This window comes from Procambarus clarkii, chromosome 57 (assembly GCF_040958095.1).
Source record: "Procambarus clarkii isolate CNS0578487 chromosome 57, FALCON_Pclarkii_2.0, whole genome shotgun sequence".
Classification (NCBI taxonomy): domain Eukaryota; kingdom Metazoa; phylum Arthropoda; class Malacostraca; order Decapoda; family Cambaridae; genus Procambarus; species Procambarus clarkii.
Genome location: NC_091206.1, coordinates 5830981 through 5903069, shown reverse-complemented (window position 1 = coordinate 5903069; position 72089 = coordinate 5830981).

Here is a 72089-nt window from a genome sequence, read left to right as displayed (position 1 = left end):
ATGTTAGGAAAAAGAATATTTATTAGAAACTTAGATAATCTTTAGAAATGTTTCTTCGCAAATAGTTGCCAATTATTGTGTGAAAAGCCTATGGTTACCGTACCTTAAACAAACACTCGTGAGCACAATTAGTCCACGGGATTCAGAGAGAGTGAGAATGAACAGCGAAATAGTAACACAAAATGTGACAATGAGGGGAAACTATGTCATTCAAACGTTAACCATATAAATTACAGTAACACTAACTGAGCGTCCACATACATATTCCAATCAATTTATGTTAACCATTTTAGGGTTGGTTAGGTTCGGTAATATATCTACATTAGTTTTAACTCAAATGAAAAGAACTTAACTCATACATAATGAAATGAACAGTTTTATCATTTCATAAGAAAAAAATTAGAGAAATTATAATAATTCAGGAAAACTTGGCTTATTAGGCAAAACGGGCCTTGCATACTAGGCTGAGAAGTGCGTTCTGGCTACTAGGTACGACATATATAGTTAGTATTTTATATATATATATATATATATATATATATATATATATATATATATATATATATATATATATATATATATATATATATATATATATATATATATAATATTTTTTATTTTATTTATTTATTTTTTAAAAATGTTATATTTATAAATATATATGTATATTTAAATATTGATATATACCTGTGGGTCCAGGAGGCCATCTGTGTCCCCTCAGATGGTCTCCCTTATCACAGTTTGTGTCTATGGATGTCTGTCTGTGTGTGTGCTTATCCCTGTGAGTGTCAGTGTGAGTGTGTGAGAGTCCGGTTGCGTGTGTGTCCGGTTATGCCTGTGGGTCCACGAGTCCATCTGTGTCCCTTCAGATGGTCTCCCTTATCACAGTCTATGGGTGTGTGTGAGTGTGAGTGCCCCTGTGAGTGTTCGGGTGAGGGTGTGTGTGTGAGTGTCCGGGTTTATGTGAGGTTTGGTTCCAGGAAACATCCTTCCCCCCCCCCTCCCCATATCTCCTCCCTTATTCCCACCGTGGGTTCGAATCCCAGGTGATTAGACCTGCCCTAAGTCCATGGATCCAAGGAATCCATCCGTGGGCCCAACGGATTTCACCCCTTCCTCACTTTCCAAGGGCCAGGTCAATTCCAGCTATCCAGGAAACCTGTCGAAACAGAGGCAGCTACAGGAGGGGACACACAAATATTTGTGCCCTGCAGTTACACACCCGTTCCGACAGGCTCGATCGCAATCTATCCAGATGAGAACACGTTCTCTTCCGACTAGAACACGCTGGAGTCGCTGTATGTCTCAAATTTGGTTCCTTTATTTATAGTTAGTATTTTTGGTGTATTAATTGATTTGTTTTAATTTTTTAATGACTTAGGTAGAGTGATTTAGGGAGTTGGGGGGGAGGTCGGGTTGTGTGTGTATTGGATTGTACGAGATCGTGGTTTGTTAGTATTTATCTAGTTGTGTTCACCTAGTTGTACTTGCGAGGGTTGAGCTCTGCTCTTTCGGCCCGCCTCTCAACTGCCAATCAATCAATCAATTATTAACTAATAAAAAAAAATTCCACACACACACACACCCAGGAAGCAGCCCGCAACAGCTGTCTAACGCCCATTTACATATTTACTGCTAAGTAACAGAGGGCATCAGAATGATAGAAACTCTCCTGATTTCCGTTTGTGCCATCACCGAGGGATCGAATGAGCTAGGATTACGAGTCGGGAGCGACGTCCACTCAGCAATAAAGCCCCCTAGTTTGTGTATTGGTGCAAAAGATAATTTGGTAGAGGTTAAGGGAAAGGAATGACGTTTGGTGGCCTTGAAAGCTCTGGAGGGGAGGGGGGTTGCCAGTTATGAATTAAAATTGTTATTTTTTAAGATAGGATATATAAGCAAAAGACGTTGCGAGATATAGTAAGAAAAGTGTTACTGACTGAAGTTAGGTACTGTGTGATTGACTTGTATGTTAGGAAAAAGAATATTTATTAGAAACTTAGATAATCTTTAGAAATGTTTCTTCGCAAATAGTTGCCAATTATTGTGTGAAAAGCCTATGGTTACCGTACCTTAAACAAACACTCGTGAGCACAATTAGTCCACGGGATTCAGAGAGAGTGAGAATGAACAGCGAAATAGTAACACAAAATGTGACAATGAGGGGAAACTATGTCATTCAAACGTTAACCATATAAATTACAGTAACACTAACTGAGCGTCCACATACATATTCCAATCAATTTATGTTAACCATTTTAGGGTTGGTTAGGTTCGGTTATATATCTACATTAGTTTTAACTCAAATGCAAAGAACTTAACTCATACATAATGAAATGAACAGTTTTATCATTTCATAAGAAAAAAATTAGAGAAAATATAATAATTCAGGAAAACTTGGCTTATTAGGCAAAACGGGCCTTGCATAGTAGGCTGAGAAGTGCGTTCTGGCTACTAGGTACGACATATATAGTTAGTATTTTATATATATATATATATATATATATATATATATATATATATATATATATATATATATATATATATATATATAATATTTTTTATTTTATTTATTTATTTTTTAAAAATGTTATATTTATAAATATATATGTATATTTAAATATTGATATATACCTGTGGGTCCAGGAGGCCATCTGTGTCCCCTCAGATGGTCTCCCTTATCACAGTTTGTGTCTATGGATGTCTGTCTGTGTGTGTGCTTATCCCTGTGAGTGTCAGTGTGAGTGTGTGAGTCCGGTTGCGTGTGTGTCCGGTTATGCCTGTGGGTCCACGAGGCCATCTGTGTCCCTTCAGATGGTCTCCCTTATCACAGTCTATGGGTGTGTGTGAGTGTGAGTGCCCCTGTGAGTGTTCGGGTGAGGGTGTGTGTGTGAGTGTCCGGGTTTATGTGAGGTTTGGTTCCAGGAAACATCCTTCCCCTCCCCCTCCCCATATCTCCTCCCTTATTCCCACCGTGGGTTCGAATCCCAGGTGATTAGACCTGCCCTAAGTCCATGGATCCAAGGAATCCATCCGTGGGCCCAACGGATTTCACCCCTTCCTCACTTTCCAAGGGCCAGGTCAATTCCAGCTATCCAGGAAACCTGTCGAAACAGAGGCAGCTACAGGAGGGGACACACAAATATTTGTGCCCTGCAGTTACACACCCGTTCCGACAGGCTCGATCGCAATCTATCCAGATGAGAACACGTTCTCTTCCGACTAGAACACGCTGGAGTCGCTGTATGTCTCAAATTTGGTTCCTTTATTTATAGTTAGTATTTTTGGTGTATTAATTGATTTGTTTTAATTTTTTAATGACTTAGGTAGAGTGATTTAGGGAGTTGGGGGGGAGGTCGGGTTGTGTGTGTATTGGATTGTACGAGATCGTGGTTTGTTAGTATTTATCTAGTTGTGTTCACCTAGTTGTACTTGCGAGGGTTGAGCTCTGCTCTTTCGGCCCGCCTCTCAACTGCCAATCAATCAATCAATTATTAACTAATAAAAAAAAATTCCACACACACACACACCCAGGAAGCAGCCCGCAACAGCTGTCTAACGCCCATTTACATATTTACTGCTAAGTAACAGAGGGCATCAGAATGATAGAAACTCTCCTGATTTCCGTTTGTGCCATCACCGAGGGATCGAATGAGCTAGGATTACGAGTCGGGAGCGACGTCCACTCAGCAATAAAGCCCCCTAGTTTGTGTATTGGTGCAAAAGATAATTTGGTAGAGGTTAAGGGAAAGGAATGACGTTTGGTGGCCTTGAAAGCTCTGGAGGGGAGGGGGGTTGCCAGTTATGAATTAAAATTGTTATTTTTTAAGATAGGATATATAAGCAAAAGACGTTGCGAGATATAGTAAGAAAAGTGTTACTGACTGAAGTTAGGTACTGTGTGATTGACTTGTATGTTAGGAAAAAGAATATTTATTAGAAACTTAGATAATCTTTAGAAATGTTTCTTCGCAAATAGTTGCCAATTATTGTGTGAAAAGCCTATGGTTACCGTACCTTAAACAAACACTCGTGAGCACAATTAGTCCACGGGATTCAGAGAGAGTGAGAATGAACAGCGAAATAGTAACACAAAATGTGACAATGAGGGGAAACTATGTCATTCAAACGTTAACCATATAAATTACAGTAACACTAACTGAGCGTCCACATACATATTCCAATCAATTTATGTTAACCATTTTAGGGTTGGTTAGGTTCGGTTATATATCTACATTAGTTTTAACTCAAATGAAAAGAACTTAACTCATACATAATGAAATGAACAGTTTTATCATTTCATAAGAAAAAAATTAGAGAAAATATAATAATTCAGGAAAACTTGGCTTATTAGGCAAAACGGGCCTTGCATACTAGGCTGAGAAGTGCGTTCTGGCTAATAGGTACGACATATATAGTTAGTATTTTATATATATATATATATATATATATATATATATATATATATATATATATATATATATATATATATATAATATTTTTTATTTTATTTATTTATTTTTTAAAAATGTTATATATATAAATATATATGTATATTTAAATATTGATATATACCTGTGGGTCCAGGAGGCCATCTGTGTCCCCTCAGATGGTCTCCCTTATCACAGTTTGTGTCTATGGATGTCTGTCTGTGTGTGTGCTTATCCCGGTGAGTGTCAGTGTGAGTGTGAGAGTCCGGTTGCGTGTGTGTCCGGTTATGCCTGTGGGTCCACGAGGCCATCTGTGTCCCTTCAGATGGTCTCCCTTATCACAGTCTATGGGTGTGTGTGAGTGTGAGTGCCCCTGTGAGTGTTCGGGTGAGGGTGTGTGTGTGAGTGTCCGGGTATATGTGAGGATTGGTTCCAGGAAACATCCTTCCCCTCCCCCTCCCCATATCTCCTCCCTTATTCCCACCGTGGGTTCGAATCCCAGGTGATTAGACCTGCCCTAAGTCCATGGATCCAAGGTATCCATCCGTGGGCCCAACGGATTTCACCCCTTCATCACTTTCCAAGGGCCAGGTCAATTCCAGCTATCCAGGAAACCTGTCGAAACAGAGGCAGCTACAGGAGGGGACACACAAATATTTGTGCCCCGCAGTTACACACCCGTTCCGACAGGCTCGATCGCAATCTATCCAGATGAGAACACGTTCTCTTCCGACTAGACCACGCTGGAGTCGCTGTATGTCTCAAATTTGTTTCCTTTATTTATAGTTTGTATTTTTGGTGTATTAATTGATTTGTTTTAATTTTTTAATGACTTAGGTAGAGTGATTTAGGGAGTTGGGGGGGAGGTCGGGTTGTGTGTGTATTGGATTGTACGAGATCGTGGTTTGTTAGTATTTATCTAGTTGTGTTCACCTAGTTGTACTTGCGAGGGTTGAGCTCTGCTCTTTTGGCCCGCCTCTCAACTGCCAATCAATCAATCAATTATTAACTAATAAAAAAAAATTCCACACACACACACACCCAGGAAGCAGCCCGCAACAGCTGTCTAACGCCCATTTACATATTTACTGCTAAGTAACAGAGGGCATCAAAATGATAGAAACTCTGCTGATTTCCGTTTGTGCCATCACCGGGGGATCGAATGAGCTAGGATTACGAGTCGGGAGCGACGTCCACTCAGCAATAAAGCCCCCTAGTTTGTGTATTGGTGCAAAAGATAATTTGGTAGAGGTTAAGGGAAAGGAATGACGTTTGGTGGCCTTGAAAGCTCTGGAGGGGAGGGGGGTTGCCAGTTATGAATTAAAATTGTTATTTTTTAAGATAGGATATATAAGCAAAAGACGTTGCGAGATATAGTAAGAAAAGTGTTTCTGACTGAAGTTAGGTACTGTGTGATTGACTTGTATGTTAGGAAAAAGAATATTTATTAGAAACTTAGATAATCTTTAGAAATGTTTCTTCGCAAATAGTTGCCAATTATTGTGTGAAAAGCCTATGGTTACCGTACCTTAAACAAACACTCGTGAGCACAATTAGTCCACGGGATTCAGAGAGAGTGAGAATGAACAGCGAAATAGTAACACAAAATGTGACAATGAGGGGAAACTATGTCATTCAAACGTTAACCATATAAATTACAGTAACACTAACTGAGCGTCCACATACATATTCCAATCAATTTATGTTAACCATTTTAGGGTTGGTTAGGTTCGGTTATATATCTACATTAGTTTTAACTCAAATGAAAAGAACTTAACTCATACATAATGAAATGAACAGTTTTATCATTTCATAAGAAAAAAATTAGAGAAAATATAATAATTCAGGAAAACTTGGCTTATTAGGCAAAACGGGCCTTGCATACTAGGCTGAGAAGTGCGTTCTGGCTAATAGGTACGACATATATAGTTAGTATTTTATATATATATATATATATATATATATATATATATATATATATATATATATATATAATATTTTTTATTTTATTTATTTATTTTTTAAAAATGTTATATATATAAATATATATGTATATTTAAATATTGATATATACCTGTGGGTCCAGGAGGCCATCTGTGTCCCCTCAGATGGTCTCCCTTATCACAGTTTGTGTCTATGGATGTCTGTCTGTGTGTGTGCTTATCCCTGTGAGTGTCAGTGTGAGTGTGTGAGAGTCCGGTTGCGTGTGTGTCCGGTTATGCCTGTGGGTCCACGAGGCCATCTGTGTCCCTTCAGATGGTCTCCCTTATCACAGTCTATGGGTGTGTGTGAGTGTGAGTGCCCCTGTGAGTGTTCGGGTGAGGGTGTGTGTGTGAGTGTCCGGGTTTATGTGAGGTTTGGTTCCAGGAAACATCCTTCCCCTCCCCCTCCCCATATCTCCTCCCTTATTCCCACCGTGGGTTCGAATCCCAGGTGATTAGACCTGCCCTAAGTCCATGGATCCAAGGTATCCATCCGTGGGCCCAACGGATTTCACCCCTTCCTCACTTTCCAAGGGCCAGGTCAATTCCAGCTATCCAGGAAACCTGTCGAAACAGAGGCAGCTACAGGAGGGGACACACAAATATTTGTGCCCTGCAGTTACACACCCGTTCCGACAGGCTCGATCGCAATCTATCCAGATGAGAACACGTTCTCTTCCGACTAGAACACGCTGGAGTCGCTGTATGTCTCAAATTTGGTTCCTTTATTTATAGTTAGTATTTTTGGTGTATTAATTGATTTGTTTTAATTTTTTAATGACTTAGGTAGAGTGATTTAGGGAGTTGGGGGGGGAGGTCGGGTTGTGTGTGTATTGGATTGTACGAGATTGTGGTTTGTTAGTATTTATCTAGTTGTGTTCACCTAGTTGTACTTGCGAGGGTTGAGCTCTGCTCTTTCGGCCCGCCTCTCAACTGCCAATCAATCAATCAATTATTAACTAATAAAAAAAAATTCCACAAACACACACACCCAGGAAGCAGCCCGCAACAGCTGTCTAACGCCCATTTACATATTTACTGCTAAGTAACAGAGGGCATCAGAATGATAGAAACTCTCCTGATTTCCGTTTGTGCCATCACCGAGGGATCGAATGAGCTAGGATTACGAGTCGGGAGCGACGTCCACTCAGCAATAAAGCCCCCTAGTTTGTGTATTGGTGCAAAAGATAATTTGGTAGAGGTTAAGGGAAAGGAATGACGTTTGGTGGCCTTGAAAGCTCTGGAGGGGAGGGGGGTTGCCAGTTATGAATTAAAATTGTTATTTTTTAAGATAGGATATATAAGCAAAAGACGTTGCGAGATATAGTAAGAAAAGTGTTACTGACTGAAGTTAGGTACTGTGTGATTGACTTGTATGTTAGGAAAAAGAATATTTATTAGAAACTTAGATAATCTTTAGAAATGTTTCTCCGCAAATAGTTGCCAATTATTGTGTGAAAAGCCTATGGTTACCGTACCTTAAACAAACACTCGTGAGCACAATTAGTCCACGGGATTCAGAGAGAGTGAGAATGAACAGCGAAATAGTAACACAAAATGTGACAATGAGGGGAAACTATGTCATTCAAACGTTAACCATATAAATTACAGTAACACTAACTGAGCGTCCACATACATATTCCAATCAATTTATGTTAACCATTTTAGGGTTGGTTAGGTTCGGTAATATATCTACATTAGTTTTAACTCAAATGAAAAGAACTTAACTCATACATAATGAAATGAACAGTTTTATCATTTCATAAGAAAAAAATTAGAGAAATTATAATAATTCAGGAAAACTTGGCTTATTAGGCAAAACGGGCCTTGCATACTAGGCTGAGAAGTGCGTTCTGGCTACTAGGTACGACATATATAGTTAGTATTTTATATATATATATATATATATATATATATATATATATATATATATATATATATATATATATATATATATATATATATATATATATATATATAATATTTTTTATTTTATTTATTTATTTTTTAAAAATGTTATATTTATAAATATATATGTATATTTAAATATTGATATATACCTGTGGGTCCAGGAGGCCATCTGTGTCCCCTCAGATGGTCTCCCTTATCACAGTTTGTGTCTATGGATGTCTGTCTGTGTGTGTGCTTATCCCTGTGAGTGTCAGTGTGAGTGTGTGAGAGTCCGGTTGCGTGTGTGTCCGGTTATGCCTGTGGGTCCACGAGGCCATCTGTGTCCCTTCAGATGGTCTCCCTTATCACAGTCTATGGGTGTGTGTGAGTGTGAGTGCCCCTGTGAGTGTTCGGGTGAGGGTGTGTGTGTGAGTGTCCGGGTTTATGTGAGGTTTGGTTCCAGGAAACATCCTTCCCCTCCCCATATCTCCTCCCTTATTCCCACCGTGGGTTCGAATCCCAGGTGATTAGACCTGCCCTAAGTCCATGGATCCAAGGTATCCATCCGTGGGCCCAACGGATTTCACCCCTTCCTCACTTTCCAAGGGCCAGGTCAATTCCAGCTATCCAGGAAACCTGTCGAAACAGAGGCAGCTACAGGAGGGGACACACAAATATTTGTGCCCTGCAGTTACACACCCGTTCCGACAGGCTCGATAGCAATCTATCCAGATGAGAACACGTTCTCTTCCGACTAGAACACGCTGGAGTCGCTGTATGTCTCAAATTTGGTTCCTTTATTTATAGTTAGTATTTTTGGTGTATTAATTGATTTGTTTTAATTTTTTAATGACTTAGGTAGAGTGATTTAGGGAGTTGGGGGGGAGGTCGGGTTGTGTGTGTATTGGATTGTACGAGATTGTGGTTTGTTAGTATTTATCTAGTTGTGTTCACCTAGTTGTACTTGCGAGGGTTGAGCTCTGCTCTTTCGGCCCGCCTCTCAACTGCCAATCAATCAATCAATTATTAACTAATAAAAAAAAATTCCACACACACACACACCCAGGAAGCAGCCCGCAACAGCTGTCTAACGCCCATTTACATATTTACTGCTAAGTAACAGAGGGCATCAGAATGATAGAAACTCTCCTGATTTCCGTTTGTGCCATCACCGGGGGATCGAATGAGCTAGGATTACGAGTCGGGAGCGACGTCCACTCAGCAATAAAGCCCCCTAGTTTGTGTATTGGTGCAAAAGATAATTTGGTAGAGGTTAAGGGAAAGGAATGACGTTTGGTGGCCTTGAAAGCTCTGGAGGGGAGGGGGGTTGCCAGTTATGAATTAAAATTGTTATTTTTTAAGATAGGATATATAAGCAAAAGACGTTGCGAGATATAGTAAGAAAAGTGTTACTGACTGAAGTTAGGTACTGTGTGATTGACTTGTATGTTAGGAAAAAGAATATTTATTAGAAACTTAGATAATCTTTAGAAATGTTTCTCCGCAAATAGTTGCCAATTATTGTGTGAAAAGCCTATGGTTACCGTTCCTTAAACAAACACTCGTGAGCACAATTAGTCCACGGGATTCAGAGAGAGTGAGAATGAACAGCGAAATAGTAACACAAAATGTGACAATGAGGGGAAACTATGTCATTCAAACGTTAACCATATAAATTACAGTAACACTAACTGAGCGTCCACATACATATTCCAATCAATTTATGTTAACCATTTTAGGGTTGGTTAGGTTCGGTTATATATCTACATTAGTTTTAACTCAAATGAAAAGAACTTAACTCATACATAATGAAATGAACAGTTTTATCATTTCATAAGAAAAAAATTAGAGAAAATATAATAATTCAGGAAAACTTGGCTTATTAGGCAAAACGGGCCTTGCATACTAGGCTGAGAAGTGCGTTCTGGCTAATAGGTACGACATATATAGTTAGTATTTTATATATATATATATATATATATATATATATATATATATATATATATATATATATATATATATATATATATATATATATATATATATATATATATATATATATATATATATATATATATATATAATATTTTTTATTTTATTTATTTATTTTTTAAAAATGTTATATATATAAATATATATGTATATTTAAATATTGATATATACCTGTGGGTCCAGGAGGCCATCTGTGTCCCCTCAGATGGTCTCCCTTATCACAGTTTGTGTCTATGGATGTCTGTCTGTGTGTGTGCTTATCCCTGTGAGTGTCAGTGTGAGTGTGTGAGAGTCCGGTTGCGTGTGTGTCCGGTTATGCCTGTGGGTCCACGAGGCCATCTGTGTCCCTTCAGATGGTCTCCCTTATCACAGTCTATGGGTGTGTGTGAGTGTGAGTGCCCCTGTGAGTGTTCGGGTGAGGGTGTGTGTGTGAGTGTCCGGGTTTATGTGAGGTTTGGTTCCAGGAAACATCCTTCCCCTCCCCCTCCCCATATCTCCTCCCTTATTCCCACCGTGGGTTCGAATCCCAGGTGATTAGACCTGCCCTAAGTCCATGGATCCAAGGTATCCATCCGTGGGCCCAACGGATTTCACCCCTTCCTCACTTTCCAAGGGCCAGGTCAATTCCAGCTATCCAGGAAACCTGTCGAAACAGAGGCAGCTACAGGAGGGGACACACAAATATTTGTGCCCTGCAGTTACACACCCGTTCCGACAGGCTCGATCGCAATCTATCCAGATGAGAACACGTTCTCTTCCGACTAGAACACGCTGGAGTCGCTGTATGTCTCAAATTTGGTTCCTTTATTTATAGTTAGTATTTTTGGTGTATTAATTGATTTGTTTTAATTTTTTAATGACTTAGGTAGAGTGATTTAGGGAGTTGGGGGGGGAGGTCGGGTTGTGTGTGTATTGGATTGTACGAGATTGTGGTTTGTTAGTATTTATCTAGTTGTGTTCACCTAGTTGTACTTGCGAGGGTTGAGCTCTGCTCTTTCGGCCCGCCTCTCAACTGCCAATCAATCAATCAATTATTAACTAATAAAAAAAAATTCCACAAACACACACACCCAGGAAGCAGCCCGCAACAGCTGTCTAACGCCCATTTACATATTTACTGCTAAGTAACAGAGGGCATCAGAATGATAGAAACTCTCCTGATTTCCGTTTGTGCCATCACCGAGGGATCGAATGAGCTAGGATTACGAGTCGGGAGCGACGTCCACTCAGCAATAAAGCCCCCTAGTTTGTGTATTGGTGCAAAAGATAATTTGGTAGAGGTTAAGGGAAAGGAATGACGTTTGGTGGCCTTGAAAGCTCTGGAGGGGAGGGGGGTTGCCAGTTATGAATTAAAATTGTTATTTTTTAAGATAGGATATATAAGCAAAAGACGTTGCGAGATATAGTAAGAAAAGTGTTACTGACTGAAGTTAGGTACTGTGTGATTGACTTGTATGTTAGGAAAAAGAATATTTATTAGAAACTTAGATAATCTTTAGAAATGTTTCTCCGCAAATAGTTGCCAATTATTGTGTGAAAAGCCTATGGTTACCGTACCTTAAACAAACACTCGTGAGCACAATTAGTCCACGGGATTCAGAGAGAGTGAGAATGAACAGCGAAATAGTAACACAAAATGTGACAATGAGGGGAAACTATGTCATTCAAACGTTAACCATATAAATTACAGTAACACTAACTGAGCGTCCACATACATATTCCAATCAATTTATGTTAACCATTTTAGGGTTGGTTAGGTTCGGTAATATATCTACATTAGTTTTAACTCAAATGAAAAGAACTTAACTCATACATAATGAAATGAACAGTTTTATCATTTCATAAGAAAAAAATTAGAGAAATTATAATAATTCAGGAAAACTTGGCTTATTAGGCAAAACGGGCCTTGCATACTAGGCTGAGAAGTGCGTTCTGGCTACTAGGTACGACATATATAGTTAGTATTTTATATATATATATATATATATATATATATATATATATATATATATATATAATATTTTTTATTTTATTTATTTATTTTTTAAAAATGTTATATTTATAAATATATATGTATATTTAAATATTGATATATACCTGTGGGTCCAGGAGGCCATCTGTGTCCCCTCAGATGGTCTCCCTTATCACAGTTTGTGTCTATGGATGTCTGTCTGTGTGTGTGCTTATCCCTGTGAGTGTCAGTGTGAGTGTGTGAGAGTCCGGTTGCGTGTGTGTCCGGTTATGCCTGTGGGTCCACGAGGCCATCTGTGTCCCTTCAGATGGTCTCCCTTATCACAGTCTATGGGTGTGTGTGAGTGTGAGTGCCCCTGTGAGTGTTCGGGTGAGGGTGTGTGTGTGAGTGTCCGGGTTTATGTGAGGTTTGGTTCCAGGAAACATCCTTCCCCTCCCCATATCTCCTCCCTTATTCCCACCGTGGGTTCGAATCCCAGGTGATTAGACCTGCCTTAAGTCCATGGATCCAAGGTATCCATCCGTGGGCCCAACGGATTTCACCCCTTCCTCACTTTCCAAGGGCCAGGTCAATTCCAGCTATCCAGGAAACCTGTCGAAACAGAGGCAGCTACAGGAGGGGACACACAAATATTTGTGCCCTGCAGTTACACACCCGTTCCGACAGGCTCGATCGCAATCTATCCAGATGAGAACACGTTCTCTTCCGACTAGAACACGCTGGAGTCGCTGTATGTCTCAAATTTGGTTCCTTTATTTATAGTTAGTATTTTTGGTGTATTAATTGATTTGTTTTAATTTTTTAATGACTTAGGTAGAGTGATTTAGGGAGTTGGGGGGGAGGTCGGGTTGTGTGTGTATTGGATTGTACGAGATTGTGGTTTGTTAGTATTTATCTAGTTGTGTTCACCTAGTTGTACTTGCGAGGGTTGAGCTCTGCTCTTTCGGCCCGCCTCTCAACTGCCAATCAATCAATCAATTATTAACTAATAAAAAAAAATTCCACACACACACACACCCAGGAAGCAGCCCGCAACAGCTGTCTAACGCCCATTTACATATTTACTGCTAAGTAACAGAGGGCATCAGAATGATAGAAACTCTCCTGATTTCCGTTTGTGCCATCACCGGGGGATCGAATGAGCTAGGATTACGAGTCGGGAGCGACGTCCACTCAGCAATAAAGCCCCCTAGTTTGTGTATTGGTGCAAAAGATAATTTGGTAGAGGTTAAGGGAAAGGAATGACGTTTGGTGGCCTTGAAAGCTCTGGAGGGGAGGGGGGTTGCCAGTTATGAATTAAAATTGTTATTTTTTAAGATAGGATATATAAGCAAAAGACGTTGCGAGATATAGTAAGAAAAGTGTTACTGACTGAAGTTAGGTACTGTGTGATTGACTTGTATGTTAGGAAAAAGAATATTTATTAGAAACTTAGATAATCTTTAGAAATGTTTCTCCGCAAATAGTTGCCAATTATTGTGTGAAAAGCCTATGGTTACCGTACCTTAAACAAACACTCGTGAGCACAATTAGTCCACGGGATTCAGAGAGAGTGAGAATGAACAGCGAAATAGTAACACAAAATGTGACAATGAGGGGAAACTATGTCATTCAAACGTTAACCATATAAATTACAGTAACACTAACTGAGCGTCCACATACATATTCCAATCAATTTATGTTAACCATTTTAGGGTTGGTTAGGTTCGGTTATATATCTACATTAGTTTTAACTCAAATGAAAAGAACTTAACTTATACATAATGAAATGAACAGTTTTATCATTTCATAAGAAAAAAATTAGAGAAAATATAATAATTCAGGAAAACTTGGCTTATTAGGCAAAACGGGCCTTGCATACTAGGCTGAGAAGTGCGTTCTGGCTAATAGGTACGACATATATAGTTAGTATTTTATATATATATATATATATATATATATATATATATATATATATATATATATATATATATATATATATATATATATATATATATATATATATATATATATATATATATATATAATATTTTTTATTTTATTTATTTATTTTTTAAAAATGTTATATATATAAATATATATGTATATTTAAATATTGATATATACCTGTGGGTCCAGGAGGCCATCTGTGTCCCCTCAGATGGTCTCCCTTATCACAGTTTGTGTCTATGGATGTCTGTCTGTGTGTGTGCTTATCCCGGTGAGTGTCAGTGTGAGTGTGAGAGTCCGGTTGCGTGTGTGTCCGGTTATGCCTGTGGGTCCACGAGGCCATCTGTGTCCCTTCAGATGGTCTCCCTTATCACAGTCTATGGGTGTGTGTGAGTGTGAGTGCCCCTGTGAGTGTTCGGGTGAGGGTGTGTGTGTGAGTGTCCGGGTTTATGTGAGGATTGGTTCCAGGAAACATCCTTCCCCTCCCCCTCCCCATATCTCCTCCCTTATTCCCACCGTGGGTTCGAATCCCAGGTGATTAGACCTGCCTTAAGTCCATGGATCCAAGGTATCCATCCGTGGGCCCAACGGATTTCACCCCTTCCTCACTTTCCAAGGGCCAGGTCAATTCCAGCTATCCAGGAAACCTGTCGAAACAGAGGCAGCTACAGGAGGGGACACACAAATATTTGTGCCCCGCAGTTACACACCCGTTCCGACAGGCTCGATCGCAATCTATCCAGATGAGAACACGTTCTCTTCCGACTATACCACGCTGGAGTCGCTGTATGTCTCAAATTTGTTTCCTTTATTTATAGTTTGTATTTTTGGTGTATTAATTGATTTGTTTTAATTTTTTCATGACTTAGGTAGAGTGATTTAGGGAGTTGGGGGGGAGGTCGGGTTGTGTGTGTATTGGATTGTACGAGATCGTGGTTTGTTAGTATTTATCTAGTTGTGTTCACCTAGTTGTACTTGCGAGGGTTGAGCTCTGCTCTTTTGGCCCGCCTCTCAACTGCCAATCAATCAATCAATTATTAACTAATAAAAAAAAATTCCACACACACACACCCAGGAAGCAGCCCGCAACAGCTGTTTAACGCCCATTTACATATTTACTGCTAAGTAACAGAGGGCATCAGAATGATAGAAACTCTGCTGATTTCCGTTTGTGCCATCACCGGGGGATCGAATGAGCTAGGATTACGAGTTGGGAGCGACGTCCACTCAGCAATAAAGCCCCCTAGTTTGTGTATTGGTGCAAAAGATAATTTGGTAGAGGTTAAGGGAAAGGAATGACGTTTGGTGGCCTTGAAAGCTCTGGAGGGGAGGGGGGTTGCCAGTTATGAATTAAAATTGTTATTTTTTAAGATAGGATATATAAGCAAAAGACGTTGCGAGATATAGTAAGAAAAGTGTTTCTGACTGAAGTTAGGTACTGTGTGATTGACTTGTATGTTAGGAAAAAGAATATTTATTAGAAACTTAGATAATCTTTAGAAATGTTTCTTCGCAAATAGTTGCAAATTATTGTGTGAAAGGCCTATGGTTACCGTACCTTAAACAAACACTCGTGAGCACAATTAGTCCACGGGATTCAGAGAGAGTGAGAATGAACAGCGAAATAGTAACACAAAATGTGACAATGAGGGGAAACTATGTCATTCAAACGTTAGCCATATAAATTACAGTAACACTAACTGAGCGTCCACATACATATTCCAATCAATTTATGTTAACCATTTTAGGGTTGGTTAGGTTCGGTTATATATCTACATTAGTTTTAACTCAAATGAAAAGAACTTAACTCATACATAATGAAATGAACAGTTTTATCATTTAATAAGAAAAAAATTAGAGAAAATATAATAATTCAGGAAAACTTGGCTTATTAGGCAAAACGGGCCTTGCATAGTAGGCTGAGAAGTGCGTTCTGGCTACTAGGTACGACATATATAGTTAGTATTTTATATATATATATATATATATATATATATATATATATATACATATATATATATATATATATATAATATTTTTTATTTTATTTATTTATTTTTTAAAAATGTTATATTTATAAATATATATGTATATTTATATATTGATATATACCTGTGGGTCCAGGAGGCCATCTGTGTCCCCTCAGATGGTCTCCCTTATCACAGTTTGTGTCTATGGATGTCTGTCTGTGTGTGTGCTTATCCCTGTGAGTGTCCGTGTGAGTGTGTGAGAGTCCGGTTGCGTGTGTGTCCGGTTATGCCTGTGGGTCCACGAGGCCATCTGTGTCCCATCAGAAGGTCTCCCTTATCACAGTCTATGGGTGTGTGTGAGTGTGAGTGCCCCTGTGAGTGTTCGGGTGAGGGTGTGTGTGTGAGTGTCCGGGTTTATGTGAGGTTTGGTTCCAGGAAACATCCTTCCCCTCCCCCTCCCCATATCTCCTCCCTTATTCCCACCGTGGGTTCGAATCCCAGGTGATTAGACCTGCCCTAAGTCCATGGATCCAAGGTATCCATTCGTGGGCCCAACGGATTTCACCCCTTCCTCACTTTCCAAGGGCCAGGTCAATTCCAGCTATCCAGGAAACCTGTCGAAACAGAGGCAGCTACAGGAGGGGACACACAAATATTTGTGCCCTGCAGTTACACACCCGTTCCGACAGGCTCGATCGCAATCTATCCAGATGAGAACACGTTCCCTTCCGACTAGACCACGCTGGAGTCGCTGTATGTCTCAAATTTGGTTCCTTTATTTATAGTTAGTATTTTTGGTGTATTAATTGATTTGTTTTAATTTTTTAATGACTTAGGTAGAGTGATTTAGGGAGTTGGGGGGGAGGTCGGGTTGTGTGTGTAGTGGATTGTACGAGATCGTGGTTTGTTAGTATTTATCTAGTTGTGTTCACCTAGTTGTACTTGCAAGGGTTGAGCTCTGCTCTTTCGGCCCGCCTCTCAACTGCCAATCAATCAATCAATTATTAACTAATAAACAAAAATTCCACACACACACACACACCCAGGAAGCAGCCCGCAACAGCTGTCTAACGCCCATTTACATATTTACTGCTAAGTAACAGAGGGCATCAGAATGATACAAACTCTGCTGATTTCCGTTTGTGCCATCACCGGGGGATCGAATGAGCTAGGATTACGAGTCAGGAGCGACGTCCACTCAGCAATAAAGCCCCCTAGTTTGTGTATTGGTGCAAAAGATAATTTGGGAGAGGTTAAGGGAAAGGAATGACGTTTGGTGGCCTTGAAAGCTCTGGAGGGGAGGGGGGGTTGCCAGTTATGAATTAAATTTTTATTTTTTAAGATAGGATATATAAGCAAAACACGTTGCGAGATATAGTAAGAAAAGTGTTTCTGACTGAAGTTAGGTACTGTGTGATTGACTTTTATGTTAGGAAAAAGAATATTTATTAGAAACTTAGATAATCTTTAGAAATGTTTCTTCGCAAATAGTTGCAAATTATTGTGTGAAAAGCCTATGGTTACCGTACCTTAAACAAACACTCGTGAGCACAATTAGTCCACGGGATTCAGAGAGAGTGAGAATGAACAGCGAAATAGTAACACAAAATGTGACAATGAGGGGAAACTATGTCATTCAAACGTTAACCATATAAATTACAGTAACACTAACTGAGCGTCCACATACATATTCCAAAAAATTTATGTTAACCATTTTAGGGTTGGTTAGGTTCGGTTATATATCTACATTAGTTTTAACTCAAATGAAAAGAACTTAACTCATACATAATGAAATGAACAGTTTTATCATTTCATAAGAAAAAAATTAGAGAAAATATAATAATTCAGGAAAACTTGGCTTATTAGGCAAAACGGGCCTTGCATAGTAGGCTGAGAAGTGCGTTCTGGCTACTAGGTACGACATATATAGTTAGTATTTTATATATATATATATATATATATATATATATATATATATATATATATATATATATATATATATATATATATATATATTTTTAAATATATAGAAGGGGTACCACCTCTGGTGCAAGTGTAGGGACCCATAGCCTGGGAGAAGAAAATAAAGAGTACTCAGAGAAGACCTTGTGGATCCTCACTGAACACTTTGATATTTTCTTCTCCTACCACCCCTATTCTTTTGTTAAGTGTGTATATTTATCTAACTTTATTTGAAAATGTAATTACACAAAAAAAGCTACAATATTGATTACATGCAGGGTACAAGGCTGCTTGTCACAAGTTGAAAAGCTCCTCCAGCTCCTCAGATGGCGGGCAGGAACCGTGGATGCAGTGAGCATTTCCTCTCTGGATTGCCACAGTAAGGCGCTGAAAAAGAAAACTGGCAGCTCTAGTTTCTCTAGTTGTTTCGATTAGCTTAGACCCCAACTCCTTCAAAAAGCTAGCAGCACTTTTACCCCAGGCACCAAGTGTCTCTGAGGCAATGGGGACAAAATTGTAGTGGTGCTCAAGGTCTCTGTATTTACGTGACTTGGCCGCTTACCGGTGATTGGCAGCTCCTCCTGCTTGTGTAGCACTGAAGTCAACATAGGTATTGGCTAAAGTTGAAACGCAAGTGTAGTCCCACACCAACTGTCTACCATTCTTCCAGGGGTTCACCGTAATTCCGTCTGGGCGACCGACAGGCTCATCAGAGTTGCGGGACATTAGGTAACGGGGCTCTCTCTCTCTGCTGGACAACCGGCTGTGGTAAGGCTTCTCTTAATAATGTCATTAACCTCGCCAAGTCTTGCATGCCATCCTCCCGTCCTTTGGCAAAGAAGGCCATGCCGTCCATATCTGTCGGCCTCTGCCTCGCCGCAAATACACCTGTATTCGGTGTGGATTGGGGCAGCTAGGCGGAGAGCCACGGCAATTCGGAGAGCCTGCGGTGTGAGACTGGTGCCAGTTGCTGACATTGGGGTTGCTAATAGGAAATCACCTGCATGGGGAGCTGCTACAGCTCTAAGTCGGGCAGTGTCATTTGGTGTTGTCGCAGCTTCTAGCAAAGTTGCAGCTTCTTGGTCGGCAATGGGGCGATCCCAGCTGGATTGCTTATGGGCTTCAGAAGGCGGGGGTTGGGGTGCTGGTCCTGCGAGAGAGACCCATTTGGTTGTGCAGTCTGTGAAGCTGGGATCATGCACCCCTGCCTGTTGAACTAGGTGCTCAGGTAGGATTTCCTTCACCAAGTTGTCAGACCCCACTGAAAAGGACAGTGGGGATATATATATATATATATATATATATATATATATATATATATATATATATATATATATATATATATATATATATATTTATATATATATATATATATATATATATATATATTTATATATATATATATATTTATATATATATATATATATATATATATATATATATATATATATATATATATAAATATATATATATATATATATATATATATATATATATATATATATATATATATATATATATATATATATATATATATATATATATATGTCGTACCTAATAGCCAGAACGCACTTTTCAGACTACTATGCAAGGCCCGATTTGCCTAATAAGCCAATTTTTCCTGAATTAATATATTTTCTCTATTTATTTTTCTTATGAAATGATAGAGCAACCCAATTCATTATATATGAGGTTAATTTTTTTTTATTTTAGTTACAATTAACGTGTATATATGACCGAACCTAACCAACCCTACCTAACCTAACCTAACCTATCTTTATTGGTTAGGTTAGGTTAGGTAGCCGAAAAAGTTAAGTTAGGTTAGGTTAGGTAGGTTAGGTAGCCGAAAAACTATTAATTCATGAAAACTTGGCTTATTAGGCAAATCGGGCCTTGCATAGTAGGCTGAGAAGTGCGTTCTGGCTATTAGGTACGACATATATATATATATATATATATATATATATATATATATATATATATATATATATATATATATATATATATATATATATATATATATATATATATATATATATATATATATATATATATATATATATATTATTTTATATATATTTATTTTTTAAAAATGTTATATTTATAAATATATATGTATATTTAAATATTGATATATACCTGTGGGTCCAGGAGGCCATCTGTGTCCCCTCAGATGGTATCCCTTATCACAGTTTGTTTCTATGGTTGTCTGTCTGTGTGTGTGCTTATCCCTATGAGTGTGTGAGAGTCCGGTTGCGTGTGTGTCCGGTTATGCCTGTGGGTCCACGAGGCCATCTGTGTCCCTTCAGATGGTCTCCCTTATCACAGTCTATGGGTGTGTGTGAGTGCGAGTGCCCCTGTGAGTGTTCGGGTGAGGGTGTGTGTGTGTGTGTGGGATATTTGAGCTTGATTCTGATTAATTAATAATTAAAATAGTAAATTAAATTACGAAGGACCACCCGCTTTTAAAGTAAAGAGGGGAAACTGAGAATTTCAGATCATTGGATAAAATTCTAGAGAAAACCAGTGACTATGGATATAACTAGAAAATATGATCATAAGAATAATTAATGGGCTGTATTATTAAAGAAACAAACTTCAAACACCTACATTGGGGGGTTATTACTGGAGGTCAGTACGTCCAGGAATCAGTGTGGTTCGTTCACTAATTCAACTAACAATAATCTAATCCTATAAATAATGCTGAATATAATATCATTCACATAAAGAAGAACATGAATATGAACATAATAATGAGTTACAGTAAATCACACATTAATATCAACATTCTGAATAAATCAAATTGCAAGTAAATGAATAAAAAGAAATAAGCCTTAGCTGGAAGCGGATTCCTTTAGATAATTATAGTAGTCCTCTTAATTCTCCAGATTCGGTACACTGACGAGTGGTACGGGTCAACATGGAGAAGGCAGCCGGAGGAATTCTTCTCTCGGGCTGCAAGATAAATAACTACCAGTAGCAATTGATTTAACTGCTCAATTCATATTCAAAAATGATTAATATCTACAGATGGAATTCTAATCACCTGTTATTAGGTGTTATCCCGCTGCTTGACGAACAATCACCCCGCTATTATTAGACCTGTAAATGATGCATCAAATAAAGGGTACTTAGCTGTGGGCACTGTATAAGTATTAAGATTGCCGTAATTTCGCATCCCAGGCTCCGGTGAACCTATCCTGGATTGTGATGCGTTTCAAGCTGGCTGATCACGTGTCGTCAGGAACCAAGTCTAGGGGTCCCTCATTTAACACCAGCACTAGTTGAAGATATTATCTGCAAGGTCATTCACGCCTCACAGTGGCGGCTTTCATCTGTGGTGGATAAAACCTGCCCGATTTGCTGGGCAATGGCGTCTTTTATGAGTACAGTAAGCACAGTTCTGCCTCCTTTCGGCTCTGCACGTGTCCGCGTACTGAGGATGGATGGCGTCCCCCCAACCCACGCCGAGTCGACGTTCATAACACAAATTATTGTCACGAACATTAATATTTCTCGCATTCGCGCTTGAAACTTTAAAGACTGGACGGGTTTATTATTTAGAGGAACGAAATATTATTATTTACCGATTTAGGAATAGTAAATATATAAGGGAGAGGAATTAATGTCTCCCCATGGCATTCATTGATGACGTTAACTCTATCGTGAGGTAGACGCTATGATTCTAATGCTCTATTCGGCTTTTAGTTAGAGAACAATTCGTCTGCAATCAGTTGTCATACAGAATGTTTTAATTATGGAGAATCGTATTTAATTCTCACACAAATTGAATATAATGTGTTTTACTGTAAAGAAATCTGACGCAATACTGGCGTCAGGTGACGTGAGAATTCTAGCCTAATGCACAGATGAATTATTAGTACATGAGAATTCTACGAGTTGTTAATTTTACTTAATACAACATTTAGTATGGTTAGTAATAAGTAATGAGAATACAACAATGCTGTATTCGATGTTGGAAATATCCAACATAACTCCGGGGGGCGGATCCTAGGGTCACAGTGTACTGTGTTGTACTGACCTATCCCGAAGTGATATTAAGATTAACACATTAGTATGTTAATATGTTAGTATGTTAGTACACACATAATGAACGTCCCGGATTTATCAAGGACTTACAAGAATTTGAGTCTTGCTATTTACATGTCAACTGAAACATGTTGTTTGTAGCCTACACAATATTTATAGAATTCAACTCTCCCAATTTGAACTAACAAAATCTACGATGATGCGATATCCTGGGTCATAGTAACGTGTAATGTTTCGTTACATGATATCACATCGTAGCATCATCACAGTTATCTCAGTGGGAAGTGAAGGAAATTACTCTTCTTCAGAGTTGTAATAGGCTTGCAGTTTCCCTTAGTGGAAACACGCATTAAATATTGAAACATTAAATGATTAAGTTATCGGTAATCAGGAACACTCTAAAGCTCACAATAAACTCAACAACTAGGGTCGCAGTGACATGTAATGGTGTATTACGTAGCTGCTGAATCGTAGGTAAACTCAGAATAAGTTCCTAAGAACTGATAACACTATTGTATGATTATACAGTAAAGTGTTATTAGTCATTCAAGATCAAGGAGACTATGACACTACAGTAAGGTCGCTGTCTAGGGTCGCTGTGACTTGTAACTATTGGGTTACTAGACAACAACATCACGCAGCATCACGATCACCTCAAATTCAAATGAGGAAGTTGAATTTAATGTGCACTGCCGTGCAGTAGTCATGCTGACTGATGGTACAACTAATTTGCTAACTAGCTAAAATAATAGAAAAGTAGAGAACTGAAAAGTTTATTCATTAAATCAAGGAAAATTCTGAGTCGACAGTGAGATTAGTAGCCTAGTCATTCTGACTTATGAGCTAATTAAATGGCAGCTCATAGGCTTGACACTGTAAACTGGTTAGTACGAAATCACCTTTACATGAATTTGAGTTTTTTAAATCAGTCTCTATAAGTATAGTCAACTATAATTAATGGTGAGTACAGATTAGGCTAGTACTCAGTTGACACTACTAAAGTCTCTAAACCTACCTAAATAAAAGGTTTGAATTTCTAACCTACCTAAGTAAGAGCTAAGCTAATTGTGAGCAAAAATGTACTCGAATTAACATTGTGAGCAGTATTGAGCTCATTAACATGGTGAGCTACAGTGAGCTCGTCAGCAGTGCTGACAGGGTGAGTTACAGTGAACTCGTCAACAGTGTTGACAAGGTGAGCTACATTGAGCTCGTTAGCAGTGCTAACAGGGTGAGTTGCAGTGAACTCGTCAACAGTGTTGACAGGGTGGGCTACATTGAGCTCGTTTGCAGTGCTAACAGGGTGAGTTGCAGTGAACTCGTCAACAGTGTTGACAGGGTGAGCTTCAGTGAGCTCGTCAGCAGTGCTGACAGGGTGAGCTCGTTAGCAGTGCTAACAGGGTGAGTTACATTGAACTCGTCAACAGTGTTGATAGGGTGAGCTGCAGTGAGCTCGTCAGCAGTGCTGACAGGGTGAGCTCGTTAGCAGTGCTAACAGGGTGAGTTACATTGAACTCGTCAACAGTGCTGACAGGGTGAGCTACAGTGAGCTCGTTAGCAGTGCTAACAGGGTGAGCTGCAGTGAGCTCGTTAACAGTTAACAGGGTGAGTTCAGTGAACTCGAATTAACGAGGTGGAGTTTTGTCATTTAATTGTCATGGCGAGCAATATTAAGCTCGTACGCATGGTGAACAAGCACTCATATTATTACGTTAATTCTAAGGTGAGCTATATTAAGCTCAGGAAGCATGTTAATTAACAATGCTAATGTTTAACGATAATGCATTAAACATATTAGTTCTCTGGAAATTCACTTACATATTAGTAAGTTTGCAAGTTTGTTCGTGCTGCGCTCCTACACTAAATAAGCAGAAACGAAAGAAAAACAACTCAAACAATTAATGCAAGTATTTATCACTAACTCCTAGTGCAGAAAACATGGTATTAAGAAGGTTTTCTTGGCAAACCTTTAAGTGCAAGTATAGTGGACCAGTGGTCCTAGTGAATTTTATCACTAAATTCAGGAAATGCCAGTGGCATTAAGCGCTAGATTCTCTAGCCTAACATTATTAATTCCTAGGGAGTACTAGATTCTCTAGCCTAACATTACAATTTAACTAGGAAGACTGAGTGTGGTCAATTACTACTTGTCGAGAATAATTCTAGGTCTGCAGTGAGTTCAATGGTTTGGTCGCTGTGACTTTTACTTGTTTGAGTACGGACCATTGGTTATCACTGAGAGCTATGAAACATCTCGGCGAGTATCAATTGCACCACATTCAATCTGAGTTTATTACTCAGCTGTGTTTCTCCCTTTAGCTTGTTGCTGGAGAATTGATTTACTGCTGACTAATTTATTATTGTTGGCAGGTTTAGGCTTGTTCACATTCAGAACTTTACCAGTAAGTAAGTAGCCTCCTGCAGATTGGAGCATATTCATTCCCAATCGTTTAACATGTCCAGTTATGAACTGGTAATAGTAGTCGGCTCCTACTAGTACATCTACATTGTTAAGGCGGTCAGACATTAATTTGTTGTCAGCCAAATTAATTTCACGTTCCTGCAGGAAGTGGGCTGTGTACCCCAGACCCTTAATATTTAAGTCTAAAGGTATTTGATCTACAACAATGGCTTGGACAGCCTTGGCATGACTACCTAGTCGTACAAGCGGTTGAACTACTGAGTATTTATGGGTTCCTCGATTTATCATGAACCCTGACAAGTTTAATTTTACCTGTCCTATTGGTTGTAAATTAAGTGCCTCTGCTGCCCTTTGAGTAATGAAAGTTCTCTGGGAACCTTGGTCAAATAGTCCACGTATGGTGATCTTGGCTCCTCGGTTCTTCACTTGAAGTTGGGCAGTAGGCAAAGTAGCATCCACTTGAGATGCTTGTGAAGTTACGCTGTACACATCTCGCACCTTGCAGCACTGTACTGATGTAGATTCTCTACGTCCTATTCTAGGATTGACATAATTAGTCCTAACTAATTTGCACAGTGCAGCATGATGTTTGTCCCTTCTACACCTATTGCAGGTGTTCAGTGGGGTGTCACAGCTGTTAACATTATGTGGTTTGAGACACCTAGTACATTTGTGTAACTGTTTGAGTCGTCTGACTCTTGTGTCTCTATTAGGATAATTAGTGCATTTGTACAGAGAATGTTTTTGATTGCAAAACAAGCACATTCCCCATCCTGCAGATCGTTTAGGGGTTACCGATTTAGGTAAACCAGTATTTGCAGGTTGTGGTGGTTTTGCTGTTTGCATTTGTTTGTTATTCATTCTCTTGTGAGTACTGGGTGTACTCTGGGGAACCATTAACAGGCTCTTGGGGGTGCTCTTTGGACCATTAGGTCTCTTAGGAGCACCGGTGGAATTATTAGCAGTGCTCTTTGGACTATTAGGTCTCTTAGGAGCACCTGTGGGACTCTTAGGCCTCACTGATGAATCAGTATTTGACTGATTGTTGTTACATTGAGTATTAGCACCTTGGTAACCTAGTGACAGTGTCACTTTAGGAGTTTCAGGCAAGGGAACTGATGTAGGTACAGTTTTGGTGCATTCAGATTTAGCATTAATTGCTTGGTCTGCTGTATGATTGCTCATATTACGCAAACCTGTAAATATATCCTGCATTGACAGGGTATTACCATTCTGGCATACATATAGTTTATTAAGTGTGTCACCAGACAATTTTCTTTGGATGACAATTTTAGTCATCCACTCAGTAGTTTGGTGATCCACCTCTTTACTGAAAGAATTTATCAGTGACTCAAGCTGAAACCTAAGGGTTTGTAAAGAGTCAACTGATTGCTCTGGTGAAGATAAATTTAATAATTGGTGCACAAGGTTTATAATAGTCTTCTCATTGTTAGCACTTACTTTAGAAGGCTGTTGTGAGCAATTGTGACCATTACTTGTGTTGCTTAAGGCTTCTTGCTTAGCCTCAGCTTTGATTACAGCTTCGGCTGCTGCTGCAGCATTAGCTTTATCATTTTCTGGTTCAGATTCACTGATCATTGCAGCTTCACTTATTTCATCTGCAGCTTCACTTGTTTCTCTGGGTTCTGGTAATAAGCTAGTTAATTCAGTAGCCTTATGTATTGAACTTATAGAATCCAGGGAACATTGAGAAGAGTGGTCCGAAATTTGATTAGACTCTGTAAACAAATCATCGCATGAAGCGGTATTAGATGAGAGGTTAGAAAATGAAAGTTGATCTTCATTTGTTGATCCTGTATAGTGATCAGTATTGACTGGAGGATTCTCCTCGTCTTGATTTATCTCATGTATTTCATCTGAGCAGTGTGCTTGATCGGTTGTAGTTTTTCTACAAAAACGTTCTATCCAATCAGGATCATTTTGTTTCGCAAGCACTCTTTTATAGTGATCTAGCTTTTCTTGAATGGTATCTTCATATTCATCAAGATCATATTCTATCTGACTTAATTCGTCTGGGTCAGTATCACTGCTAAAGAGTTTGTCTTTATAAGCCTCGATGGTCTCCTTCACCTGGACGTATTTTTCGTTAGCTGCCTCTGTGTAGAGGTTGAACTCAAAGAAGTCAATTGGATTGTTTTCTAAACAGTTGTCGCAGTCGTTAAGTCGTCTTGATAGGTACCTTTGGAGACTTCTCAAGATAATACTGATTCTCTTTAATATTTCAGGAGTATCCATTCTGGATGTAAATTTGAGCCTTATAAGGTTTATATAGCTAGTGGTATAGCTAGGGTGTCTGCTCCTTGATGCAGAGCAGGTATAATTATTGACAGCCTGATAGGGCTTATGTAGCTAGTGGTATAGCTATGGTGTCTGCTCCTTGATGCAGAGCAGGTATAAGTATTGACAGCCTAATATTTCTTGTGGCTGGTTGTAATTTACCTCATTTAGAGGTTAGCTACCTACCTAATAATAAGCAACTAAGATTTGAGTGGTACCTTGGTCTCACTACAGGTGTTCCTCAGCTTAGCTCTTCTGGATCAGCCTCGGATGGGTAGTGGACTTACAGTAACACTCAAAAACATACATAGAAATATGCAATAAAATAATTACACAATAAATGGTTAATCCCACCCTTGATAGGGTCAGCACAAAAGAATAATATATGTGTCACTAACTAGCTCAAGCCTAATCGTGAGAATTTCTACTTGAGAAACTACTATATTTAGTCTGTGCTTGTGCCAGATTCAACACAATCACAGCCTAAATTGCTACCTACCTAAGGTTGGCAAAGATTATATTATGGTGCAGTAATGTGCAAATAATTGTGCTGTGTTTTTGTTTTTTTTTATTTTATATAATATACACTTGTGTAATTATGTGTATAAGAAATTAAATGAACACAAAAGAATTAATTGTGTTTGGCAAGTATTCTACTGCCGTAAATATTATCTAACTCCTGAATGTACTCCTAATTGTGGAATAAAATGTTATCAGGGTTAGTAATGATTAACTAGTATGAGATCAGTAATTTATATTAGTATACTGGATCCCTAAATGTTAATGATCCACTGACTTGAGTGAATCAGTAATTTTAACATGGATTCAGGCTATAATGGACAGTCTGCTGACAGCCACATTGAAACATTGGTATAGCCTAAATGGTTAACACTTAATTGGTGTTAGTGATTAATATAAGGTTATGAGCTGTTGCTCTTGGTGACCTAAAGATTCTACTTCAGCATGAAGTGTAGGTCTAAATGTTGTAGGTAATTGGTTATGACCCACTAAAGCTATGTATAAGGTAGTTGTTAGTGTGATCTAGGCTAACTGGTGTGTTACACTGTTAGTTGACACAATTAATTAAATAGTTAGTCTAGCTTCTATCACACAAGGATTAGTTATTAATGGTTAATATTTTAATTATAAATTTAATGCCTATCCGGTTCGATAAGGACCATAATGTGGGATATTTGAGCTTGATTCTGATTAATTAATAAATAAAATAGTAAATTAAATTACGAAGGACCACCCGCTTTTAAAGTAAAGAGGGAAACTGAGAATTTCAGATCATTGGATAAAATTCTAGAGAAAACCAGTGACTATGGATATAACTAGAAAATATGATCATAAGAATAATTAATGGGCTGTATTATTAAAGAAACAAACTTCAAACACCTACATTGGGGGGTTATTACTGGAGGTCAGTACGTCCAGGAATCAGTGTGGTTCGTTCACTAATTCAACTAATAATAATCTAATCCTATAAATAATGCTGAATATAATATCATTCACATAAAGAAGAACATGAATATGAGCATAATAATGAGTTACAGTAAATCACACATTAATATCAACATTCTGAATAAATCAAATTGCAAGTAAATGAATAAAAAGAAATGAGCCTTAGCTGGAAGCGGATTCCTTTAGATAATTATAGTAGTCCTCTTAATTCTCCAGATTCGGTACACTGACGAGTGGTACGGGTCAACATGGAGAAGGCAGCCGGAGGAATTCTTCTCTCGGGCTGCAAGATAAATAACTACCAGTAGCAATTGATTTAACTGCTCAATTCATATTCAAAAATGATTAATATCTACAGATGGAATTCTAATCACCTGTTATTAGGTGTTATCCCGCTGCTTGATGAACAATCACCCCGCTATTATTAGACCTGTAAATGATGCATCAAATAAAGGGTACTTAGCTGTGGGCACTGTATAAGTATTAAGTATTAAGATTAATATAAGTATTAAAAAACTCTCGTGTTTAGAAGAGTTGTGCCTTAAGCATAGACACTGTGTCTTCCCATATTAACAGGGACTTGATGAAATTAACGTCTAAATGACCCCTCACTTGCTCAAGTGCTCTTGGGAGGTGGTGATCTTTGGTGTATTTAAATACTCCGAAATTACCATCTCTTTAAGGGTCTGAGCAGGTGGTGGAGCGGGTTAAGGCGTACCTGTTATGCCAGTTGCTGGAAGGCTTCTGTGCTGGCTAGGGTTCGAGTCTCCTGGTGGGAAAGTGTTCTAAAGTTGTATACTTCACTCTCGTGTTTAGAAGAGTTGTGCCTTAAGCATAGACACTGTGTCTTCCCATATTAACAGGGACTTGATGAAATTAACGTCTAAATGACCCCTCACTTGCTCAAGTGCTCTTGGGAGGTGGTGATCTTTGGTGTATTTAAATACTCCGAAATTACCATCTCTTTAAGGGTCTGAGCAGGTGGTGGAGCGGGTTAAGGCGTACCTGTTATGCCAGTTGCTGGAAGGCTTCTGTGCTGGCTAGGGTTCGAGTCTCCTGGTGGGAAAGTGTTCTAAAGTTGTATACTTCACTCTCGTGTTTAGAAGAGTTGTGCCTTAAGCATAGACACTGTGTCTTCCCATATTAACAGGGACTTGATGAAATTAACGTCTAAATGACCCCTCACTTGCTCAAGTGCTCTTGGGAGGTGGTGATCTTTGGTGTATTTAAATACTCCGAAATTACCATCTCTTTAAGGGTCTGAGCAGGTGGTGGAGCGGGTTAAGGCGTACCTGTTATGCCAGTTGCTGGAAGGCTTCTGTGCTGGCTAGGGTTCGAGTCTCCTGGTGGGAAAGTGTTCTAAAGTTGTATACTTCACTCTCGTGTTTACAAGAGTTGTGCCTTAAGCATAGACACTGTGTCTTCCCATATTAACAGGGACTTGATGAAATTAACGTCTAAATGACCCCTCACTTGCTCAAGTGCTCTTGGGAGGTGGTGATCTTTGGTGTATTTAAATACTCCGAAATTACCATCTCTTTAAGGGTCTGAGCAGGTGGTGGAGCGGGTTAAGGCGTACCTGTTATGCCAGTTGCTGGAAGGCTTCTGTGCTGGCTAGGGTTCGAGTCTCCTGGTGGGAAAGTGTTCTAAAGTTGTATACTTCAGTCTCGTGTTTAGAAGAGTTGTGCCTTATATATATATATATATATATATATATATATATATATATATATATATATATATATATATATATATATATATATATATATATATATATATATATATATATATATATAAGTGTTATATATATACCTGTGAGTGTTCGGGTGAGGGTGTGTGTGTGAGTGTCCGGGTTTATGTGAGGTTTGGTTCCAGGAAACATCCTTCCCCTCCCCCTCCCCATATCTCCTCCCATATTCCCACCGTTGGTTCGAATCCCAGGTGATTAGACCTGCCCTAAGTCCATGGATCCAAGGTATCCATCCGTGGGCCCAACGGATTTCACCCCTTCCTCACTTTCCAAGGGCCAGGTCAATTCCAGCTATCCAGGAAACCTGTCGAAACAGAGGCAGCCACAGGAGGGGACACACAAATATTTGTGCCCTGCAGTTACACACCCGTTCCGACAGGCTCGATCGCAATCTATCCAGATGAGAACACGTTCTCTTCCGACTAGATCACGCTGGAGTCGCTGTATGTCTCAAATTTGGTTCCTTTATTTATAGTTAGTATTTTTGGTGTATTAATTGATTTGTTTTAATTTTTTAATGACTTAGGTAGAGTGATTTAGGGAGTTGGGGGGGAGGTCGGGTTGTGTGTGTAGTGGATTGTACGAGATCGTGGTTTGTTAGTATTTATCTAGTTGTGTTCACCTAGTTGTACTTGCGAGGGTTGAGCTCTGCTCTTTCGGCCATCCTCTGAACTGCCAATCAATCAATCAATTATTAACTAATAAAAAAAAATTCCACACACACACACACACCCAGGAAGCAGCCCGCAACAGCTGTCTAACGCCCATTTACATATTTACTGCTAAGTAACAGAGGGCATCAGAACGATAGAAACTCTGCTGATTTCCGTTTGTGCTATCACCGGGGGATCGAATGAGCTAGGATTACGAGTCGGGAGCGACGTTCACTCAGCAATAAAGCCCCCTAGTTTGTGTATTGGTGCAAAAGATAATTTGGGAGAGGTTAAGGGAAAGGAATGACGTTTGGTGGCCTTGAAAGCTCTGGAGGGGAGGGGGGTTGCCAGTTATGAATTAAAATTGTTATTTTTTAAGATAGGATATATAAGCAAAAGACGTTGTGAGATATAGTAAGAAAAGTGTTTCTGACTGAAGTTAGGTACTGTGTGATTGACTTGTATGTTAGGAAAAAGAATATTTATTAGAAACTTAGATAATATTTAGAAATGTTTCTTCGCAAATAGTTGCAAATTATTGTGTGAAAAGCCTATGGTTACCGTACCTTAAACAAACACTCGTGAGCACAATTAGTCCACGGGATTCAGAGAGAGTGAGAATGAACAGCGAAATAGTAACACAAAATGTGACAATGAGGGGAAACTATGTCATTCAAACGTTAACCATATAAATTACAGTAACACTAACTGAGCGTCCACATACATATTCCAATCAATTTATGTTAACCATTTTAGGGTTGGTTAGGTTCGGTTATATATCTACATTAGTTTTAACTCAAATGAAAAAAACTTAACTCATACATAATGAAATGAACAGTTTTATCATTTCATAAGAAAAAAAATAGAGAAAATATAATAATTCAGGAAAACTTGGCTTATTAGGCAAAACGGGCCTTGCATAGTAGGCTGAGAAGTGCGTTCTGGCTACTAGGTACGACATATATAGTTAGTATTTTATATATATATATATATATATATATATATATATATATATATATATATATATATATATATATATATATAAATAAAATAAAAAATATTATATATATATATATATATATATATATATATATATATATATATATATATATATATATAAATAAAATAAAAAATATTATATATATATATATATATATATATATATATATATATATATATATATATATATATATATATATATATATAATATTTTTTATTTTATTTATTTATTTTTTAAAAATGTTATATTTATAAATATATATGTATATTTAAATATTGATATATACCTGTGGGTCCAGGAGGCCATCTGTGTCCCCTCAGATGGTCTCCCTTATCACAGTTTGTGTCTATGGATGTCTGTCTGTGTGTGTGCTTATCCCTGTGAGTGTCCGTGTGAGTGTGTGAGTCCGGTTGCGTGTGTGTCCGGTTATGCCTGTGGGGTCCACGAGGCCATCTGTGTCCCTTCAGATGGTCTCACTTATCACAGTCTATGGGTGTGTGTGAGTGTGAGTGCCCCTATGAGTGTTCGGGTGAGGGTGTGTGTGTGAGCGTCCGGGTTTATGTGAGGTTTGGTTCCAGGAAACATCCTTCCCCTCCCCCTCCCCATATCTCCTCCCTTATTCCCACCGTGGGTTCGAATCCCAGGTGATTAGACCTGCCCTAAGTCCATGGATCCAAGGTATCCATCCGTGGGCCCAACGGATTTCACCCCTTCCTCACTTTCCAAGGGCCAGGTCAATTCCAGCTATCCAGGAAACCTGTCGAAACAGAGGCAGCTACAGGAGGGGACACAAAAATATTTGTGCCCTGCAGTTACACACCCGTTCCGACAGGCTCGATCGCAATCTATCCAGATGAGAACACGTTCTCTTCCGACTAGACCACGCTGGAGTCGCTGTATGTCTCAAATTTGGTTCCTTTATTTATAGTTAGTATTTTTGGTGTATTAATTGATTTGTTTTAATTTTTTAATGACTTAGGTAGAGTGATTTAGGGAGTTGGGGGGGAGGTCGGGTTGTGTGTGTAGTGGATTGTACGAGATCGTGGTTTGTTAGTATTTATCTAGTTGTGTTCACCTAGTTGTACTTGCGAGGGTTGAGCTCTGCTCTTTCGGCCCGCCTCTCAACTGCCAATCAATCAATCAATTATTAACTAATAAAAAAAAATTCCACACACACACACACACCCAGGAAGCAGCCCGCAACAGCTGTCTAACGCCCATTTACATATTTACTGCTAAGTAACAGAGGGCATCAGAATGATAGAAACTCTGCTGATTTCCGTTTGTGCCATCACAGGGGGATCGAATGAGCTAGGATTACGAGTCGGGAGCGACGTTCACTCAGCAATAAAGCCCCCTAGTTTGTGTATTGGTGCAAAAGATAATTTGGGAGAGGTTAAGGGAAAGGAATGACGTTTGGTGGCCTTGAAAGCTCTGGAGGGGAGGGGGGTTGCCAGTTATGAATTAAAATTGTTATTTTTTAAGATAGGATATATAAGCAAAAGACGTTGTGAGATATAGTAAGAAAAGTTTTTCTGACTGAAGTTAGGTACTGTGTGATTGACTTGTATGTTAGGAAAAAGAATATTTATTAGAAACTTAGATAATCTTTAGAAATGTTTCTTCGCAAATAGTTGCAAATTATTGTGTGAAAAGCCTATGGTTACCGTACCTTAAACAAACACTCGTGACCACAATTAGTCCACGGGATTCAGAGAGAGTGAGAATGAACAGCGAAATAGTAACACAAAATGTGACAATGAGGGGAAACTATGTCATTCAAACGTTAACCATATAAATTACAGTAACACTAACTGAGCGTCCACATTCATATTCCAATCAATTTATGTTAACCATTTTAGGGTTGGTTAGGTTCGGTTATATATCTACATTAGTTTTAACTCAAATGAAAAGAACTTAACTCATACATAATGAAATGAACAGTTTTATCATTTCATAAGAAAAAAATAGAGAAAATATAATAATTCAGGAAAACTTGGCTTATTAGGCAAAACGGGCCTTGCATAGTAGGCTGAGAAGTGCGTTCTGGCTACTAGGTACGACATATATAGTTAGTATTTTATATATATATATATATATATATATATATATATATATATATATATATATATATATATATATATATATATATATATATATAATATTTTTTATTTTATTTATTTATTTTTTAAAAATGTTATATTTATATATATATATATGTATATTTAAATATTGATATATACCTGTGGGTCCAGGAGGCCATCTGTGTCCCCTCAGATGGTCTCCCTTATCACAGTTTGTGTCTATGGATGTCTGTCTGTGTGTGTGCTTATCCCTGTGAGTGTCCGTGTGAGTGTGTGAGAGTCCGGTTGCGTGTGTGTCCGGTTATGCCTGTGGGGTCCACGAGGCCATCTGTGTCCCTTCAGATGGTCTCACTTATCACAGTCTATGGGTGTGTGTGAGTGTGAGTGCCCCTATGAGTGTTCGGGTGAGGGTGTGTGTGTGAGCGTCCGGGTTTATGTGAGGTTTGGTTCCAGGAAACATCCTTCCCCTCCCCCTCCCCATATCTCCTCCCTTATTCCCACCGTGGGTTCGAATCCCAGGTGATTAGACCTGCCCTAAGTCCTTGGATCCAAGGTATCCATCCGTGGGCCCAACGGATTTCACCCCTTCCTCACTTTCCAAGGGCCAGGTCAATTCCAGCTATCCAGGAAACCTGTCGAAACAGAGGCAGCTACAGGAGGGGACACACAAATATTTGTGCCCTGCAGTTACACACCCGTTCCGACAGGCTCGATCGCAATCTATCCAGATGAGAACACGTTCTCTTCCGACTAGACCACGCTGGAGTCGCTGTATGTCTCAAATTTGGTTCCTTTATTTATAGTTAGTATTTTTGGTGTATTAATTGATTTGTTTTAATTTTTTAATGACTTAGGTAGAGTGATTTAGGGAGTTGGGGGGGAGGTCGGGTTGTGTGTGTAGTGGATTGTACGAGATCGTGGTTTGTTAGTATTTATCTAGTTGTGTTCACCTAGTTGTACTTGCGAGGGTTGAGCTCTGCTCTTTCGGCCCGCCTCTCAACTGCCAATCAATCAATCAATTATTAACTAATAAAAAAAAATTCCACACACACACACACACACCCAGGAAGCAGCCCGCAACAGCTGTCTAACGCCCATTTACATATTTACTGCTAAGTAACAGAGGGCATCAGAATGATAGAAACTCTGCTGATTTCCGTTTGTGCCATCACCGGGGGATCGAATGAGCTAGGATTACGAGTCGGGAGCGACGTTCACTCAGCAATAAAGCCCCCCTAGTTTGTGTATTGGTGCAAAAGATAATTTGGGAGAGGTTAAGGGAAAGGAATGACGTTTGGTGGCCTTGAAAGCTCTGGAGGGGAGTGGGGTTGCCAGTTATGAATTAAAATTGTTATTTTTTAAGATAGGATATATAAGCAAAAGACGTTGTGAGATATAGTAAGAAAAGTGTTTCTGACTGAAGTTAGGTACTGTGTGATTGACTTGTATGTTAGGAAAAAGAATATTTATTAGAAACTTAGATAATATTTAGAAATGTTTCTTCGCAAATAGTTGCAAATTATTGTGTGAAAAGCCTATGGTTACCGTACCTTAAACAAACACTCGTGAGCACAATTAGTCCACGGGATTCAGAGAGAGTGAGAATGAACAGCGAAATAGTAACACAAAATGTGACAATGAGGGGAAACTATGTCATTCAAACGTTAACCATATAAATTACAGTAACACTAACTGAGCGTCCACATACATATTCCAATCAATTTATGTTAACCATTTTAGGGTTGGTTAGGTTCGGTTATATATCTACATTAGTTTTAACTCAAATGAAAAGAACTTAACTCATACATAATGAAATGAACAGTTTTATCATTTCATAAGAAAAAAAATAGAGAAAATATAATAATTCAGGAAAACTTGGCTTATTAGGCAAAACGGGCCTTGCATAGTAGGCTGAGAAGTGCGTTCTGGCTACTAGGTACGACATATATAGTTAGTATTTTATATATATATATATATATATATATATATATATATATATATATATATATATATATATATATATATATATAAAATAAAAAATATTATATATATATATATATATATATATATATATATATATATATATATATATATAATATTTTTTATTTTATTTATTTATTTTTTAAAAATGTTATATTTATAAATATATATGTATATTTAAATATTGATATATACCTGTGGGTCCAGGAGGCCATCTGTGTCCCCTCAGATGGTCTCCCTTATCACAGTTTGTGTCTATAGATGTCTGTCTGTGTGTGTGCTTATCCCTGTGAGTGTCCGTGTGAGTGTGTGAGAGTCCGGTTGCGTGTGTGTCCGGTTATGCCTGTGGGGTCCACGAGGCCATCTGTGTCCCTTCAGATGGTCTCACTTATCACAGTCTATGGGTGTGTGTGAGTGTGAGTTCCCCTATGAGTGTTCGGGTGAGGGTGTGTGTGTGAGCGTCCGGGTTTATGTGAGGTTTGGTTCCAGGAAACATCCTTCCCCTCCCCCTCCCCATATCTCCTCCCTTATTCCCACCGTGGGTTCGAATCCCAGGTGATTAGACCTGCCCTAAGTCCATGGATCCAAGGTATCCATCCGTGGGCCCAACGGATTTCACCCCTTCCTCACTTTCCAAGGGCCAGGTCAATTCCAGCTATCCAGGAAACCTGTCGAAACAGAGGCAGCTACAGGAGGGGACACACAAATATTTGTGCCCTGCAGTTACACACCCGTTCCGACAGGCTCGATCGCAATCTATCCAGATGAGAACACGTTCTCTTCCGACTAGACCACGCTGGAGTCGCTGTATGTCTCAAATTTGGTTCCTTTATTTATAGTTAGTATTTTTGGTGTATTAATTGATTTGTTTTAATTTTTTAATGACTTAGGTAGAGTGATTTAGGGAGTTGGGGGGGAGGTCGGGTTGTGTGTGTAGTGGATTGTACGAGATCGTGGTTTGTTAGTATTTATCTAGTTGTGTTCACCTAGTTGTACTTGCGAGGGTTGAGCTCTGCTCTTTCGGCCCGCCTCTCAACTGCCAATCAATCAATCAATTATTAACTAATAAAAAAAAATTCCACACACACACACACACCCAGGAAGCAGCCCGCAACAGCTGTCTAACGCCCATTTACATATTTACTGCTAAGTAACAGAGGGCATCAGAATGATAGAAACTCTGCTGATTTCCGTTTGTGCCATCACCGGGGGATCGAATGAGCTAGGATTACGAGTCGGGAGCGACGTTCACTCAGCCAGCAATAAAGCCCCCTAGTTTGTGTATTGGTGCAAAAGATAATTTGGGAGAGGTTAAGGGAAAGGAATGACGTTTGGTGGCCTTGAAAGCTCTGGAGGGGAGGGGGGTTGCCAGTTATGAATTAAAATTGTTATTTTTTAAGATAGGATATATAAGCAAAAGACGTTGTGAGATATAGTAAGAAAAGTTTTTCTGACTGAAGTTAGGTACTGTGTGATTGACTTGTATGTTAGGAAAAAGAATATTTATTAGAAACTTAGATAATCTTTAGAAATGTTTCTTCGCAAATAGTTGCAAATTATTGTGTGAAAAGCCTATGGTTACCGTACCTTAAACAAACACTCGTGAGCACAATTAGTCCACGGGATTCAGAGAGAGTGAGAATGAACAGCGAAATAGTAACACAAAATGTGACAATGAGGGGAAACTATGTCATTCAAACGTTAACCATATAAATTACAGTAACACTAACTCAGCGTCCACATTCATATTCCAATCAATTTATGTTAACCATTTTAGGGTTGGTTAGGTTCGGTTATATATCTACATTAGTTTTAACTCAAATGAAAAGAACTTAACTCATACATAATGAAATGAACAGTTTTATCATTTCATAAGAAAAAAAATAGAGAAAATATAATAATTCAGGAAAACTTGGCTTATTAGGCAAAACGGGCCTTGCATAGTAGGCTGAGAAGTGCGTTCTGGCTACTAGGTACGACATATATAGTTAGTATTTTTTATATATATATATATATATATATATATATATATATATATATATATATATATATATATATATATATATTATTTTTTATTTTATTTATTTATTTTTTAAAAATGTTATATTTATAAATATATATGTATATTTAAATATTGATATATACCTTTGGGTCCAGGAGGCCATCTGTGTCCCCTCAGATGGTCTCCCTTATCACAGTTTGTGTCTATGGATGTCTGTCTGTGTGTGTGCTTATCCCTGTGAGTGTCCGTGTGAGTGTGTGAGAGTCCGGATGCGTGTGTGTCCGGTTATGCCTGTGGGTCCACGAGGCCATCTGTGTCCCTTCAGATGGTCTCACTTATCACAGTCTATGGGTGTGTGTGAGTGTGAGTGCCCCTATGAGTGTTCGGGTGAGGGTGTGTGTGTGAGCGTCCGGGTTTATGTGAGGTTTGGTTCCAGGAAACATCCTTCCCCTCCCCCTCCCCATATCTCCTCCCTTATTCCCACCGTGGGTTCGAATCCCAGGTGATTAGACCTGCCCTAAGTCCATGGATCCAAAGTATCCATCCGTGGGCCCAACGGATTTCACCCCTTCCTCACTTTCCAAGGGCCAGGTCAATTCCAGCTATCCAGGAAACCTGTCGAAACAGAGGCAGCTACAGGAGGGGACACACAAATATTTGTGCCCTGCAGTTACACACCCGTTCCGACAGGCTCGATCGCAATCTATCCAGATGAGAACACGTTCTCTTCCGACTAGACCACGCTGGAGTCGCTGTATGTCTCAAATTTGGTTCCTTTATTTATAGTTAGTATTTTTGGTGTATTAATTGATTTGTTTTAATTTTTTAATGACTTAGGTAGAGTGATTTAGGGAGTTGGGGGGGAGGTCGGGTTGTGTGTGTAGTGGATTGTACAAGATCGTGGTTTGTTAGTATATATCTAGTTGTGTTCACCTAGTTGTACTTGCGAGGGTTGAGCTCTGCTCTTTCGGCCCGCCTCTCAACTGCCAATCAATCAATCAATTATTAACTAATAAAAAAAAATTCCACACACACACACACACCCAGGAAGCAGCCCGCAACAGCTGTCTAACGCCCATTTACATATTTACTGCTAAGTAACAGAGGGCATCAGAATGATAGAAACTCTGCTGATTTCCGTTTGTGCCATCACCGGGGGATCGAATGAGCAAGGATTACGAGTCGGGAGCGACGTTCACTCAGCAATAAAGCCCCCTAGTTTGTGTATTGGTGCAAAAGATAATTTGGGAGAGGTTAAGGGAAAGGAATGACGTTTGGTGGCCTTGAAAGCTCTGGAGGGGAGGGGGGTTGCCAGTTATGAATTAAAATTGTTATTTTTTAAGATAGGATATATAAGCAAAAGACGTTGTGAGATATAGTAAGAAAAGTGTTTCTGACTGAAGTTAGGTACTGTGTGATTGACTTGTATGTTAGGAAAAAGAATATTTATTAGAAACTTAGATAATCTTTAGAAATGTTTCTTCGCAAATAGTTGCAAATTATTGTGTGAAAAGCCTATGGTTACCGTACCTTAAACAAACACTCGTGAGCACAATTAGTCCACGGGATTCAGAGAGAGTGAGAATGAACAGCGAAATAGTAACACAAAATGTGACAATGAGGGGAAACTATGTCATTCAAACGTTAACCATATAAATTACAGTAACACTAACTGAGCGTCCACATACATATTCCAATCAATTTATGTTAACCATTTTAGGGTTGGTTAGGTTCGGTTATATATCTACATTAGTTTTAACTCAAATGAAAAGAACTTAACTCATACATAATGAAATGAACAGTTTTATCATTTCATAAGAAAAAAAATAGAGAAAATATAATAATTCAGGAAAACGTGGCTTATTAGGCAAAACGGGCCTTGCATAGTAGGCTGAGAAGTGCGTTCTGGCTACTAGGTACGACATATATAGTTAGTATTTTATATATATATATATATATATATATATATATATATATATATATATATATATATAATATTTTTTATTTTATTTATTTATTTTTTAAAAATGTTATATTTATAAATATATATGTATATTTAAATATTGATATATACCTGTGGGTCCAGGAGGCCATCTGTGTCCCCTCAGATGGTCTCCCTTATCACAGTTTGTGTCTATGGATGTCTGTCTGTGTGTGTGCTTATCCCTGTGAGTGTCCGTGTGAGTGTGTGAGAGTCCGGTTGCGTGTGTGTCCGGTTATGCCTGTGGGGTCCACGAGGCCATCTGTGTCCCTTCAGATGGTCTCACTTATCACAGTCTATGGGTGTGTGTGAGTGTGAGTGCCCCTATGAGTGTTCGGGTGAGTGTGTGTGTGTGAGCGTCCGGGTTTATGTGAGGTTTGGTTCCAGGAAACATCCTTCCCCTCCCCCTCCCCATATCTCCTCCCTTATTCCCACCGTGGGTTCGAATCCCAGGTGATTAGACCTGCCCTAAGTCCATGGATCCAAGGTATCCATCCGTGGGCCCAACGGATTTCACCCCTTCCTCACTTTCCAAGGGCCAGGTCAATTCCAGCTATCAAGGAAACCTGTCGAAACAGAGGCAGCTACAGGAGGGGACACACAAATATTTGTGCCCTGCAGTTACACACCCGTTCCGACAGGCTCGATCGCAATCTATCCAGATGAGAACACGTTCTCTTCCGACTAGACCACGCTGGAGTCGCTGTATGTCTCAAATTTGGTTCCTTTATTTATAGTTAGTATTTTTGGTGTATTAATTGATTTGTTTTAATTTTTTAATGACTTAGGTAGAGTGATTTAGGGAGTTGGGGGGGAGGTCGGGTTGTGTGTGTAGTGGATTGTACGAGATCGTGGTTTGTTAGTATTTATCTAGTTGTGTTCACCTAGTTGTACTTGCGAGGGTTGAGCTCTGCTCTTTCGGCCCGCCTCTCAACTGCCAATCAATCAATCAATTATTAACTAATAAAAAAAAATTCCACACACACACACACACACCCAGGAAGCAGCCCGCAACAGCTGTCTAACGCCCATTTACATATTTACTGCTAAGTAACAGAGGGCATCAGAATGATAGAAACTCTGCTGATTTCCGTTTGTGCCATCACCGGGGGATCGAATGAGCTAGGATTACGAGTCGGGAGCGACGTTCACTCAGCAATAAAGCCCCCCTAGTTTGTGTATTGGTGCAAAAGATAATTTGGGAGAGGTTAAGGGAAAGGAATGACGTTTGGTGGCCTTGAAAGCTCTGGAGGGGAGGGGGGTTGCCAGTTATGAATTAAAATTGTTATTTTTTAAGATAGGATATATAAGCAAAAGACGTTGTGAGATATAGTAAGAAAAGTGTTTCTGACTGAAGTTAGGTACTGTGTGATTGACTTGTATGTTAGGAAAAAGAATATTTATTAGAAACTTAGATAATCTTTAGAAATGTTTCTTCGCAAATAGTTGCAAATTATTGTGTGAAAAGCCTATGGTTACCGTACCTTAAACAAACACTCGTGAGCACAATTAGTCCACGGGATTCAGAGAAAGTGAGAATGAACAGCGAAATAGTAACACAAAATGTGACAATGAGGGGAAACTATGTCATTCAAACGTTAACCATATAAATTACAGTAACACTAACTGAGCGTCCACATACATATTCCAATCAATTTATGTTAACCATTTTAGGGTTGGTTAGGTTCGGTTATATATCTACATTAGTTTTAACTCAAATGAAAAGAACTTAACTCATACATAATGAAATGAACAGTTTTATCATTTCATAAGAAAAAATATAGAGAAAATATAATAATTCAGGAAAACTTGGCTTATTAGGCAAAACGGGCCTTGCATAGTAGGCTGAGAAGTGCGTTCTGGCTACTAGGTACGACATATATAGTTAAAAATGTTATATTTATAAATATATATGTATATTTAAATATTGATATATACCTTTGGGTCCAGGAGGCCATCTGTGTCCCCTCAGATGGTCTCCCTTATCACAGTTTGTGTCTATGGATGTCTGTCTGTGTGTGTGCTTATCCCTGTGAGTGTCCGTGTGAGTGTGTGAGAGTCCGGATGCGTGTGTGTCCGGTTATGCCTGTGGGTCCACGAGGCCATCTGTGTCCCTTCAGATGGTCTCACTTATCACAGTCTATGGGTGTGTGTGAGTGTGAGTGCCCCTATGAGTGTTCGGGTGAGGGTGTGTGTGTGAGCGTCCGGGTTTATGTGAGGTTTGGTTCCAGGAAACATCCTTCCCCTCCCCCTCCCCATATCTCCTCCCTTATTCCCACCGTGGGTTCGAATCCCAGGTGATTAGACCTGCCCTAAGTCCATGGATCCAAAGTATCCATCCGTGGGCCCAACGGATTTCACCCCTTCCTCACTTTCCAAGGGCCAGGTCAATTCCAGCTATCCAGGAAACCTGTCGAAACAGAGGCAGCTACAGGAGGGGACACACAAATATTTGTGCCCTGCAGTTACACACCCGTTCCGACAGGCTCGATCGCAATCTATCCAGATGAGAACACGTTCTCTTCCGACTAGACCACGCTGGAGTCGCTGTATGTCTCAAATTTGGTTCCTTTATTTATAGTTAGTATTTTTGGTGTATTAATTGATTTGTTTTAATTTTTTAATGACTTAGGTAGAGTGATTTAGGGAGTTGGGGGGGAGGTCGGGTTGTGTGTGTAGTGGATTGTACAAGATCGTGGTTTGTTAGTATATATCTAGTTGTGTTCACCTAGTTGTACTTGCGAGGGTTGAGCTCTGCTCTTTCGGCCCGCCTCTCAACTGCCAATCAATCAATCAATTATTAACTAATAAAAAAAAATTCCACACACACACACACACCCAGGAAGCAGCCCGCAACAGCTGTCTAACGCCCATTTACATATTTACTGCTAAGTAACAGAGGGCATCAGAATGATAGAAACTCTGCTGATTTCCGTTTGTGCCATCACCGGGGGATCGAATGAGCAAGGATTACGAGTCGGGAGCGACGTTCACTCAGCAATAAAGCCCCCTAGTTTGTGTATTGGTGCAAAAGATAATTTGGGAGAGGTTAAGGGAAAGGAATGACGTTTGGTGGCCTTGAAAGCTCTGGAGGGGAGGGGGGTTGCCAGTTATGAATTAAAATTGTTATTTTTTAAGATAGGATATATAAGCAAAAGACGTTGTGAGATATAGTAAGAAAAGTGTTTCTGACTGAAGTTAGGTACTGTGTGATTGACTTGTATGTTAGGAAAAAGAATATTTATTAGAAACTTAGATAATCTTTAGAAATGTTTCTTCGCAAATAGTTGCAAATTATTGTGTGAAAAGCCTATGGTTACCGTACCTTAAACAAACACTCGTGAGCACAATTAGTCCACGGGATTCAGAGAGAGTGAGAATGAACAGCGAAATAGTAACACAAAATGTGACAATGAGGGGAAACTATGTCATTCAAACGTTAACCATATAAATTACAGTAACACTAACTGAGCGTCCACATACATATTCCAATCAATTTATGTTAACCATTTTAGGGTTGGTTAGGTTCGGTTATATATCTACATTAGTTTTAACTCAAATGAAAAGAACTTAACTCATACATAATGAAATGAACAGTTTTATCATTTCATAAGAAAAAAAATAGAGAAAATATAATAATTCAGGAAAACGTGGCTTATTAGGCAAAACGGGCCTTGCATAGTAGGCTGAGAAGTGCGTTCTGGCTACTAGGTACGACATATATAGTTAGTATTTTATATATATATATATATATATATATATATATATATATATATATATATATATAATATTTTTTATTTTATTTATTTATTTTTTAAAAATGTTATATTTATAAATATATATGTATATTTAAATATTGATATATACCTGTGGGTCCAGGAGGCCATCTGTGTCCCCTCAGATGGTCTCCCTTATCACAGTTTGTGTCTATGGATGTCTGTCTGTGTGTGTGCTTATCCCTGTGAGTGTCCGTGTGAGTGTGTGAGAGTCCGGTTGCGTGTGTGTCCGGTTATGCCTGTGGGGTCCACGAGGCCATCTGTGTCCCTTCAGATGGTCTCACTTATCACAGTCTATGGGTGTGTGTGAGTGTGAGTGCCCCTATGAGTGTTCGGGTGAGTGTGTGTGTGTGAGCGTCCGGGTTTATGTGAGGTTTGGTTCCAGGAAACATCCTTCCCCTCCCCCTCCCCATATCTCCTCCCTTATTCCCACCGTGGGTTCGAATCCCAGGTGATTAGACCTGCCCTAAGTCCATGGATCCAAGGTATCCATCCGTGGGCCCAACGGATTTCACCCCTTCCTCACTTTCCAAGGGCCAGGTCAATTCCAGCTATCAAGGAAACCTGTCGAAACAGAGGCAGCTACAGGAGGGGACACACAAATATTTGTGCCCTGCAGTTACACACCCGTTCCGACAGGCTCGATCGCAATCTATCCAGATGAGAACACGTTCTCTTCCGACTAGACCACGCTGGAGTCGCTGTATGTCTCAAATTTGGTTCCTTTATTTATAGTTAGTATTTTTGGTGTATTAATTGATTTGTTTTAATTTTTTAATGACTTAGGTAGAGTGATTTAGGGAGTTGGGGGGGAGGTCGGGTTGTGTGTGTAGTGGATTGTACGAGATCGTGGTTTGTTAGTATTTATCTAGTTGTGTTCACCTAGTTGTACTTGCGAGGGTTGAGCTCTGCTCTTTCGGCCCGCCTCTCAACTGCCAATCAATCAATCAATTATTAACTAATAAAAAAAAATTCCACACACACACACACACACCCAGGAAGCAGCCCGCAACAGCTGTCTAACGCCCATTTACATATTTACTGCTAAGTAACAGAGGGCATCAGAATGATAGAAACTCTGCTGATTTCCGTTTGTGCCATCACCGGGGGATCGAATGAGCTAGGATTACGAGTCGGGAGCGACGTTCACTCAGCAATAAAGCCCCCCTAGTTTGTGTATTGGTGCAAAAGATAATTTGGGAGAGGTTAAGGGAAAGGAATGACGTTTGGTGGCCTTGAAAGCTCTGGAGGGGAGGGGGGTTGCCAGTTATGAATTAAAATTGTTATTTTTTAAGATAGGATATATAAGCAAAAGACGTTGTGAGATATAGTAAGAAAAGTGTTTCTGACTGAAGTTAGGTACTGTGTGATTGAATTGTATGTTAGGAAAAAGAATATTTATTAGAAACTTAGATAATCTTTAGAAATGTTTCTTCGCAAATAGTTGCAAATTATTGTGTGAAAAGCCTATGGTTACCGTACCTTAAACAAACACTCGTGAGCACAATTAGTCCACGGGATTCAGAGAGAGTGAGAATGAACAGCGAAATAGTAACACAAAATGTGACAATGAGGGGAAACTATGTCATTCAAACGTTAACCATATAAATTACAGTAACACTAACTGAGCGTCCACATACATATTCCAATCAATTTATGTTAACCATTTTAGGGTTGGTTAGGTTCGGTTATATATCTACATTAGTTTTAACTCAAATGAAAAGAACTTAACTCATACATAATGAAATGAACAGTTTTATCATTTCATAAGAAAAAATATAGAGAAAATATAATAATTCAGGAAAACTTGGCTTATTAGGCAAAACGGGCCTTGCATAGTAGGCTGAGAAGTGCGTTCTGGCTACTAGGTACGACATATATAGTTAGTATTTTATATATATATATATATATATATATATATATATATATATATATATATATATATATATATATATATATATATATATATATATATAATATTTTTTATTTTATTTATTTATTTTTTAAAAATATTATATTTATAAATATATATGTATATTTAAATATTGATATATACCTGTGGGTCCAGGAGGCCATCTGTGTCCCCTCAGATGGTCTCCCTTATCTCAGTTTGTGTCTATGGATGTCTGTCTGTGTGTGTGCTTATTCCTGTGAGTGTCCGTGTGAGTGTGTGAGAGTCCGGTTGCGTGTGTGTCCGGTTATGCCTGTGGGTCCACGAGGCCATCTGTGTCCCTTCAGATGGTTTCCCTTATCACAGTCTATGGGTGTGTGTGAGTGTGAGTGCCCCTGTGAGTGTTCGGGTGAGGGTGTGTGTGTGAGTGTCCGGGTTTATGTGAGGTTTGGTTCCAGGAAACATCCTTCCCCTCCCCCTCCCCATATCTCCTCCCTTATTCCCACCGTGGGTTCGAATCCCTGGTGATTAGACCTGCCCTAAGTCCGAGGATCCAAGGTATCCATCCGTGGGCCCAACGGATTTCACCCCTTCCTCACTTTCCAAGGGCCAGGTCAATTCCAGCTATCCAGGAAACCTGTCGAAACAGAGGCAGCTAAGGGAGGGGACACACAAATATTTGTGCCCTGCAGTTACACACCCGTTCCGACAGGCTCGATCGCAATCTATCCAGATGAGAACACGTTCTCTTCCGACTAGACCACGCTGGAGTCGCTGTATGTCTCAAATTTGGTTCCTTTATTTATAGTTAGTATTTTTGGTGTATTAATTGATTTGTTTTAATTTTTTAATGACTTAGGTAGAGTGATTTAGGGAGTTGGGGGGGAGGTCGGGTTGTGTGTGTAGTGGATTGTACGAGATCATGGTTTGTTAGTATTTATCTAGTTGTGTTCACCTAGTTGTACTTGCGTGGGTTGAGCTCTGCTCTTTCGGCCCGCCTCTCAACTGCCAATCAATCAATCAATTATTAACTAATAAAAAAAAATTCCACACACACACACACACCCAGGAAGCAGCCCACAACAGCTGTCTAACGCCCATTTACATATTTACTGCTAAGTAACAGAGGGCATCAGAATGATAGAAACTCTGCTGATTTCCGTTTGTGCCATCACCGGGGGATCGAATGAGCTAGGATTACGAGTCGGGAGCGACGTTCACTCAGCAATAAAGCCCCCTAGTTTGTGTATTGGTGCAAAAGATAATTTGGGAGAGGTTAAGGGAAAGGAATGACGTTTGGTGGCTATGAAAGCTCTGGAGGGGAGGGGGGTTGCCAGTTATGAATTAAAATTGTTATTTTTTAAGATAGGATATATAAGCAAAAGACGTTGTGAGATGTAGTAAGAAAAGTGTTTCTGACTGAAGTTAGGTACTGTGTGATTGACTTGTATGTTAGGAAAAAGAATATTTATTAGAAACTTAGATAATCTTTAGAAATGTTTCTTCGCAAATAGTTGCAAATTTTTGTGTGAAAAGCCTATGGTTACCGTACCTTAAACAAACACTCGTGAGCACAATTAGTCCACGGGATTCAGAGAGAGTGAGAATGAACAGCGAAATAGTAACACAAAATGTGACAATGAGGGGAAACTATGTCATTCAAACGTTAACCATATAAATTACAGTAACACTAACTGAGCGTCCACATACATATTCCAATCAATTTATGTTAACCATTTGAGGGTTGGTTAGGTTCGGTTATATATCTACATTAGTTTTAACTCAAATGAAAAGAACTTAACTCATACATAATGAAATGAACAGTTTTATCATTTCATAAGAAAAAAAATAGAGAAAATATAATAATTCAGGAAAACTTGGCTTATTAGGCAAAACGGGCCTTGCATAGTAGGCTGAGAAGTGCGTTCTGGCTACTAGGTACGACATATACAGTTAGTATTTTATATATATATATATATATATATATATATATATATATATATATATATATATATAATATTTTTTTTTTTATTTATTTATTTTTTAAAAATGTTATATTTATAAATATATATGTATATTTAAATATTGATATATACCTTTGGGTCCAGGAGGCCATCTGTGTCCCCTGAGATGGTCTCCCTTATCACAGTTTGTGTCTATGGATGTCTGTCTGTGTGTGTGCTTATCCCTGTGAGTGTCCGTGTGAGTGTGTGAGAGTCCGGATGCGTGTGTGTCCGGTTATGCCTGTGGGTCCACGAGGCCATCTGTGTCCCTTCAGATGGTCTCACTTATCACAGTCTATGGGTGTGTGTGAGTGTGAGTGCCCCTGTGAGTGTTCGGGTGAGGGTGTGTGTGTGAGTGTCCGGGTTTATGTGAGGTTTGGTTCCAGGAAACATCCTTCCCCTCCCCCTCCCCATATCTCCTCCCTTATTCCCACCGTGGGTTCGAATCCCAGGTGATTAGACCTGCCCTAATTCCATGGATCCAAGGTATCCATCCGTGGGCCCAACGGATTTCACCCCTTCCTCACTTTCCAAGGGCCAGGTCAATTCCAGCTATCCAGGAAACCTGTCGAAACAGAGGCAGCTACAGGAGGGGACACACAAATATTTGTGCCCTGCAGTTACACACCCGTTCCGACAGGCTCGATCGCAATCTATCCAGATGAGAACACGTTCTCTTCCGACTAGCCCACGCTGGAGTCGCTGTATGTCTCAAATTTGTTTCCTTTATTTATAGTTAGTATTTTTGGTGTATTAATTGATTTGTTTTAATTTTTTAATGACTTAGGTAGAGTGATTTAGGGAGTTGGGGGGCAGGTCGGGTTGTGTGTGTAGTGGATTGTACGAGATCGTGGTTTGTTAGTATTTATCTAGTTGTGTTCACCTAGTTGTACTTGCGAGGGTTGAGCTCTGCTCTTTCGGCCCGCCTCTCAACTGCCAATCAATCAATCAATTATTAACTAATAAAAAAAATTCCACACACACACACACACCCAGGAAGCAGCCCACAACAGCTGTCTAACGCCCATTTACATATTTACTGCTAAGTAACAGAGGGCATCAGAATGATAGAAACTCTGCTGATTTCCGTTTGTGCCATCACCGGGGGATCGAATGAGCTAGGATTACGAGTCGGGAGCGACGTTCACTCAGCAATAAAGCCCCCTAGTTTGTGTATTGGTGCAAAAGATAATTTGGGAGAGGTTAAGGGAAAGGAATGACGTTTGGTGGCTATGAAAGCTCTGGAGGGGAGGGGGGTTGCCAGTTATGAATTAAAATTGTTATTTTTTAAGATAGGATATATAAGCAAAAGACGTTGTGAGGTGTAGTAAGAAAAGTGTTTCTGACTGAAGTTAGGTACTGTGTGATTGACTTGTATGTTAGGAAAAAGAATATTTATTAGAAACTTAGATAATCTTTAGAAATGTTTCTTCGCAAATAGTTGCAAATTATTGTGTGAAAAGCCTATGGTTACCGTACCTTAAACAAACACTCGTGAGCACAATTAGTCCACGGGATTCAGAGAGAGTGAGAATGAACAGCGAAATAGTAACACAAAATGTGACAATGAGGGGAAACTATGTCATTCAAACGTTAACCATATAAATTACAGTAACACTAACTGAGCGTCCACATACATATTCCAATCAATTTATGTTAACCATTTGAGGGTTGGTTAGGTTCGGTTATATATCTACATTAGTTTTAACTCAAATGAAAAGAACTTAACTCATACATAATGAAATGAACAGTTTTATCATTTCATAAGAAAAAAAATAGAGAAAATATAATAATTCAGGAAAACTTGGCTTATTAGGCAAAACGGGCCTTGCATAGTAGGCTGAGAAGTGCGTTCTGGCTACTAGGTACGACATATACAGTTAGTATTTTATATATATATATATATATATATATATATATATATATATATATATATATATATATATATATATATATATATATATATAATATTTTTTTTTTTATTTATTTATTTTTTAAAAATGTTATATTTATAAATATATATGTATATTTAAATATTGATATATACCTTTGGGTCCAGGAGGCCATCTGTGTCCCCTGAGATGGTCTCCCTTATCACAGTTTGTGTCTATGGATGTCTGTCTGTGTGTGTGCTTATCCCTGTGAGTGTCCGTGTGAGTGTGTGAGAGTCCGGATGCGTGTGTGTCCGGTTATGCCTGTGGGTCCACGAGGCCATCTGTGTCCCTTCAGATGGTCTCACTTATCACAGTCTATGGGTGTGTGTGAGTGTGAGTGCCCCTGTGAGTGTTCGGGTGAGGGTGTGTGTGTGAGTGTCCGGGTTTATGTGAGGTTTGGTTCCAGGAAACATCCTTCCCCTCCCCCTCCCCATATCTCCTCCCTTATTCCCACCGTGGGTTCGAATCCCAGGTGATTAGACCTGCCCTAATTCCATGGATCCAAGGTATCCATCCGTGGGCCCAACGGATTTCACCCCTTCCTCACTTTCCAAGGGCCAGGTCAATTCCAGCTATCCAGGAAACCTGTCGAAACAGAGGCAGCTACAGGAGGGGACACACAAATATTTGTGCCCTGCAGTTACACACCCGTTCCGACAGGCTCGATCGCAATCTATCCAGATGAGAACACGTTCTCTTCCGACTAGCCCACGCTGGAGTCGCTGTATGTCTCAAATTTGTTTCCTTTATTTATAGTTAGTATTTTTGGTGTATTAATTGATTTGTTTTAATTTTTTAATGACTTAGGTAGAGTGATTTAGGGAGTTGGGGGGGAGGTCGGGTTGTGTGTGTAGTGGATTGTACGAGATCGTGGTTTGTTAGTATTTATCTAGTTGTGTTCACCTAGTTGTACTTGCGAGGGTTGAGCTCTGCTCTTTCGGCCCGCCTCTCAACTGCCAATCAATCAATCAATTATTAACTAATAAAAAAAATTCCACACACACACACACACCCAGGAAGCAGCCCACAACAGCTGTCTAACGCCCATTTACATATTTACTGCTAAGTAACAGAGGGCATCAGAATGATAGAAACTCTGCTGATTTCCGTTTGTGCCATCACCGGGGGATCGAATGAGCTAGGATTACGAGTCGGGAGCGACGTTCACTCAGCAATAAAGCCCCCTAGTTTGTGTATTGGTGCAAAAGATAATTTGGGAGAGGTTAAGGGAAAGGAATGACGTTTGGTGGCTATGAAAGCTCTGGAGGGGAGGGGGGTTGCCAGTTATGAATTAAAATTGTTATTTTTTAAGATAGGATATATAAGCAAAAGACGTTGTGAGGTGTAGTAAGAAAAGTGTTTCTGACTGAAGTTAGGTACTGTGTGATTGACTTGTATGTTAGGAAAAAGAATATTTATTAGAAACTTAGATAATCTTTAGAAATGTTTCTTCGCAAATAGTTGCAAATTATTGTGTGAAAAGCCTATGGTTACCGTACCTTAAACAAACACTCGTGAGCACAATTAGTCCACGGGATTCAGAGAGAGTGAGAATGAACAGCGAAATAGTAACACAAAATGTGACAATGAGGGGAAACTATGTCATTCAAACGTTAACCATATAAATTACAGCAACACTAACTGAGCGTCCACATACATATTCCAATCAATTTATGTTAACCATTTTAGGGTTGGTTAGGTTCGGTTATATATCTACATTAGTTTTAACTCAAATGAAAAGAACTTAACTCATACATAATGAAATGAACAGTTTTATCATTTCATAAGAAAAAAAATAGAGAAAATATAATAATTCAGGAAAACTTGGCTTATTAGGCAAAACGGGCCTTGCATAGTAGGCTGAGAAGTGCGTTCTGGCTACTAGGTACGACATATATAGTTAGTATTTTATATATATATATATATATATATATATATATATATATATATATATATATATATATATATAATATTTTTTATTTTATTTATTTATTTTTTAAAAATATTATATTTATAAATATATATGTATATTTAAATATTGATATATACCTGTGGGTCCAGGAGGCCATCTGTGTCCCCTCAGATGGTCTCCCTTATCTCAGTTTGTGTCTATGGATGTCTGTCTGTGTGTGTGCTTATTCCTGTGAGTGTCCGTGTGAGTGTGTGAGAGTCCGGTTGCGTGTGTGTCCGGTTATGCCTGTGGGTCCACGAGGCCATCTGTGTCCCTTCAGATGGTCTCCCTTATCACAGTCTATGGGTGTGTGTGAGTGTGAGTGCCCCTGTGAGTGTTCGGGTGAGGGTGTGTGTGTGAGTGTCCGGGTTTATGTGAGGTTTGGTTACAGGAAACATCCTTCCCCTCCCCCTCCCCATATCTCCTCCCTTATTCCCACCGTGGGTTCGAATCCCAGGTGATTAGACCTGCCCTAAGTCCATGGATCCAAAGTATCCATCCGTGGGCCCAACGGATTTCACCCCTTCCTCACTTTCCAAGGGCCAGGTCAATTCCAGCTATCCAGGAAACCTGTCGAAACAGAGGCAGCTACAGGAGGGGACACACAAATATTTGTGCCCTGCAGTTACACACCCGTTCCGACAGGCTCGATCGCAATCTATCCAGATGAGAACACGTTCTCTTCCGACTAGACCACGCTGGAGTCGCTGTATGTCTCAAATTTGGTTCCTTTATTTATAGTTAGTATTTTTGGTGTATTAATTGATTTGTTTTAATTTTTTAATGACTTAGGTAGAGTGATTTAGGGAGTTGGGGGGGAGGTCGGGTTGTGTGTGTAGTGGATTGTACGAGATCGTGGTTTGTTAGTATATATCTAGTTGTGTTCACCTAGTTGTACTTGCGAGGGTTGAGCTCTGCTCTTTCGGCCCGCCTCTCAACTGCCAATCAATCAATCAATTATTAACTAATAAAAAAAAATTCCACACACACACACACACCCAGGAAGCAGCCCGCAACAGCTGTCTAACGCCCATTTACATATTTACTGCTAAGTAACAGAGGGCATCAGAATGATAGAAACTCTGCTGATTTCCGTTTGTGCCATCACCGGGGGATCGAATGAGCAAGGATTACGAGTCGGGAGCGACGTTCACTCAGCAATAAAGCCCCCTAGTTTGTGTATTGGTGCAAAAGATAATTTGGGAGAGGTTAAGGGAAAGGAATGACGTTTGGTGGCCTTGAAAGCTCTGGAGGGGAGGGGGGTTGCCAGTTATGAATTAAAATTGTTATTTTTTAAGATAGGATATATAAGCAAAAGACGTTGTGAGATATAGTAAGAAAAGTGTTTCTGACTGAAGTTAGGTACTGTGTGATTGACTTGTATGTTAGGAAAAAGAATATTTATTAGAAACTTAGATAATCTTTAGAAATGTTTCTTAGCAAATAGTTGCAAATTATTGTGTGAAAAGCCTATGGTTACCGTACCTTAAACAAACACTCGTGAGCACAATTAGTCCACGGGATTCAGAGAGAGTGAGAATGAACAGCGAAATAGTAACACAAAATGTGACAATGAGGGGAAACTATGTCATTCAAACGTTAACCATATAAATTACAGTAACACTAACTGAGCGTCCACATACATATTCCAATCAATTTATGTTAACCATTTTAGGGTTGGTTAGGTTCGGTTATATATCTACATTAGTTTTAACTCAAATGAAAAGAACTTAACTCATACATAATGAAATGAACAGTTTTATCATTTCATAAGAAAAAAAATAGAGAAAATATAATAATTCAGGAAAACTTGGCTTATTAGGCAAAACGGGCCTTGCATAGTAAGCTGAGAAGTGCGTTCTGGCTACTAGGTACGACATATATAGTTAGTATTTTATATATATATATATATATATATATATATATATATATATATATATATATATATATATATATATATATATACATATAATATTTTTTTTTTTATTTATTTATTTTTTAAAAATGTTATATTTATAAATATATATGTATATTTAAATATTGATATATACCTTTGGGTCCAGGAGGCCATCTGTGTCCCCTGAGATGGTCTCCCTTATCACAGTTTGTGTCTATGGATGTCTGTCTGTGTGTGTGCTTATCCCTGTGAGTGTCCGTGTGAGTGTGTGAGAGTCCGGATGCGTGTGTGTCTGGTTATGCCTGTGGGTCCACGAGGCCATCTGTGTCCCTTCAGATGGTCTCACTTATCACAGTCTATGGGTGTGTGTGAGTGTGAGTGCCCCTGTGAGTGTTCGGGTGAGGGTGTGTGTGTGAGTGTCCGGGTTTATGTGAGGTTTGGTTCCAGGAAACATCCTTCCCCTCCCCCTCCCCATATCTCCTCCCTTATTCCCACCGTGGGTTCGAATCCCAGGTGATTAGACCTGCCCTAATTCCATGGATCCAAGGTATCCATCCGTGGGCCCAACGGATTTCACCCCTTCCTCACTTTCCAAGGGCCAGGTCAATTCCAGCTATCCAGGAAACCTGTCGAAACAGAGGCAGCTACAGGAGGGGACACACAAATATTTGTGCCCTGCAGTTACACACCCGTTCCGACAGGCTCGATCGCAATCTATCCAGATGAGAACACGTTCTCTTCCGACTAGCCCACGCTGGAGTCGCTGTATGTCTCAAATTTGTTTCCTTTATTTATAGTTAGTATTTTTGGTGTATTAATTGATTTGTTTTAATTTTTTAATGACTTAGGTAGAGTGATTTAGGGAGTTGGGGGGGAGGTCGGGTTGTGTGTGTAGTGGATTGTACGAGATCGTGGTTTGTTAGTATTTATCTAGTTGTGTTCACCTAGTTGTACTTGCGAGGGTTGAGCTCTGCTCTTTCGGCCCGCCTCTCAACTGCCAATCAATCAATCAATTATTAACTAATAAAAAAAATTCCACACACACACACACACCCAGGAAGCAGCCCACAACAGCTGTCTAACGCCCATTTACATATTTACTGCTAAGTAACAGAGGGCATCAGAATGATAGAAACTCTGCTGATTTCCGTTTGTGCCATCACCGGGGGATCGAATGAGCTAGGATTACGAGTCGGGAGCGACGTTCACTCAGCAATAAAGCCCCCTAGTTTGTGTATTGGTGCAAAAGATAATTTGGGAGAGGTTAAGGGAAAGGAATGACGTTTGGTGGCTATGAAAGCTCTGGAGGGGAGGGGGGTTGCCAGTTATGAATTAAAATTGTTATTTTTTAAGATAGGATATATAAGCAAAAGACGTTGTGAGGTGTAGTAAGAAAAGTGTTTCTGACTGAAGTTAGGTACTGTGTGATTGACTTGTATGTTAGGAAAAAGAATATTTATTAGAAACTTAGATAATCTTTAGAAATGTTTCTTCGCAAATAGTTGCAAATTATTGTGTGAAAAGCCTATGGTTACCGTACCTTAAACAAACACTCGTGAGCACAATTAGTCCACGGGATTCAGAGAGAGTGAGAATGAACAGCGAAATAGTAACATAAAATGTGACAATGAGGGGAAACTATGTCATTCAAACGTTAACCATATAAATTACAGCAACACTAACTGAGCGTCCACATACATATTCCAATCAATTTATGTTAACCATTTTAGGGTTGGTTAGGTTCGGTTATATATCTACATTAGTTTTAACTCAAATGAAAAGAACTTAACTCATACATAATGAAATGAACAGTTTTATCATTTCATAAGAAAAAAAATAGAGAAAATATAATAATTCAGGAAAACTTGGCTTGTTAGGCAAAACGGGCCTTGCATAGTAGGCTGAGAAGTGCGTTCTGGCTACTAGGTACGACATATATAGTTAGTATTATATATATATATATATATATATATATATATATATATATATATATATATATATATATATATAATATTTTTTATTTTATTTATTTATTTTTTAAAAATATTATATTTATAAATATATATGTATATTTAAATATTGATATATACCTGTGGGTCCAGGAGGCCATCTGTGTCCCCTCAGATGGTCTCCCTTATCTCAGTTTGTGTCTATGGATGTCTGTCTGTGTGTGTGCTTATTCCTGTGAGTGTCCGTGTGAGTGTGTGAGAGTCCGGTTGCGTGTGTGTCCGGTTATGCCTGTGGGTCCACGAGGCCATCTGTGTCCCTTCAGATGGTCTCCCTTATCACAGTCTATGGGTGTGTGTGAGTGTGAGTGCCCCTGTGAGTGTTCGGGTGAGGGTGTGTGTGTGAGTGTCCGGGTTTATGTGAGGTTTGGTTCCAGGAAACATCCTTCCCCTCCCCCTCCCCATATCTCCTCCCTTATTCCCACCGTGGGTTCGAATCCCAGGTGATTAGACCTGCCCTAAGTCCATGGATCCAAAGTATCCATCCGTGGGCCCAACGGATTTCACCCCTTCCTCACTTTCCAAGGGCCAGGTCAATTCCAGCTATCCAGGAAACCTGTCGAAACAGAGGCAGCTACAGGAGGGGACACACAAATATTTGTGCCCTGCAGTTACACACCCGTTCCGACAGGCTCGATCGCAATCTATCCAGATGAGAACACGTTCTCTTCCGACTAGACCACGCTGGAGTCGCTGTATGTCTCAAATTTGGTACCTTTATTTATAGTTAGTATTTTTGGTGTATTAATTGATTTGTTTTAATTTTTTAATGACTTAGGTAGAGTGATTTAGGGAGTTGGGGGGGAGGTCGGGTTGTGTGTGTAGTGGATTGTACGAGATCGTGGTTTGTTAGTATATATCTAGTTGTGTTCACCTAGTTGTACTTGCGAGGGTTGAGCTCTGCTCTTTCGGCCCGCCTCTCAACTGCCAATCAATCAATCAATTATTAACTAATAAAAAAAAATTCCACACACACACACACACCCAGGAAGCAGCCCGCAACAGCTGTCTAACGCCCATTTACATATTTACTGCTAAGTAACAGAGGGCATCAGAATGATAGAAACTCTGCTGATTTCCGTTTGTGCCATCACCGGGGGATCGAATGAGCAAGGATTACGAGTCGGGAGCGACGTTCACTCAGCAATAAAGCCCCCTAGTTTGTGTATTGGTGCAAAAGATAATTTGGGAGAGGTTAAGGGAAAGGAATGACGTTTGGTGGCCTTGAAAGCTCTGGAGGGGAGGGGGGTTGCCAGTTATGAATTAAAATTGTTATTTTTTAAGATAGGATATATAAGCAAAAGACGTTGTGAGATATAGTAAGAAAAGTGTTTCTGACTGAAGTTAGGTACTGTGTGATTGACTTGTATGTTAGGAAAAAGAATATTTATTAGAAACTTAGATAATCTTTAGAAATGTTTCTTAGCAAATAGTTGCAAATTATTGTGTGAAAAGCCTATGGTTACCGTACCTTAAACAAACACTCGTGAGCACAATTAGTCCACGGGATTCAGAGAGAGTGAGAATGAACAGCGAAATAGTAACACAAAATGTGACAATGAGGGGAAACTATGTCATTCAAACGTTAACCATATAAATTACAGTAACACTAACTGAGCGTCCACATACATATTCCAATCAATTTATGTTAACCATTTTAGGGTTGGTTAGGTTCGGTTATATATCTACATTAGTTTTAACTCAAATGAAAAGAACTTAACTCATACATAATGAAATGAACAGTTTTATCATTTCATAAGAAAAAAAATAGAGAAAATATAATAATTCAGGAAAACTTGGCTTATTAGGCAAAACGGGCCTTGCATAGTAAGCTGAGAAGTGCGTTCTGGCTACTAGGTACGACATATATAGTTAGTATTTTATATATATATATATATATATATATATATATATATATATATATATATATATATATATATATATATATATATAATATTTTTTATTTTATTTATTTATTTTTTAAAAATATTATATTTATAAATATATATGTATATTTAAATATTGATATATACCTGTGGGTCCAGGAGGCCATCTGTGTCCCCTCAGATGGTCTCCCTTATCTCAGTTTGTGTCTATGGATGTCTGTCTGTGTGTGTGCTTATTCCTGTGAGTGTCCGTGTGAGTGTGTGAGAGTCCGGTTGCGTGTGTGTCCGGTTATGCCTGTGGGTCCACGAGGCCATCTGTGTCCCTTCAGATGGTCTCCCTTATCACAGTCTATGGGTGTGTGTGAGTGTGAGTGCCCCTGTGAGTGTTCGGGTGAGGGTGTGTGTGTGAGTGTCCGGGTTTATGTGAGGTTTGGTTCCAGGAAACATCCTTCCCCTCCCCCTCCCCATATCTCCTCCCTTATTCCCACCGTGGGTTCGAATCCCTGGTGATTAGACCTGCCCTAAGTCCATGGATCCAAGGTATCCATCCGTGGGCCCAACGGATTTCACCCCTTCCTCACTTTCCAAGGGCCAGGTCAATTCCAGCTATCCAGGAAACCTGTCGAAACAGAGGCAGCTAAGGGAGGGGACACACAAATATTTGTGCCCTGCAGTTACACACCCGTTCCGACAGGCTCGATCGCAATCTATCCAGATGAGAACACGTTCTCTTCCGACTAGACCACACTGGAGTCGCTGTATGTCTCAAATTTGGTTCCTTTATTTATAGTTAGTATTTTTGGTGTATTAATTGATTTGTTTTAATTTTTTAATGACTTAGGTAGAGTGATTTAGGGAGTTGGGGGGGAGGTCGGGTTGTGTGTGTAGTGGATTGTACGAGATCGTGGTTTGTTAGTATTTATCTAGTTGTGTTCACCTAGTTGTACTTGCGAGGGTTGAGCTCTGCTCTTTCGGCCCGCCTCTCAACTGCCAATCAATCAATCAATTATTAACTAATAAAAAAAAATTCCACACACACACACACACCCAGGAAGCAGCCCACAACAGCTGTCTAACGCCCATTTACATATTTACTGCTAAGTAACAGAGGGCATCAGAATGATAGAAACTCTGCTGATTTCCGTTTGTGCCATCACCGGGGGATCGAATGAGCTAGGATTACGAGTCGGGAGCGACGTTCACTCAGCAATAAAGCCCCCTAGTTTGTGTATTGGTGCAAAAGATAATTTGGGAGAGGTTAAGGGAAAGGAATGACGTTTGGTGGCTATGAAAGCTCTGGAGGGGAGGGGGGTTGCCAGTTATGAATTAAAATTGTTATTTTTTAAGATAGGATATATAAGCAAAAGACGTTGTGAGGTGTAGTAAGAAAAGTGTTTCTGACTGAAGTTAGGTACTGTGTGATTGACTTGTATGTTAGGAAAAAGAATATTTATTAGAAACTTAGATAATCTTTAGAAATGTTTCTTCGCAAATAGTTGCAAATTATTGTGTGAAAAGCCTATGGTTACCGTACCTTAAACAAACACTCGTGAGCACAATTAGTCCACGGGATTCAGAGAGAGTGAGAATGAACAGCGAAATAGTAACACAAAATGTGACAATGAGGGGAAACTATGTCATTCAAACGTTAACCATATAAATTACAGCAACACTAACTGAGCGTCCACATACATATTCCAATCAATTTATGTTAACCATTTTAGGGTTGGTTAGGTTCGGTTATATATCTACATTAGTTTTAACTCAAATGAAAAGAACTTAACTCATACATAATGAAATGAACAGTTTTATCATTTCATAAGAAAAAAAATAGAGAAAATATAATAATTCAGGAAAACTTGGCTTATTAGGCAAAACGGGCCTTGCATAGTAGGCTGAGAAGTGCGTTCTGGCTACTAGGTACGACATATATAGTTAGTATTTTATATATATATATATATATATATATATATATATATATATATATATATATATATATATATATATATATATATATATATATATATATAATATTTTTTATTTTATTTATTTATTTTTTAAAAATATTATATTTATAAATATATATGTATATTTAAATATTGATATATACCTGTGGGTCCAGGAGGCCATCTGTGTCCCCTCAGATGGTCTCCCTTATCTCAGTTTGTGTCTATGGATGTCTGTCTGTGTGTGTGCTTATTCCTGTGAGTGTCCGTGTGAGTGTGTGAGAGTCCGGTTGCGTGTGTGTCCGGTTATGCCTGTGGGTCCACGAGGCCATCTGTGTCCCTTCAGATGGTCTCCCTTATCACAGTCTATGGGTGTGTGTGAGTGTGAGTGCCCCTGTGAGTGTTCGGGTGAGGGTGTGTGTGTGAGTGTCCGGGTTTATGTGAGGTTTGGTTCCAGGAAACATCCTTCCCCTCCCCCTCCCCATATCTCCTCCCTTATTCCCACCGTGGGTTCGAATCCCAGGTGATTAGACCTGCCCTAAGTCCATGGATCCAAAGTATCCATCCGTGGGCCCAACGGATTTCACCCCTTCCTCACTTTCCAAGGGCCAGGTCAATTCCAGCTATCCAGGAAACCTGTCGAAACAGAGGCAGCTACAGGAGGGGACACACAAATATTTGTGCCCTGCAGTTACACACCCGTTCCGACAGGCTCGATCGCAATCTATCCAGATGAGAACACGTTCTCTTCCGACTAGACCACGCTGGAGTCGCTGTATGTCTCAAATTTGGTTCCTTTATTTATAGTTAGTATTTTTGGTGTATTAATTGATTTGTTTTAATTTTTTAATGACTTAGGTAGAGTGATTTAGGGAGTTGGGGGGGAGGTCGGGTTGTGTGTGTAGTGGATTGTACGAGATCGTGGTTTGTTAGTATATATCTAGTTGTGTTCACCTAGTTGTACTTGCGAGGGTTGAGCTCTGCTCTTTCGGCCCGCCTCTCAACTGCCAATCAATCAATCAATTATTAACTAATAAAAAAAAATTCCACACACACACACACACCCAGGAAGCAGCCCGCAACAGCTGTCTAACGCCCATTTACATATTTACTGCTAAGTAACAGAGGGCATCAGAATGATAGAAACTCTGCTGATTTCCGTTTGTGCCATCACCGGGGGATCGAATGAGCAAGGATTACGAGTCGGGAGCGACGTTCACTCAGCAATAAAGCCCCCTAGTTTGTGTATTGGTGCAAAAGATAATTTGGGAGAGGTTAAGGGAAAGGAATGACGTTTGGTGGCCTTGAAAGCTCTGGAGGGGAGGGGGGTTGCCAGTTATGAATTAAAATTGTTATTTTTTAAGATAGGATATATAAGCAAAAGACGTTGTGAGATATAGTAAGAAAAGTGTTTCTGACTGAAGTTAGGTACTGTGTGATTGACTTGTATGTTAGGAAAAAGAATATTTATTAGAAACTTAGATAATCTTTAGAAATGTTTCTTAGCAAATAGTTGCAAATTATTGTGTGAAAAGCCTATGGTTACCGTACCTTAAACAAACACTCGTGAGCACAATTAGTCCACGGGATTCAGAGAGAGTGAGAATGAACAGCGAAATAGTAACACAAAATGTGACAATGAGGGGAAACTATGTCATTCAAACGTTAACCATATAAATTACAGTAACACTAACTGAGCGTCCACATACATATTCCAATCAATTTATGTCAACCATTTTAGGGTTGGTTAGGTTCGGTTATATATCTACATTAGTTTTAACTCAAATGAAAAGAACTTAACTCATACATAATGAAATGAACAGTTTTATCATTTCATAAGAAAAAAAATAGAGAAAATATAATAATTCAGGAAAACTTGGCTTATTAGGCAAAACGGGCCTTGCATAGTAGGCTGAGAAGTGCGTTCTGGCTACTAGGTACGACATATATAGTTAGTATTTTATATATATATATATATATATATATATATATATATATATATATATATATATATATATATATATATATATATATATATAATATTTTTTATTTTATTTATTTATTTTTTAAAAATATTATATTTATAAATATATATGTATATTTAAATATTGATATATACCTGTGGGTCCAGGAGGCCATCTGTGTCCCCTCATATGGTCTCCCTTATCTCAGTTTGTGTCTATGGATGTCTGTCTGTGTGTGTGCTTATTCCTGTGAGTGTCCGTGTGAGTGTGTGAGAGACCGGTTGCGTGTGTGTCCGGTTATGCCTGTGGGTCCACGAGGCCATCTGTGTCATTTCAGATGGTCTCCCTTATCACAGTCTATGGGTGTGTGTGAGTGTGAGTGCCCCTGTGAGTGTTCGGGTGAGGGTGTGTGTGTGAGTGTCCGGGTTTATGTGAGGTTTGGTTCCAGGAAACATCCTTCCCCTCCCCCTCCCCATATCTCCTCCCTTATTCCCACCGTGGGTTCGAATCCCAGGTGATTAGACCTGCCCTAAGTCCATGGATCCAAGGTATCCATCCGTGGGCCCAACGGATTTCACCCCTTCCTCACTTTCCAAGGGCCAGGTCAATTCCAGCTATCCAGGAAACCTGTCGAAACAGAGGCAGCTACAGGAGGGGACACACAAATATTTGTGCCCTGCAGTTACACACCCGTTCCGACAGGCTCGATCGCAATCTATCCAGATGAGAACACGTTCTCTTCCGACTAGACCACGCTGGAGTCGCTGTATGTCTCAAATTTGGTTCCTTTATTTATAGTTAGTATTTTTGGTGTATTAATTGATTTGTTTTAATTTTTTAATGACTTAGGTAGAGTGATTTAGGGAGTTGGGGGGGAGGTCGGGTTGTGTGTGTAGTGGATTGTACGAGATCGTGGTTTGTTAGTATTTATCTAGTTGTGTTCACCTAGTTGTACTTGCGAGGGTTGAGCTCTGCTCTTTCGGCCCGCCTCTCAACTGCCAATCAATCAATCAATTATTAACTAATAAAAAAAAAATCCACACACACACACACACCCAGGACGTCCACGATTAATGGACGTGCCGAAAAAGTCTCCCATTCAAACTATCACTAATAGAGTAACCTCATTCATCTTTGCCAACATACAAGGACTGAAAACAAGAACAAACAACAAAGTACAGTTCATAAATGGCCTCCTCACGGAGTCAAATGCAGTATTTGGAGCTTTCACAGAAACCCATGCAGGGGAATTGTTGGACAGTGAGATCTGGATTCCAGGATATAACCTATACAGGTGTGATAGGAAAATTAGGTCACATGGAGGAGTGGGTCTGTATATTAGGGAAGACCTTGTATGCTCGGAGCTCCTAAACGTTACAAATGAGGTGGTAGAGGTACTGGGATTAAAAATAGAGAAAATAAATTTAGTGATTATACTAATATACAAACCGCCAGATGCAACGGCTGAGGAATTCACAGAACAGATAAGCAAAATAGAGAATAGCCTTGATAATTTGGAGAACCCGATACCTGATATTATTTTCCTAGGTGACTTCAACTTGCCTAGTCTCAGGTGGAAAATAGCAAACAATAATATTATACCAGGAAATCTATCAGGACCTAACCAACCACAGATTAGAGAACTACTTAGATTCTGTGACAAATTTTCACTCAATCAGCAGATATCGGAGCCAACGAGAAATGAAAATATTCTAGATCTGGTCTTTACGAACAATGAAGACATTATCAGAGACATTACGATATCAGATACCACATACTCAGATCACAAACTCATTGAAGTGCAAACGACCATCAATACTCAGAATAGACCTAAAACGTTGATAAAGCGAGAGGGGCTATTCAGTAAATTCAATTTTAATAATAAAAGGATAGACTGGGAGATAATAAACAGGGAACTTACAAACATTCCATGGGGAACTGTTCTAAATAATACAAGTCCTACAGAAGGAATAGAAAAACTTACTTCAGAAGCGTATCAAGTCTGTCTGAAACATGTTCCTTTGAGGAAAGCCAGAAAGAGATCTAACGTAGAAAGAGAACGCAGACGACACTATAAACGCAGGAAAAAAATAACGGAACTGCTTATGCAGACACGAATTTCCCGTCAAAGAAGGAATAATTTAAATAGGGAGATTGAAGAAATCGAGCGGAAATTGAAACACTCATATGAAACTGAAGAAAGGCAGTTAGAACAGAAAGCAATTCAGGAAATAAAGAAAAATCCAAAATATTTTTTCTCATATGCGAAATCAAAAGCAAAAACCACTGCCAGTATTGGACCTATTCGTACAAGTGAAGGTTCATACACGGAGGATGACAAAGAAATTAGTGAAATCCTAAAAAAGCAGTATGAGGACATGTTTAGTACTCCAATAAACAACATGAAGGTGGAAGATCCAGACAATTTCTTTATGCGGGATATTCAAACCCCGGTAAATATAACTGATATAAACACGAGCGCACTAAATTTTGAAAAAGAAATTGAAAACATGCCCATGCACTCGGCCCCAGGTCCAGACTCATGGAATTCAATATTTATAAAGAAATGCAAAGTGCCGGTAGCACAGGCACTCAGTATAGTGTGGAGGAAGAGCTTGGACACAGGGGAGATACCAGATGCACTTAAAGTAGCAGACATAGCCCCTCTACACAAGGGAGGGAGCAAAGCATTGGCAAAAAATTATAGACCAGTTGCACTAACATCGCACATCATAAAAGTATTTGAGAGAGTGATTAGGAGTCAGGTCACCAATTTCATGGAGACCAATGACCTTCATAACCCAGGACAACATGGATTTCGAGCGGGAAGATCGTGCCTCTCACAGCTACTTGAGCACTACGACAAAGTCACTGAGGCATTAGAAGAGAAACAGAATGCTGATGTGATATACACGGACTTCGCAAAGGCCTTCGATAAATGTGACCATGGCGTGATAGCACACAAAATGAAGTCAATGGGAATAACCGGTAAAGTAGGACGCTGGATACTCAGTTTTCTGTCAAACAGGACTCAGCGAGTAACTGTCAACCATATAAAATCTAGTCCAAGTGCAGTGAAAAGCTCTGTACCTCAGGGTACAGTCCTTGCACCACTGCTTTTCCTTATTCTCATATCAGATATAGACAAAAATACAAGTCACAGCTTCGTATCATCCTTTGCAGATGACACAAAAATCAGTATGAAAATTACCTCGGCTGAGGACATTGAAAAACTTCAAGCTGATATTAATAAAGTTTTCGACTGGGCATCAGAAAATAACATGATGTTTAACAGTGATAAATTCCAAGTACTCAGGTACGGTAAAAATCAGGACCTTAAACATAATACAGAGTACAAAACACAATCAAATGTACCCATAGTAGGAAAACAGCATGTAAAGGATTTGGGAATAATAATGTCTGACGACCTAACGTTTAAGGAGCATAACCAAGCAAATATTGCGACAGCCAGAAAAATGATAGGATGGATTACGAGAACTTTCAAATCCAGGGATCCCATCACAATGGTTGTACTCTTCAAAGCACTTGTGTTGTCCCGTCTTGAGTACTGCTCAGTACTCACTTCCCCCTTCAAAGCAGGAGAGATTGCTGAAATAGAGGGAATACAGAGAACATATACGGCACGCATAGACGCAATAAAGCACCTAAATTATTGGGATCGTCTCAAAGCCCTCCAAATGTACTCACTAGAAAGAAGACGAGAGAGATATCAAATAATATACACCTGGAAGATACTGGAGGGCCAAGTACCAAATCTACACAGTAAAATAACAACGTACTGGAGTGAACGACATGGAAGAAAATGTAGAATAGAACCAATGAAGAGCAGAGGTGCATAGGCACAATCAGAGAACACTGTATAAACATCAGAGGTCCGCGGTTGTTCAACGTCCTCCCAGCAAGCATAAGAAATATTGCCGGAACAACCGTGGACATTTTCAAGAGGAAACTAGATTTATTCCTCCAAGGAGTGCCGGACCAACCGGGCTGCGGTGGGTATGTGGGCCTGCGGGCCGCTCCAAGCAACAGCCTGATGGACCAAACTCTCACAAGTCGAGCCTGGCCTCGGGCCGGGCTTGGGGAGTAGACGAACTCCCAGAACCCCATCAACCAGGTATCAACCAGGTATCAACCAGGAAGCAGCCCACAACAGCTGTCTAACGCCCATTTACATATTTACTGCTAAGTAACAGAGGGCATCAGAATGATAGAAACTCTGCTGATTTCCGTTTGTGCCATCACCGGGGGATCGAATGAGCTAGGATTACGAGTCGGGAGCGACGTTCACTCAGCAATAAAGCCCCCTAGTTTGTGTATTGGTGCAAAAGATAATTTGGGAGAGGTTAAGGGAAAGGAATGACGTTTGGTGGCTATGAAAGCTCTGGAGGGGAGGGGGGTTGCCAGTTATGAATTAAAATTGTTATTTTTTAGGATAGGATATATAAGCAAAAGACGTTGTGAGATGTAGTAAGAAAAGTGTTTCTGACTGAAGTTAGGTACTGTGTGATTGACTTGTATGTTAGGAAAAAGAATATTTATTAGAAACTTAGATAATCTTTAGAAATGTTTCTTCGCAAATAGTTGCAAATTATTGTGTGAAAAGCCTATGGTTACCGTACCTTAAACAAACACTCGTGAGCACAATTAGTCCACGGGATTCAGAGAGAGTGAGAATGAACAGCGAAATAGTAACACAAAATGTGACAATGAGGGGAAACTATGTCATTCAAACGTTAACCATATAAATTACAGTAACACTAACTGAGCGTCCACATACATATTCCAATCAATTTATGTTAACCATTTTAGGGTTGGTTAGGTTCGGTTATATATCTACATTAGTTTTAACTCAAATGAAAAGAACTTAACTCATACATAATGAAATGAACAGTTTTATCATTTCATAAGAAAAAAAAATAGAGAAAATATAATAATTCAGGAAAACTTGGCTTATTAGGCAAAACGGGCCTTGCATAGTAGGCTGAGAAGTGCGTTCTGGCTACTAGGTACGACATATATAGTTAGTATTTTATATATATATATATATATATATATATATATATATATATATATATATATATATATATATATATATATATATATATATATATATATATATATATATATATATATATATATATATATATATATAATATTTTTTTTTATTTATTTAAAAATGTTATATTTATAAATATATATGTATATTTAAATATTGATATATACCTTTGGGTCCAGGAGGCCATCTGTGTCCCCTCAGATGGTCTCCCTTATCACAGTTTGTGTCTATGGATGTCTGTCTGTGTGTGTGCTTATCCCTGTGAGTGTCCGTGTGAGTGTGTGAGTGTCCGGATGCGTGTGTGTCCGGTTATGCCTGTGGGTCCACGAGGCCATCTGTGTCCCTTCAGATGGTCTCACTTATCACAGTCTATGGGTGTGTGTGAGTGTGAGTGCCCCTATGAGTGTTCGGGTGAGGGTGTGTGTGTGAGCGTCCGGGTTTATGTGAGGTTTGGTTCCAGGAAACATCCTTCCCCTCCCCCTCCCCATATCTCCTCCCTTATTCCCACCGTGGGTTCGAATCCCAGGTGATTAGACCTGCCCTAAGTCCATGGATCCAAGGTATCCATCCGTGGGCCCAACGGATTTCACCCCTTCCTCACTTTCCAAGGGCCAGGTCAATTCCAGCTATCCAGGAAACCTGTCGAAACAGAGGCAGCTACAGGAGGGGACACACAAATATTTGTGCCCTGCAGTTACACACCCGTTCCGACAGGCTCGATCGCAATCTATCCAGATGAGAACACGTTCTCTTCCGACTAGACCACGCTGGAGTCGCTGTATGTCTCAAATTTGGTTCCTTTATTTATAGTTAGTATTTTTGGTGTATTAATTGATTTGTTTTAATTTTTTAATGACTTAGGTAGAGTGATTTAGGGAGTTGGGGGGGAGGTCGGGTTGTGTGTGTAGTGGATTGTACGAGATCGTGGTTTGTTAGTATTTATCTAGTTGTGTTCACCTAGTTGTACTTGCGAGGGTTGAGCTCTGCTCTTTCGGCCCGCCTCTCAACTGCCAATCAATCAATCAATTATTAACTAATAAAAAAAAATTCCACACACACACACACACACCCAGGAAGCAGCCCGCAACAGCTGTCTAACGCCCATTTACATATTTACTGCTAAGTAACAGAGGGCATCAGAATGATAGAAACTCTGCTGATTTCCGTTTGTGCCATCACCGGGGGATCGAATGAGCAAGGATTACGAGTCGGGAGCGACGTTCACTCAGCAATAAAGCCCCCTAGTTTGTGTATTGGTGCAAAAGATAATTTGGGAGAGGTTAAGGGAAAGGAATGACGTTTGGTGGCCTTGAAAGCTCTGGAGGGGAGGGGGGTTGCCAGTTATGAATTAAAATTGTTATTTTTTAAGATAGGATATATAAGCAAAAGACGTTGTGAGATATAGTAAGAAAAGTGTTTCTGACTGAAGTTAGGTACTGTGTGATTGACTTGTATGTTAGGAAAAAGAATATTTATTAGAAACTTAGATAATCTTTAGAAATGTTTCTTAGCAAATAGTTGCAAATTATTGTGTGAAAAGCCTATGGTTACCGTACCTTAAACAAACACTCGTGAGCACAATTAGTCCACGGGATTCAGAGAGAGTGAGAATGAACAGCGAAATAGTAACACAAAATGTGACAATGAGGGGAAACTATGTCATTCAAACGTTAACCATATAAATTACAGTAACACTAACTGAGCGTCCACATACATATTCCAATCAATTTATGTTAACCATTTTAGGGTTGGTTAGGTTCGGTTATATATCTACATTAGTTTTAACTCAAATGAAAAGAACTTAACTCATACATAATGAAATGAACAGTTTTATCATTTCATAAGAAAAAAAATAGAGAAAATATAATAATTCAGGAAAACTTGGCTTATTAGGCAAAACGGGCCTTGCATAGTAGGCTGAGAAGTGCGTTCTGGCTACTAGGTACGACATATATAGTTAGTATTTTATATATATATATATATATATATATATATATATATATATATATATATATATATATATATATATATATATATATATATATATATATATATATATATATATATATATATATATATATAATATTTTTTTTTTTATATATTTATTTTTTAAAAATGTTATATTTATAAATATATATGTATATTTAAATATTGATATATACCTTTGGGTCCAGGAGGCCATCTGTGTCCCCTCAGATGGTCTCCCTTATCACAGTTTGTGTCTATGGATGTCTGTCTGTGTGTGTGCTTATCCCTGTGAGTGTCCGTGTGAGTGTGTGAGAGTCCGGATGCGTGTGTGTCCGGTTATGCCTGTGGGTCCACGAGGCCATCTGTGTCCCTTCAGATGGTCTCACTTATCACAGTCTATGGGTGTGTGTGAGTGTGAGTGCCCCTATGAGTGTTCGGGTGAGGGTGTGTGTGTGAGCGTCCGGGTTTATGTGAGGTTTGGTTCCAGGAAACATCCTTCCCCTCCCCCTCCCCATATCTCCTCCCTTATTCCCACCGTGGGTTCGAATCCCAGGTGATTAGACCTGCCCTAAGTCCATGGATCCAAGGTATCCATCCGTGGGCCCAACGGATTTCACCCCTTCCTCACTTTCCAAGGGCCAGGTCAATTCCAGCTATCCAGGAAACCTGTCGAAACAGAGGCAGCTACAGGAGGGGACACACAAATATTTGTGCCCTGCAGTTACACACCCGTTCCGACAGGCTCGATCGCAATCTATCCAGATGAGAACACGTTCTCTTCCGACTAGACCACGCTGGAGTCGCTGTATGTCTCAAATTTGGTTCCTTTATTTATAGTTAGTATTTTTGGTGTATTAATTGATTTGTTTTAATTTTTTAATGACTTAGGTAGAGTGATTTAGGGAGTTGGGGGGGAGGTCGGGTTGTGTGTGTATTGGATTGTACGAGATCGTGGTTTGTTAGTATTTATCTAGTTGTGTTCACCTAGTTGTACTTGCGAGGGTTGAGCTCTGCTCTTTCGGCCCGCCTCTCAACTGCCAATCAATCAATCAATTATTAACTAATAAAAAAAAATTCCACACACACACACACACACCCAGGAAGCAGCCCGCAACAGCTGTCTAACGCCCATTTACATATTTACTGCTAAGTAACAGAGGGCATCAGAATGATAGAAACTCTGCTGATTTCCGTTTGTGCCATCACCGGGGGATCGAATGAGCAAGGATTACGAGTCGGGAGCGACGTTCACTCAGCAATAAAGCCCCCTAGTTTGTGTATTGGTGCAAAAGATAATTTGGGAGAGGTTAAGGGAAAGGAATGACGTTTGGTGGCCTTGAAAGCTCTGGAGGGGAGGGGGGTTGCCAGTTATGAATTAAAATTGTTATTTTTTAAGATAGGATATATAAGCAAAAGACGTTGTGAGATATAGTAAGAAAAGTGTTTCTGACTGAAGTTAGGTACTGTGTGATTGACTTGTATGTTAGGAAAAAGAATATTTATTAGAAACTTAGATAATCTTTAGAAATGTTTCTTAGCAAATAGTTGCAAATTATTGTGTGAAAAGCCTATGGTTACCGTACCTTAAACAAACACTCGTGAGCACAATTAGTCCACGGGATTCAGAGAGAGTGAGAATGAACAGCGAAATAGTAACACAAAATGTGACAATGAGGGGAAACTATGTCTTTCAAACGTTAACCATATAAATTACAGTAACACTAACTGAGCGTCCACATACATATTCCAATCAATTTATGTTAACCATTTTAGGGTTGGTTAGGTTCGGTTATATATCTACATTAGTTTTAACTCAAATGAAAAGAACTTAACTCATACATAATGAAATGAACAGTTTTATCATTTCATAAGAAAAAAAAATAGAGAAAATATAATAATTCAGGAAAACTTGGCTTATTAGGCAAAACGGGCCTTGCATAGTAGGCTGAGAAGTGCGTTCTGGCTACTAGGTACGACATATATAGTTAGTATTTTATATATATATATATATATATATATATATATATATATATATATATATATATATATATATATATATATATATATATATATATATATATATATATATATATATATATATATATATATATATATAATATTATATATAAAATAAAATATATAATATTTTTTTTTTATTTATTTATTTTTTAAAAATGTTATATTTATAAATATATATGTATATTTAAATATTGATATATACCTTTGGGTCCAGGAGGCCATCTGTGTCCCCTCAGATGGTCTCCCTTATCACAGTTTGTGTCTATGGATGTCTGTCTGTGTGTGTGCTTATCCCTGTGAGTGTCCGTGTGAGTGTGTGAGAGTCCGGATGCGTGTGTGTCCGGTTATGCCTGTGGGTCCACGAGGCCATCTGTGTCCCTTCAGATGGTCTCACTTATCACAGTCTATGGGTGTGTGTGAGTGTGAGTGCCCCTATGAGTGTTCGGGTGAGGGTGTGTGTGTGAGCGTCCGGGTTTATGTGAGGTTTGGTTCCAGGAAACATCCTTCCCCTCCCCCTCCCCATATCTCCTCCCTTATTCCCACCGTGGGTTCGAATCCCAGGTGATTAGACCTGCCCTAAGTCCATGGATCCAAGGTATCCATCCGTGGGCCCAACGGATTTCACCCCTTCCTCACTTTCCAAGGGCCAGGTCAATTCCAGCTATCCAGGAAACCTGTCGAAACAGAGGCAGCTACAGGAGGGGACACACAAATATTTGTGCCCTGCAGTTACACACCCGTTCCGACAGGCTCGATCGCAATCTATCCAGATGAGAACACGTTCTCTTCCGACTAGACCACGCTGGAGTCGCTGTATGTCTCAAATTTGGTTCCTTTATTTATAGTTAGTATTTTTGGTGTATTAATTGATTTGTTTTAATTTTTTAATGACTTAGGTAGAGTGATTTAGGGAGTTGGGGGGGAGGTCGGGTTGTGTGTGTATTGGATTGTACGAGATCGTGGTTTGTTAGTATTTATCTAGTTGTGTTCACCTAGTTGTACTTGCGAGGGTTGAGCTCTGCTCTTTCGGCCCGCCTCTCAACTGCCAATCAATCAATCAATTATTAACTAATAAAAAAAAATTCCACACACACACACACACACCCAGGAAGCAGCCCGCAACAGCTGTCTAACGCCCATTTACATATTTACTGCTAAGTAACAGAGGGCATCAGAATGATAGAAACTCTGCTGATTTCCGTTTGTGCCATCACCGGGGGATCGAATGAGCAAGGATTACGAGTCGGGAGCGACGTTCACTCAGCAATAAAGCCCCCTAGTTTGTGTATTGGTGCAAAAGATAATTTGGGAGAGGTTAAGGGAAAGGAATGACGTTTGGTGGCCTTGAAAGCTCTGGAGGGGAGGGGGGTTGCCAGTTATGAATTAAAATTGTTATTTTTTAAGATAGGATATATAAGCAAAAGACGTTGTGAGATATAGTAAGAAAAGTGTTTCTGACTGAAGTTAGGTACTGTGTGATTGACTTGTATGTTAGGAAAAAGAATATTTATTAGAAACTTAGATAATCTTTAGAAATGTTTCTTAGCAAATAGTTGCAAATTATTGTGTGAAAAGCCTATGGTTACCGTACCTTAAACAAACACTCGTGAGCACAATTAGTCCACGGGATTCAGAGAGAGTGAGAATGAACAGCGAAATAGTAACACAAAATGTGACAATGAGGGGAAACTATGTCATTCAAACGTTAACCATATAAATTACAGTAACACTAACTGAGCGTCCACATACATATTCCAATCAATTTATGTTAACCATTTTAGGGTTGGTTAGGTTCGGTTATATATCTACATTAGTTTTAACTCAAATGAAAAGAACTTAACTCATACATAATGAAATGAACAGTTTTATCATTTCATAAGAAAAAAAATAGAGAAAATATAATAATTCAGGAAAACTTGGCTTATTAGGCAAAACGGGCCTTGCATAGTAGGCTGAGAAG